General features: G+C 38.7%; 3 protein-coding genes across 4 annotated transcripts; all 3 read right to left on the bottom strand.

Annotated features, from left to right (window-relative positions):
* Window positions 1–34,572: 34,572 nt before the first annotated feature.
* Window positions 34,573–45,065, bottom strand: LOC127643235 (vesicle-associated membrane protein 5-like). Of its 2 annotated transcripts, none has more exons than XM_052125883.1 (3): window positions 44,919–45,065; window positions 37,945–38,088; window positions 34,573–37,126 (listed from the first exon to the last, which is right to left on the bottom strand). In XM_052125883.1, exons 1-3 carry the CDS (start codon window positions 44,919–44,921, stop codon window positions 36,935–36,937), a joined length of 339 nt encoding a protein of 112 aa, XP_051981843.1. In that variant the 5' UTR covers window positions 44,922–45,065; the 3' UTR covers window positions 34,573–36,934. The 2 variants fall into 2 exon arrangements, with proteins under 2 accessions (XP_051981843.1, XP_051981844.1); XM_052125884.1 differs by having other exon boundaries at window positions 37,945–38,085; window positions 44,919–45,059.
* Window positions 45,066–46,375: 1,310 nt separating this feature from the next.
* On the bottom strand, window positions 46,376–53,576 carry LOC127640296 (vesicle-associated membrane protein 8-like). Its single transcript, XM_052122745.1, has 3 exons — window positions 53,430–53,576; window positions 48,756–48,920; window positions 46,376–48,592 (listed from the first exon to the last, which is right to left on the bottom strand). Exons 1-3 carry the CDS (start codon window positions 53,454–53,456, stop codon window positions 48,410–48,412), a joined length of 375 nt encoding a protein of 124 aa, XP_051978705.1. The 5' UTR covers window positions 53,457–53,576; the 3' UTR covers window positions 46,376–48,409.
* Window positions 53,577–54,191: 615 nt separating this feature from the next.
* Window positions 54,192–68,439, bottom strand: LOC127642950 (condensin complex subunit 2-like). Its single transcript, XM_052125418.1, has 18 exons — window positions 68,327–68,439; window positions 67,703–67,919; window positions 67,490–67,580; window positions 66,740–66,829; window positions 66,521–66,638; window positions 66,218–66,366; window positions 64,955–65,144; window positions 62,464–62,543; window positions 62,020–62,222; window positions 61,549–61,694; window positions 61,038–61,144; window positions 59,940–60,059; window positions 59,646–59,753; window positions 59,425–59,559; window positions 59,173–59,283; window positions 55,058–55,134; window positions 54,844–54,919; window positions 54,192–54,557 (listed from the first exon to the last, which is right to left on the bottom strand). Exons 2-18 carry the CDS (start codon window positions 67,912–67,914, stop codon window positions 54,498–54,500), a joined length of 2,073 nt encoding a protein of 690 aa, XP_051981378.1. The 5' UTR covers window positions 67,915–67,919; window positions 68,327–68,439; the 3' UTR covers window positions 54,192–54,497.
* Window positions 68,440–72,089: the final 3,650 nt, after the last annotated feature.

Raw genomic sequence — 72,089 nt, 5'->3', positions numbered from 1 at the left:
GCATCGAAAGCCCAAGGGTAGGACAGGGGGAGAGAGAAGGAATGCTGGTTGAGGAGAAAGATTTAGAGCCTCTGAGGTTGATGATACTTTGAGAGGTGGCGGCGGGCAGACTCCTGTGTCAGGGTGCCTGGTGGTTGGGTGCAAATTTAGTGGAGGCTAGAATGGGAGAGAAAGGAGAGGTGGTGGCTCGCTTGGCCTGACGCTGACACTGCGCTGGCTGAAGGCCTTTTACGGTATGGAAGTTTGGTGAGGGAGAAATAGCCCGTGCCTGAAAAACCAGAAGGTTGTGAGCAGTCGGAGTGTTTGTGAGCTGGAGCATCGCATCTAGTGGAACGAGTAGAAGGTAAGGATTCAGCTATAACGTTTTCAGGTGAGGTAAAGGGAATGTCATGTTGGTCGGGGCACTACTGCGGCAGTATCAAAAACGAAAGGGGACCTGCTGTGGTGGTATCAAGCATAGGTGGGAGCTGCTGGAAGTAACATTGGTGAAACTCCTGCGGAATGCGCAATTTCAGGCATTGCATTTAGGTGAAACTTATACTAGGAAGACATTTCACGACCCTGTGAAATAAGAAATAATCTGTGAAAAGTTAGCTCCATGGCCACTGGATAGTGGGCTGCACTTGTGCCGGTAGTGGGAAAACATGAAGCATAAATATGACCTGAAGCATAAAGATCAATGCAAAAAAAGTTGCAGGTTTGCAATGCACATGGAAATGTAGGAGAAATGTGCTGGGGAATACAGCACATCTTAATAAACAATGTGAAAAAACAGAGAAATCTGAGAAATAAGAGCTTTGGCTCTGTACTACATACAGATATGCAGAAGAAATGGACTTGCAATCATTACTGAAGGATTGACTTGTGGTCATTCACTCCTTAGGAGTATGACTATCCCCTGCTGTACAATATACGTCAATAATGCTGAGAGGAAGCAAGACACATTGTAGGATGATTATGAATTAATTGGGATGCGGTGCATGATCTGCCTCTTGTGGAGACGAATTCAGCTTGTGACTGTTCGGACAGAGGTTGTGTATAAATGCAGTGTGCTGTGGTATGGTCAGAGCAAGTTCTGCGCTGGAGCGAGATTGACATTAGATTATCAGTCAATTGGCAGGAGTTCTCTGTTGCATGATGCCCCTGTGTTCAGAATGGAATACATCACGCTCTGAAGGGATCTTTGGAGGGAGAAACTATTGCGGAATTCATGTTAGAAATAACGAACAATCACTGGATACTCACACCCTGAACAAGCTGCGGCGAGGTAATGAGGCTGACAGGCATCACCTGTGTGGCAAAACCTGATTAAAAAAAGCTGGGGGTTGAAATTGTGGTTTGATTGAATAGTTAATCTTTGTTCCCCTTCTGTCGCTCTCTCCCCGTTGTGTCAGAGAAGCGACACTAGGGGTCTCTCTTGAGCGCCGATATTCACCTCTGGACTATGAAAAAAGGCCAATGAGAGTTGGCAACGAGTATTTGCATGTCCCGCCCCCGGACATACGGGTATTTAAGCAGCGCAAATACGGGAGTTCATTCAGAAAATTTCTTCGAGCCGATGGTCGTGTTCTGCAACTGCTGCGTGTACACACCGAGTTCCTGTTATCCCTCTGCTGCATGCTGTTGGATTCTACGGCGCACAACAGCTGCTTTCTCCTGTTTGCATGGCTGTGCATTCCTGCCCCTGGGCGCATCGACAGTGCAGATTTAAAAACTCTCACGAGTTTTTTCCCTAAAAGAGTGATTTTATTTAAAAGAGTAATTTCCTCTAAAAGAGCAAAACACAGCGGCGTTGAACGCCCTTTTAAGGACGCCGTCTTTATAAAGATGCCCTTCCGCCCCTGTGTTGTTTCTGGATGCGTAGAGTGATCTCCGCTTCCGACGGCCACAGGCGCTGTCTCGTGTGTCTGGGTAGCGATCACACCGAGGCTGCGTTTGTGGATGGTTCATGTTCTCACTGCGCAGAACATGACCATGACAACGTTATGGTCGCGGCTTGCTTACAACCGTGAGCAAGCCACTCCAGCCGCCCGTGTCGCTCCTTCTTCCCACGGGATTGAGGACGATGCGGCTGGCGATGGAGGCGATTTGGGGATGGCTGCGGGTGCAGCTCGCCGGTACGCCCTCGACCACCCGCGCCCGACACGCTCGTTGATTCCCGTCCGTGCTCGAGGTAGCGGTGACTCGCCTCACAGCCAGTCGGCCGACCCTCTTGCGATGGAAGCCGATGAGCTCGCCGCGGCATCGGAGGGCGGGTTATCTGATGCTGAGGACTCCCTGGGCTGCCGCTGGGCCTGCACGCCCAGGCTGAGGCCGACGCACAGATGACGAACATGCTTTCCGGGCAGCCGACAGCGTGGGCTTGGATTGGAACCCTCCATCCTCCCCACAACCATCACGGCTCGACGACTGGTTCCTGGGGTCTGGGCACCGCCACAGCCTCGCCCCGGTCCCGTTTTTCCCGGAAGTGCATGACGAGCTGACGTCTTCATGGAGAGCACCCCTCTCCACTCGTCACATCGCCACAGGCTCGTCCACCCTCGCCACCCTCGATGGCGGAGCGCGCCATGGGTACGAGGCGATTCTCTACCTGGCGAGGTCGCCCCTATACTCCCTTCCCGGACCTGTAGAGCAACCTCCTCACTGACAGCAAAGGCCTACAGCGCCACCGGATGCGCCGCTTCCGCCCTGCATGCCATGGCTTTCCTGCAGGTCCACCAAGCCAAGGCACTACGTGACATGCACGGGGGTGGCCCTGATCCCGACACGCTGCAGGAACTGCACGCTGCAGGAACTGCGCTCAGCGACCGACCTCGCCCTGAGAGCGACGAAGGTCACAGCGCAAGCACTCGGGCAGGCAATGGCCACGCTAGTGGTCCAGGAACGTCAACTGTGGCTGAACATGGTCGAGATGCGTGAAGCTGACAAGACTCGCTTCCTCAACGCCCCTGTCTCCCAGTTCGGCCTCTTCGGCGACACCGTCGAGGACTTTGCCCAGCAGTTCTCCATGGTGAAGAAGCAGACGGAGGCCATCTCTCACATCATGCCTCGCCGCAAGCCTGCCGCCACGGCCCATGCCCCGTCTGCCCGCCGAGGGCGTCCTCCTGTGGCCAGAAGGCAAACCCCTGCTCCGCCTCAACCTGGGCCCAGCTCTCAGCCCCAGCGTTGAGCAAACCGCGGGAAGCGCATGCCCCCTGTCTCACGGACCCCCTCGAGGACCCGGAAGGCTCCCAGGCGCTCCTGAGACAACGCACCCAGAGCCCAAGACGTTAGCTCCGGAGGTGGTATTCTCCCCCGGTGGAGGGCCGGGAGGAGAATCCTTTGTGTTTTCATTTGCCGCACCCCCTAACACGGGCTGCGGTACCCAAATTCTCAATAAAAGAGCTATTTCCTCTGTCTCTGGGGCACATGGCCCGCAAATGCCGTTCTCACGGCACTCTGCTTTCAGGCCTCAACAGTCCCGGCTCCATGGACGCGATGTCCCCGCCGTCAGCGCCACGACTGTTCCCCGGCCGGCCGGTTCAGACGAGTCCAGAGGATGCCAACATCAGACCTCCTCCTCAGTCACGAACCCACCCCCTGCCGGGTGCGCAGAGCAAGGTAAGTGCTTTGAGTTCATTCTCAGCACCAGAGCCTCGGGACGCCACGTTGCCTCCCGACGCCGCGTTACCTGTTCCGCACCGCTGCGAAGCCCCGCCAGGTACGTCCAAAAAAAGTGCTGAAATGCCTCGCTTTCTTCAAGCCAGGCGCCATGGTCCCGCTAAAACGTTTCCAACAGCTCCTGGGGCATATGGCATCCTCCGCGGTGGCCGCTCCGCTGGGGTTGATGCATATGAGACCACTTCAGCACTGGCTCCGGACTCGAGTCCCGAGACCAGCATGGCACCACGGCATGCACAACATAAAAGTTACCTCTGCCTGCCGCCAAACCTTCAAACCCTGGACAGACCTCTGCTTCCTAAGGGCAGGAGTACCCTTGCAGCAGATTTCCCGACGCGTTCTGGTCACAACCGACGCCTCCAAATTGGGTTGGGGCACTGTATGCAACGGGCGCGCAGCCGCAGGCCGGTGGAACCGAGGCCCGCTGCGCTGGCACATCAACTGCCTAGAGCTGCTGGCTGTTTTTCTGGCCCTGCAGAAGTTTCTCCCGTTAATTCGGAACAAACACGTCCTAGTCAGGACAGACAGCACCACGGTCGTAGCCTACATAAACCGCCAAGGCAGAGTACGCTCCCTCCACATGTCACAGCTCGCCCGCCGTCGCCTCAAGTCACTGCGCGCCACTCACATCCCCGGCAACCTCAGTGTGATAGCGGACGCACTGTCAAGACAAAGCTTGCCCGGCGGAGAGTGGAGGCTCCACCCCCAGTCGGTCCAGCTGATTTGGGACCGTTTCGGCAAGGCTCAGGTAGACCTGTTTGCCTCCCAAGAAACCTCCCACTGCCCGCTCTGGTATGCCCGGACAGAGGCTCCCCTCGGGGCAGATGCGTTGGCACACAGCTGGCCTCGCGGGCTGCGCAAGCACGCATTCCCCCAGTGAGCCTTCTTGCACAGGTGCTGTGCAAGGTCAGGGAGGACGAGGAGCAAGTCATTCTGGTAGCCCCTTACTGGCCTACCCGGACTTGGTTTTCGGACCTCACGCTCCTCACGACAGCCCCTCCCTGGCGGATTCCCCTGAGGAAGGACCTTCTTTCTCAGAGACGGGGCACGCTCTGGCACCCGCACCCAGACCTCTGGAACCTCCATGTCTGGCCCTTGGATGGGATGCGGAAGATCTAGCCGGCCTACCACCGACCGTCATAGATACAATCAATCAAGCCAGAGCCCCCTCTACCAGGCATCTCTACGCTCTAAAGTGGCGTCTGTTCGCGGACTGGTGTAATTCCCAAGCCGAAGACCCGCAGAAGTGCGCAGTTAGGTCAGTGCTCATGTTTCTTCAGGAGAGGCTGGAGAGGAGGCTGTCCCCCTCCACCCTCAAGGTGTATGTTGCGCTATCAGCGCCCACCACGACACGGTAGACGGCAAGTCTGTTGGTAAGCACGACTTAATCGTCAGGTTCCTAAAAGGTGCCCGGAGGATAACTCCCTCCCGGCCTAACCTGTTCCCCTCCTGGGATCTCTCGGTCATCCTTACGGGCCTCCAGAGACCCCCCTTTGAGCTGCTTGACTCAGCTGGACTCAGGGCCCTCTCTCTCAAGACTGCCCTGCTGATCGCGTTCGCTTCCATCAAGAGGGTCGGGGACCTGCATGCGTTCTCTGTTAGCGACGCTTGCCTGCGGTCCGGCAGATACTTTCGTGATCCTAAAACCGCGACCGGGCTATGTGCCCAAGGTTCCTACCACGCCCTTCAGGGATCAGGTAGTGAACCTGCAAGCGCTGCCCCTGGAGGAGGCAGACCCAGCCCTTTCACTGCTGTGTTCAGTACGTGCTTTACGTATTTATCTGGACCGCACACAGAGCACCAGACGCTCTGAGCAGCTCTTCGTCTGCTTTGGGGGACAGCAGAAAGGGAATGCTGTCTCCAAGCAGAGACTCGCCCACTGGGTTGTCGTCGCCATTTCCCTGGCTTATCACACCCAGGCCGTGCCCCCCCTTGGGGGTCCAAGCTCACTCCACCAGGAGTGTTGCGTCCTCATGGGCACTGGCTAGGGGCACTGCCCCAGCAGACATTTGTAGAGCAGCGGGCTGGGCAACACCTAACACTTTTGCGAGATTCTACAATCTCCAAATTGAGTCAGTATCGTCCCGTGTTCTCTCAGGTACCGAGCCCGTAGAACTCGGTGGCACGCCCACGATCTGACCAGGTGAATCGCTTGCACCTAGCGCCCTTCCCCCTAACCAGGGGAAACAGTGCGTCTTCATTCCCAGGAGATCTCAGGTTTGGGACACTGGTTGATTCCTCCCTAGCCCTCGTGGGTCGCAGTTCTGCGGAGGAACTCGCCGACCCAAACCACTGCGGGTACCGTAAGCTACCCTGTACTGGTATAGGTGCTCCACAGGTAAGGCCTCCTTCGGACTCCCCCTGTGTGTAACACCACGGTTCTGTCCCCTCTGGCGAGCTGACTCCCGTGTTTCCCTTAGGCAGTCATGGCTGCCTCGGCTGCCATGCTGTATGTTTCCCCCTTTATAGGCTGGATCCACCACACTGACTTTTCCACATAGGCCCTAAGCAGGCCTCTGATGGTTTTGCCACTTAAACTTGCCTCCCCTCTCGGGTAGGCGTGGCCTCTGCAGGGTCTTCTCCTTCCTGAATAAGGGCTAAGACCCCCTTCCCTCAATGCGTGTAAGGGCCCCTGCCTAAGTTGCTCTATGCGAGAAACATAGAGAGAAAAGAGGCCCGGCCAGGCTTGGCCCGTTCCCAGGTTGGCGGCCAGCACCTTGTTTCCCTCCAGGGTAACGATAAGGAATCCTGATGGCTTAAATGGGGCATTGGGGAAGGGTACGTGCAGCCTGATACAGTTGGTCGTCCTGCACGTAAGAATACCTGCTCGCTCCTGTATCAGCAGTTCACGTACACGGCTCAGCGCATGGCGCTTTTATAAGTGGACCCCTAGTGTCGCTTCTCTGACACAATGTGGAGAGAGCGACAGAAGGGGAACGTCTAGGTTACGTATGTAACCTCCGTTCCCCGATGGAGGGAACGAGACATTGTGTCTCCCCTGCCATGTCGCTGAGCCGAGCCACTGTTGTGGCCAGACCATTTCCGGCTCCTCAGAAAAATCCTGAATGAACTCCCATATTTGCGCCGCTTAAATACCGCATGTCCGGGGGCGGGACATGAAAATACTGGTTGCCAACTCTCATTGGCCTTTTTTCATAGTCCAGAGGTGAATATTGGCGCTCAAGAGAGACCCCTAGTGTCGCTTCTCTGACACAACGTCTCGTTCCCGCCATCAGGGAATGGAGGTTACATGTAACCTAGAAGTTTCTCTCATTAAAAAATAAAATGTAACTGTAACGACATGAAGCCGGAATGGCACCTGTTTGCGGGGGCAACTTGCGCTCCTTTCCAGGTGGAAAGTTAAGAACATGAGCAGATGTAGAGGGCTGTTTCACATTTTTAAAGAGCCAGAGCAGCCAGTTTGCAGAAGCAACTTCACGCTATAAACTGCTTCTGCGAATAGAACATAGAAAGAAAGACAGGGTAAAAATATAACACTTAACATGGGATCTGTCAGTACTGCTAAAAACAAAAGAGCTGCTGTGACAGCGTCTGTTGAATAATGAGATTGTTTGTATGGAAGAGCTGTTCTGGTGGTGGAGCCGAACGCTTTGTAGCGATGTTGCACAGCGAGTTGACTACCTGAGTCTGTTCGGGGGCGGGGCCGAATGCTGGAAAGACACTCATGTCAGGAGAGTTGTCACAGGAAGCAGGTAAGCAGCAGCTTATATACTCTTGCTCACGGGCTGTGATTTGTCTGATTATAATTAACATGTTCTTCCCGAACCTCTGTTAATTAACTCCATATAATGTGCATTGTGACAGAAACACATTCCTACTTCAGGTTTATTCTCATTCACGTACGTCCAAGTATTTAGGCTATTGAGTTAACATACTGTACAAAACTAATATAACGCAATATAACAGAGGAGGAAATTTATTCTCTATGATATTGCAGCAATTATGCTGCCAACAAGCCAACTGAGTAAAATAAGACAAAAATACACACAGTGTCTAGTGAGAGATTTGATTTATTCAAAAACTTGAAGTGGATGTTCTGTATATGCATTATTGTATTACAGTTGTAATAATAAAGTCTTAATTAACATTATGGTTATTTAACATATTGATATATTATTATTAAGTAAATTGTAGCATTTGGTTACATTATGTTTTCTCATACCTTCTTTATATAACATCCATTCCTTGCTCACTTTTGGCCTCTAGCAGGTGAGACTGGGTAGGTAAGTACAGTACAGCACCGTGAGCGTGTTACCCACTAGGCTAGTTTATTTTGAACAAGAGGCGTGAACAATTAAGGAATTTAATGCCGGAGCAAAATATCTAACTGATGGGGATTGATGGAAGGGAGAGCACGTCTGTGCATGCAATGGTGCGAGGAACTGGACAGCAGGAAAAAACATTATGTTCAATGAAAAGTCAAAAGAAGATTGCAATGTATGTAATTGTAACTATATCAGATATTATAAATAAAACATGCAAATTCTGTGCATGGGCATTAATGAAATTTGAGTTTCTGGGATCATTTTGTCAATTTCAGTGGCATCCCTGTTAATTTCCGGTACTATTGGCATTGTATCTTTCTAACCTATGGTATATAGAAAGTCTGTTTTAGACATATAGTAGCAAGTAAACAAGATATCCCCACATTTATGTCAACTACATTGTGTTAATGTTTGAGACAGTTAAAACATTGTCTACGTAAAAAAAAAGTTTTCAGACATGTTCAGACAATTCCGTCATACCTGAATGAATGACTCCTTTCCAGAATAAAATTAAATATGCAGAAAATTCCAAGATTACAGTTTTTGTATAGTTTCAGGGCAGAAAGTCTTGGAGAATCTAGAGAAGAGAGGACACCGACGGCAGTTTATGAGAGCTTTAGTTTATAAAACAGATTTAGTGCTTATATCTTTTTCTTCCCAAAAATGTTTGTACTTTGTATTTGTGGTGAAAAATAATTGTAGTGAATTTGATTACTTTATTTTTAATCAACTCAAGTAAAAGTAAAAATACTATTATTTATTAATACTTAAAAATGTACTCAAGTACTGTAACAAGAGTAGTTGTAATGAATTACTTTCCACCTCGGCAAGGGATATAATGTATTTAGAACAGACTGGGCTAAAAAAGGAGGAGGGATTGCAGTTTATGTCATATTCAAATTAAACTGCACTTGTATTCAGTCCATCAGCAAACCAAACTGCTTTGAACTCTCTGCAATTAAATTATCTTTCCCAAATGGTTCTGCTATTACTGTGGTCAGATGTTACCACCCGCTTTCAGCTTCAAGCGAAGCCACTATCTTACTTACCGGCCTTCTTCACAATTAGACTAAATCAGAGCTGGTTCTACTTGAAGACCTACACTGGGACTGGTTATCGTCATCCTCAGTACCACTCAAGTACGTTTGTGACTGTCTTTGTCTGGTGCAGCTAATAAACTCAGCAACCCGGTTAAACCAAAAAGATCTGGTTAAATCCAATCTTATTTTAACAAACGCAACCCACAGCATCTCTGCGGTTGGAACTTTTTGTAATGATGTTAGTGATGTTAGTTGTCTGTGTGAGAAACTGTAAGATTCCTAAGAGTACACCACGTTTTATCTATAAAAGACAATTTAAACATTTTAATGAACAAGCTTTTCTGCACTATGATTATAACAGTGACCTGCATATTGTTTCACAATTGGCTGATGTTGATCTAGTTTGGTATTATTTTAAATCCACTTTTTTGCTATATGTGATAAACATGCCCCTTTTAGAAAATTTAGGATACGTGGTAAAGACAGCCCTTGGTTTAATTATTCTATTTCCTCTTTTGTTAGAAAAAGAGATGCTGCCTTGGCCAAACAAATCAAACAAATAATCCTTTGGACTGGACTATTTACAGAACATTAAGAAATAAATGTACAAAATTGATAAAACATTCAAAATGTGACTACTACTTTACCGTAATATATAAAAAATGTATGATCCTGCTGTTCTGAGAATGAGCCGAATCATTGTCTGGTTTAATTATGCCAACCAGTCTTTCTGATCTTCTAAAAGTGAATCAGAGTGTAATCAAGGGTAGAACCAATGTTGCAGATACCTTCAATAGTCCTTTTATTTCAGCTGGTTCTCTCTTTGATCCCAGTAATTTAGGGAAATATCTTGCAAAATGAAACTTTGAGCCTGTCTGTCCCATGTTGCCCTAATCAACTGTTCACTTTTTCTCCTATCTCAACCACACAAGTTCACAAAGCTCTGTTTAGCCTAGATTGTAAGAATCTTGCAGACCTCATTACATAGAACCTTACTTTTTTAAATTGCTGCGGATATTATTGCAGAGACTATTACCTCTGTTTTCAATCAGAGCTTATCCTCTAACGTCATAACCAGTACCTGGAAATCAGCTATGGTTCTCCCTCCATTAAAGTGTGCCCTCTGACGTTAATAATTAGAGTCCCATTTCCAGACTTTCTGTTATGGCTAAAGTATTTGAATCTTTTGTAAGTGACCAATTAAAACCAATTTGATTTGATAATAATATTCTTAATGAATTTCTATCAGGCTTTTTATCAGGCCATTGTACTATAACATCGGCTATGCTTGTTTCTAATGATATCATCAAATCTTTAGGAAACAGCAATGTACAGCTGTATTTGTTGATTTGTCTTAAGCGTTTGACTCTGTAGATCACAAACTGTTGTTGCAGAGACTTAGCTGTATAGGCATTAGTGAAATGTCTTTGAATTGGTTTAAGAATTATCTATTCGAAAGAACTCTGTGTTTCGGTAGAAAACTATACCTCAGCCTCACATACAGTAAACTAAGGTGTCCAGCAAGGATCTATTTTAGACCCCATCTTATTTTCTATTTTTCTATTTGACATAGGTTATGGAATAAATCCAGCTAAAATACATTTGTATGCTGATGACGTACAGCATCAAGATTGGTTCACGGCGGTAGAACTGAAGGATGCATACGTTCACTTCTCGATTTTACCTTGACACATACCTTCCTACGTTTCGCGTTCGACGGCCGAGCATATCAATACAAGGTCCTCCCCTCCGCCCTGGCCCTGTCCTCTCACATCTTCACAAAGTTCGCAGAGGCAGCCCTTGCCAAGTTAAGGGAAGTGGGCATTCGCATACCTCAATATCTGGATGATTCTAGCGTATTCCCAAGAGTTACTGTGTGCACACAGGGACCTGGTGCTCCCGCACCTCAGCCGTTTAGGGCTTCTGGTCAACTGGGAAAAAAGCAATTTGTTCGGTTCAGAGCATTTATTTTTTCGGTATGGAGTTAGAATCAGTATTAATGGCAGCGCACCCCCCACCCCTAGTTGTGAGGTCTGTTCTTCACAACTAATTATCCTTTAAAAATTTAAAGCATTTTTTTTTATACAGAGTCCTTCATGTTCAAGATTAAAGATTTGTTTGCTACATAAGTACACTGTCAGTAAAATGTTCTGTTTTCCAGCCTGCCATAATTATACACACACACATGCACACGCACGCACACACTATATATAAAAGAGTATAATAGAGAAAAGAGTATAAGAGAGAAAATATGAATGACCAGCACAAGTAAACATAATGCAAAAAATAATAATAATAATGGTCTAAAATATTATGGAGATGACGAATATATATTTTTTATCTCTGTAAAAAATATATACTAAGCTCTATCCATAAATGCCTTCTTGTTAATCTAATTTAGCAACATGGCATTGCTCTATTGAGCTAGATTCTGAGACTTTACATATGTTTTACTTTACATACATTACTTTAACATTTGTTAAAGTAAATTCTTGACACAACCAATCAGGTTTGGACTTACTGGCTGTGTTTCAGAGCTCAGTTGGAGCATCAGCTCAAGTTCTCTCTGAGGGAAGGGGAAGGAGGGGAAGGATGGTGGAAAGATCCATGAGGCAAACTTAATTTAGCTGCTCATTTTCACTTTTATCCACCCTCTGTGCCACCTGAACATCAGAAGGGAGCCCAGTGGTGGCCAAACACATCAGGCGCAGCTGTCATTTATTCAAGTCTGTCTGCTGTGATCCCTCTGCGGGCCACTTTAATTACTCGTCCATTCCTTCTCTGTACCTATATGCCTCCTTTTCCTCCAACCAGTCAAGTGAGATGGGTCACATACCAGGTGCTTGTAATTACTCATCCAGAATCCTTCAGTGTCTCCATTAGCCTAAAAAAAACCTTGGTTCCTTCCTGACCTGCTTGGTCAATATGGTTGAAAGAAATATTTGACATTATAAAACTATGTGGGGTGAAGTAATTGTGGAGCACTTAATGAAGCCCTTAATTAGCTATCTATAAATTATGTTACATATTATGCACAAAAAGCCATAAGGTTAGCTTAGAGGTATGTATATTTGTAATAATAGCATTAAAGTTTAACCCAGAGGAGGATTTTATTGCTCAGAGGTTGCTCTTTCAAAGTTCAGATTCAATACCCTTCAGTTGTCTTAGATGTTGTGTCTTAGATGTTTCTCCAAAAATTCCTTAGAAGAAATAACAGTAGACCCAAATGAGGCAATTTTATACAAATTAGTATAGAGCTTTAAAATTTGAATAATTTGAGAAATGTTTGAGTTCATATTGAAATCTGTAACATTTAATTGTAGACTTCAGTATCTTGGCAAATCTGAGCACATTTTGAGACATTGTTGAGATCTCATGAAACTCTAATGTTCAGCAAAAGTCTCCATTTGTTTTCCAATTAATCATATTGCTTGGAAAAATGATTATGACATTGCTGCATTCATCTTTCCTTCGATCCTGACTAGTCTCCCAGTTCCTGCAGCTGAAAAACATCCCCACAGCATGATGCTGCCACCACCATGCTTCACTGTAGGGAAGGTATTGGCAAGGTGATGAGCGGTGCCTGGTTTCCTCCAGACGTGACACTTGCCATTCAGGCCAAAGGTTTCATCAGACCAGATAATTTTGTTTCTCATGGTCTGAAAGTCCTTCAGGTGCCTTTTGGCAAACTCCAGGCGGGCTGTCATGTGCCTTTTACTGAGGAGTGGCTTCCGTCTGGCCACTCTACCATATGGAGTGCTGCAGAGATGGTTGTTCTTTTCTCTCCACAGAGCAATGCTGGAGCTCTGTCAGAGTGACCATCGGGTTCTTGGTCACCTCCCTGACTAAGGCCCTTCTCCCCCGATATCAGCTCTAGAAAGAGTCCTTGTGATTCCAAACTTCCATTTATGGATGATGGAGGCCACTGTTCTCATTGGGACCTTCAATGCTGCAGACATTTTTCTGTACCCTTTCCCAGATCTGTGCCTTGATACAATCCTGTCTCAGAGGTCTACAGACAATTCCTTGGACTTCATGGCTTGGTTTGTGATCTGACATGCACCGTTAACTGTGGGACCTTATATAGACAGGTGTGTGCCTTTCCAAATCATGTCCGATCAACTGAATTTTCCACAGGTGGACTCCAATCAAGTTGTAGAAACATCTCAAGGATGATCAGTGGAAACGGAATGCACATGAGCTCAATTTTGAGTGTCATGGCAAAGGCTGTGAATACTTATGTACGTGTGATTGTTTTTATTTTTAATACATTTGCAAAGATTTCAAACAAACGTCTCCCATTATGGGGTATTGTTTGTAGAATTTTGTGGAAAATAATGAATTTAATCAATTTTGGAATAAGGCTGTAACAACAAATATATATATAAATACATATTCAGGACAATTTAGAAGCATTATAGCAAACTATAATTTATTACATTGCATCATACAGCACATGTAATATGCAGTTTTATAGGCTCAATAAAACCAAAGACACCCATATACATAAGGATAAAGGGAAAGACATTACATTCATTTAATGCACGGAAAACCCAAAAGGTAAGCATAATTGCATACAATTTGATAAATTAGGAACTCTAGCTCATGCTAGAGTGTAACACTGAAATGCGTTTTTTGTGTGGACAATAAAAATCAATGCAGTCAGTTCCTTCTTTCTCTGCATCACTCATTCTATGCAGTTTCACGTGAGGAAATAATCAAGGGGACAGTTGACCTAAATGAAAGTGTATGGCATTGAGCTAGTTGGAGGGGATCCAACATTAACTGGGCACTGACAATTGGACAATAACCTGCTCATTCTTTTAGTACTTTGACAAATCTGAAGTCATTGGTCTGTTAGTCAATATGTCATGCCACCTTTTTCAGCATTCCATGCTTTAGCGTTTCCTCCTCATCGACTTGTTCCATGTCATGCTTTTGGAGTGTATTGATCTGTATCACTCTTGACCTGAATTTCTCTAAGAGCTTTCTTAATCAAGGATGAACTGCATCACCTTGAAGGATTTAAGTAGTGTCATCATCCATTTTAAAACCAGAGATTGTGATTAGGCCCTCTTTCACTGGAACTGTGCAAAACGGATGCCACTGCTAAATTTATTTCCTTGAAAATAGAATATTGAGACATCTCTTTTAACTGATCTGAAAAGTGATCTCCAACTTATTTATGTCTGTTTCTTTGGCACTTTCCTTCTCTCATATTTATTCAAAGCACCTCTCTGGTTTTCCATTTAGGATTGGTGAACATCACGTAGCTTCTTGCCGAACAAATAAATTAAATCCTATATTAAGAATCTTATTCCTTTGTGAAAACAGACCACCTCTTGCATTCCAAGACATTCAATGGGTGCTGATAGTGATGAGAAGAGAAAGTTGTCCCTCTTGACAACAGAACTGGAAGATGCCTTTGGGTGAGAGGTATGGAGAAACATATGGATTTACAAGTCTTAAATCCCAATGACAGCGGTATTTCCTAATGGTGATGAGAACTCAAGAGATAAATACATGTATTCAGCATGTGCTCATTATCCATAATAGGAAATATTGTTATTCATTGTAAAAGATCTCCATATAGAAAAGTGGGCAAACACTATACCTTTGAATAGCTGTAAGTTATGGGGACACTTTCATCATAGCAATGAAAGTAACCTAAAAAAAATTTGGTAACATCTTAAAGAAATGTTTTGATTCACGTAACAAAAAATATTAAATCTGATTAAATCAACCTGAAAAATTAGGTTACACCAAGGAGTCATTTTTATATGGGTTAAAACAAGTAGAAGCAAAGTTTGTAGACAGTCTGCTCTATGCAGTAAATACTTTTCTCTCATTGGCTGCATGCTCTCCTGTTCTTGTGCCACCTTTGACTCCACCTTCTGCAGCTAATACCCCAGTCCACAAACCTTTAATTTCATAGTCCTGCACAATTTCAAAGCCCTCTTAAAAGTGCTATAAACCACCACCTGAACATTGCATGCAGTCTTCAGTGGCATCATTTAAATGGCCCCATTATAACAACAAAGTCTGTAAAAATATTCATGCTCAGTTGAAGTTCACCTCATTGTAAGCAGCATACAAAAATAGATAAGTTACTGACTTGAGTTGGTGGGCGTGGCTTAGTTCCGGTTTCTGCGAGTGCTGCTGTCAGTGGAGCGGGTCGGTATTTGATGACATCTGAAAGAAAACTTGCTGTCATTGTCATTTTGTATTAATATGAAGTGAAATAAGGCATAAATAAAGTGAGAGTGTCACAGATTAATATATCCGGATTTCCTAACGAAATAGTAATCGAAGAAACTTACCTGTCAGACTTGCTAACCTATGTGATCCGCTAATTATCGCCCTCAGATCTCGCTCAGCTGCACATTCATCTCGTGAACTGAGGAGAAAAGACAAACAAGCTATGAAAGGCAGATGGTGGAGTCTGTCTGCCACAAACATCTCACTTGCTTTCTTCGCATGTGTTATTAGTGTGCATCATTGAAGATTGTAAGTTTATCGTGATTATTATATTATTATTGCTTGGGCAGTAAGATCATTTGCTGTTCATCATTGCTAAAGTAAAGCTCTGTTTATGTTGACTGCTCATTGATAGCCTTGATTTATGAGTGTGACCAACCTTTATTATATGAGGTATTATTGTAATATACTATGTTACCTAGTATATATATATATATATATATACTATGTAATCACCTGCTATTAAACTGTTTGTATTCCAGCATTTTCAGTGTTGAATTATTAGCATTTGTATAATTTGTGCAGTAGACACAGTATATTTGTGTTTTGTTTGTCGATGTGCTTATTGGTTTCCTTTACAGAACCACACACACACATACACACCTTCCTTCATCCATTTGCTGAATTGCATTGTGATCTACAACACCTGCCTCCTACCTGCTTCATCGTATGACTTACAATCATTTGTACCTTTTTTTCTGCACATGTCTGTTGTATCTGTACACCTTAATTTTGTTTGTTATTTTGAAAAATTCGGTTTTTTTTGTTTTTTTTTGGGCTGACCAGGGTTTTTTTTTGTCTGATTAGATTGCGACTTTAGGTGGAGCACTGGGCTGTGACTTTTAATATGTTGCCAGCAGGTAGTTAATCCTGAAGATAGCTGGAAGTGAAAGGAACAAATAGAGGAGAGACACCTCAGTACAAATCAGCTCGATAATCAATCAAATCTGAAGACTCAGCAAGGAGGAACATTTCAGAGTTCATTTGATGGCAGAACAGTCACTGATGTTGGATGGAGCTAGGGATGGGCTAACGGGCCCTGTATGGTTTTTAATAAAGCCCTGGATATTTTTATCATCTTGTAGAGAAATCAAAGGTACCGATACTTTGGTGTTGATTCAACACTAAAATAGACATGTTTTAATTTTAAATAATTAATTTAAAGTAATGATACTGGTCTTTCAACAGTAGTGATAAAACCAAATGCTGACTAAATTCGGTACTCAAATGCTGTCTGACTGGCGAGCGTATTTCCAAAACATAGGATGGAAGGGGAAGAGTCATTCATATGGCACTACCTGATTTATTAAGGTTAGGTTTTAATTCCCTGCGGTCCCTTGCACCATCTATTTCGATTCTCTAGTATGAAAAAAACATTTTGTGAATGGTTTTTGTACTCTGTAATTTAAGTGGTCTCTGGGACACAGTTGAGCAAAAACATAAGAAAGATTATTATATAAACTTTGGGAATCATATCATGGTGATGTTGCTAGCAGTTAGAGAAGAATGGTCCACATGGGTCCTACCAGCACTTGAAACTTTAGCCTGTAGCTGATCGAGTACTTTGGACAATTCTCTCTATTCTTGTTACACAAAAATACATTGAGAAACATTGAAAATGCAACTACCACTCCTTAAATCACTGGATGGCCATGAGTCATTAGAGAAAGTCTAGAAAGAGTAAAAAAGTGTGTTCAGGTCAAGGGCATGCAAAAAGGAGGATTTCCTGTTTTATTTAATCATGTACTCATACAGTATACTGCAGATGGTTTCATACTCTTTAAGTATGACATTTTAGATTTTCTCTGTCTGCGTGATCTTGAGATTACATTTCTTCACATAGTTCTCCAGCTGCTGCACTGTCTGGCACACACACATACACATTCACACAAACTATTCTACATTATTGAAATAATGACTATAATGCTAATTATTTTAGCAATTTGAAAGCAAACTATAACTATGTACTTAAAAAATGCAAAGTGAGTTAAAAATCTGATTGAGAACTTCCATTTAGACATACTGTACAGTATAAGCACATTCTTGGCTAAGGCTAGAATTTCCTTATCATAATTTATTGCCTAGCGGCAACAGCATAACAAAAATAAATAAATAAAAATACATGAAAGCAGATATTTTGTGCTCGCTAAAGGCCTTGTCCAAGGTCTTGCAAATAATTTGAGTCTGACATGTTCTGTCAGTGATCCTGAATTTTGACACTCAAAAGCACCACAATTAAATTGTTTTGAGTTTTCTTTCTTTACCTGTTCATATTGCTGTTCATAATCATCAGGCAGACATTTAAGCTTCAAGTATTTCACTCTGAGACTCTTGAGCTGAATTAAACTCCATTATATTAGCATATTGCCTCTGCTGCTTCTAAATTGCAATTTTAAATGCATTGTACAAAGAGTCTGAAGTGCATTCCAATCCATGCACTCCTCCATTTGAAAGAAAGAAAAACGTTGATTGACTAAGAGCACATTTTCTTAATGTATTCCCTTCTACCAGCCTTTATATGTATTCTTGTTATTTTATTCACAAACACTGCAAGTATAGGGGGTGCGATGCAATTAAGGGTTTCAAAAAGACCTTTAGAGCTTGCTTTTAATAGGTATAAGATTAGTCATATATGTTTGTGTCTAATATTTTGGAATGTGAAGAATGTTAAAAATAACATTGTAATAATTATCACGATTATAAAAGTCAAGTTAATAAGTAGCCTATTTATTGTATGTATCTAAACCTTTGATTGCGAATCAGTTATGATGCCTATATATATCTAAAATCCTTTACTACAAGTTTCTCCTCTTGAACTACTTTAAAGTTTAATGTTGCAATTTTTCCTTAGGAAAAAAAAATTGCAGACAGATTTCTTGGCATTAAGTTTGAGACATGCACCATTTTTACTGATGTATAGCCAGCTGCACACTGAAAAACAGCATCAGCAGACATTTGACAGACATCAGGGATGACATTAACATATATGCTGAACAGCAACAGACCCAAAATGCATCCTTGAGTGGCAACATCATACAGGTACTCTAAATATCTAATGTGAAATTACAAACAGTATTGTCTAAGTATAATGGTGGCACCTGGAGCAATGTCAGTGACATCCATTTTCCAAAAAAGCAGCTGTTGGCAATTTCAGTGGATAAAGTGGTTCCATTTCAGAGTGCATTTGTTTTGTCTATGATAAAAAATGTGCTTTGTCTTTTTGAATCACTCAAAATTGATTAAGGCACCGCTTGAAACCTGATCACCTTTTTGTCCTCAATGACAAATGTTGTGCTTTTTGTAATACCAAAGCAGTATTGTGTATTGTTGAGTTCCCTTATGACTCAGTCCACTTGACATTGGGTAGTAACACATATGGGCAGTGCCTTCATACACAACCTATTTGAAATCTCTCTACAATAATGGCAATATTCGAAAATTGATTACGGTGTTTGAGCCCCATCTGTTGTGGCGTGAAACTGACTGCTATAAAAACAGGTGCACAGTCACCATTTCCTCAGAATTTCTTCCTTCAAGACAGCGATCATCTCTTGTCACGAAGCCCTCTACCCTTCACTGCCGGTAAACACAAGTCAGCAGACGGAATCTTCATGGCAGCGAGAAGACTATCCGCTCCCATGCAGTGCTCCGGCAAACATCTCTCCGCCTCGCCGCTTGACGCTTCGCTGGTAAACGGACCTCAGCATCCTGATTCTCCGCAGCGCGTCAGCAGGTGTAGAGTATCCTTTTAAAAAGCAATTGTATTTGTGTGATATAAATATAAATTATATAAATGTATATTTATATAATATCTAAAAGAGTCACTTATGTGTTTGCGTCTTATCAGTCCATAAGTGTTGCACAAGGAGGCACGGCAGGGCCAAGGTCAAGCAGGATGAGTTTGATGTGGATTTTGTCACGGCCCACGAGCCCCTCAATCTACACCAAACGCATGTTTCCCAGTATGGTATGTGCGAGACGACCTCCGGCCCTCTGAAGGAGCGTGCAGCCTCGTCTCATTTGACAGATCTGAAGCTGGGGATAATGACGATGTCATGTCTCTCGCCGCATCAGGCAAATAGTAAGTGGATGATGCTGCTGCCCCTCCCCCCAGCGAGGAACAGGCACATGCCTCTGAAAGGGAGATGCTTCATGTCCTTACAAGGGTGGTCAAAGACCTTCACCCTGACTGGTCTCCCCAGAGGAACCTGTACAGTCTCACCTCGATGAATGGTTCCAGCAGTCAGGACGCTGTCAAACAGCAGCATCTTGCACAATTCTTCCCCGAAGTTCATAACAAACTATTCAAGTCCTGGTGTGTGACCTTATACGGCGTGCTCGCGCAGTGACACCATCCACTTTAATGTGAATCACTGGAAAGAAAAAGGTACCCAATTACCCCCTGTGGAGGAGGCGGTAGCGGGACACCTCTGCCCAGCAGGTAACATGTACATCCTTCCAAACCATGTTAACAAATGTCCGCACTGACAGGAAAAGCTTACTCAGCAGCAGAACAAGCTGTATCAGCACTCCACACAATGGCGGTGCTCCAGGGCAGAAATGAGCGATAAGAACAAAGCCACTCTTTTGGATGCTCCAGTGTCTCCAGCCGGCCTTTTTGGCAGCTCTATGAATAAGTTTGCTGGGCATTATTCAGCAGCAGTCAAAGGCTATGAGACACTTTATGCCCAAACGGAGTACAAAATTCTACAAACAATACCCCATAATGACAATGTGAAAGAAGTTTGTTTGAAATCTTTGCAAATTGATTAAAAATGAAAAAAATCACATGTACATATGTATTCACAGCCTTTGCTCAACACTTTGTTGAAGCACCTTTGGCACCAATTACAGCCTCAAGTCTTTTTGAGTATGATGCTACAAGCTTGGCAAACCTATTTTTGGGCAGTTTTTCCCATTCTTATTTGCAGGACCTCTCAGGTCGGATGGGGATAGTCGGTGTACAGCCATATTCAAATCTCTCCAGAGATGTTCAAGACTAGGCTCTGGCTGGGCCATTCATGGACATTCACAGAGTTGTCCCATAGCCACTTCTTTATTATCTTGGCTGTGTGCTTAGGGTCGTTGTCCTGTTGGAAGATGAACCTTCACCCCAGTTTGAGGTCCAGAGCGCTCTGGAGCAGGTTTTCCTCAAGGATATGTCTGTACATTGCTGCATTTATCTTTCTCTTGATCCTGACTAGTCTCCCAGTTCCTGCCGCTGAAAAACATGCCCACAGCATGTTGTTGCCACCACCATGCTTCACTGTAGGGATGGTATTGGCCACGTGATGAGCGGTACCTGGTTTCCTCCAGACATGACGCTTGCCATTCAGGCCAAAGAGTTCAATCTTTGTTTCATCATACCAGATAATTTTGTTTCTCATGGTCTGAGAGTCCTTCAGGGGCCTTTTGGCAAACTCCAGGTGGGCTGTCATGTGCCTTTTACTGAGGAGTGGCTTCCGTCTGGACACTCTAACATACATGCCTGATTGGTGGAGTGCTGCAGAGATGGTTGTTCTTCTGGAAGGTTCTCCTCTCTCCACAGAGAAATGCTGAAGCTCTGTCAGAGTGACCATCGGATTCTTGGTCACCTCCATGACTAAGGCCTTTCTCCCATGATCGCTCAGTTTGGCCAGGCAGACAGCTCTAGGAAGAGTCCTGGTGGTTCCAAACTTCTTCCATTTGTGGATGATGGAGGCCACTGTGCTCATTGGGACCTTAAATGCTGCAGACAATTTTCTGTACCCTTTCCCAGATCTGTGCCTCAATACAATCATGTCTCGGAGGTCTACAGACAATTCCTAGGACTTCATGGCTTGGTTTGTGCTCTGACATGAAGTGAAGTAAATTTTATTTGTATAGCGCCTTTCACAACACACATCATTTCAAAGCAGCTTTACAGAAGATCAGGCATTAAAAGACAATAAAACTAATGTCTATAATGTCGATGAATGATCATTGTGTAATTACATAAAATGCAATTGTTTATTGTGTTTAAAAATAAGTAATTAAATAATAATTTTATTAATAACCCCAGTGAGCAAGCTGAAAGCAACTGTGGCAAGGAACACAAAACTCAATAAGATGTTGATTAATGGAGAAAAATAACCTTGGGAGAAACTGTGGGACCTTATATAGACAGGTGTGTGCCTTTCCAAATCATGTCCAATCAACTGAATTTACCACAGGTGGACTTTAATCAAGTCATAGAAACATCTCAATGATGATCAGTGGAAACAGGATGCACCTGAGCTCAATTTTGAGTGTCATGGCAAAGGCTGTGAATACTTATGTACATTTTTTTATATATTTGCAAAGATTTCAAACAAACTTCTTTTACATTGTCATTATGGGGTATTGTGTGTAGAATTTTGAGGAAAATAATGAATTTAATCCATTTTGGAAGAATGCCGTAACATAACAAAATGTGGAAAAAGTGAAGCGCTGTGATTACTTTCCGGATGCACTGTATATACTTATGCCCTTCCCTTTAAGTACAGGCTCCCCATCATTACACAACCACCTGTATTCAGGCCATTATAATTACCATAAAGTTATTTTCATTATAAATAAACTTCCTTCCTGACTTGGTTCATGAGGAGTTAATTATACTATATGACTATAGTCCATATATTAATTATGAGCACTCTCCTCCTGAGAATCACGAGGATCACTCACTGCGGCATGCTCATGTCGGTCATCGTCCCATAAAACTGCACCAGCATTTTTCCTCTCTGGGAATTGATGTTGTGTTGTGTGGCGTAATGTGATTCTGTTCCCCATATACGTTACTACACAATGTCAAGTGGACTGAGTCGTAAGGGAACGTCTCTGTTCTGTACATAAACTCAGTTTCCTAAGACGAAGGGAACGAGACATTTCAAATTCTAGCCGCACTACAAGACTCAGAGTTCTTGAGGCACGAGCGATACGCTCCTTGTTCTCAGTCGGAAAATCTGAAGAAATCATATCTGTGCACCTGATTTATAGTGGTCAGTTTCACGCCAAAACAGATGGGGCTCAAACACCATAACCAATATTAGAATATTGGTGTTATTGTAGAGAGGTTTCAAATAGGTCATGTATGAAGGCACTCCCCATATGCGTTACTACGCAATGTCTCATTCCCTTCATCTCAGGGAACCGAGGTTACGTACGTGTGCACATGTACCAGAGTACCAATGGTTTAATATTATGTTTTTTGTAAAATAACCTCAAACTCATTCTTTGAGTTAAGAATTGAAGAATAGAAATAAATGCAGTATCTTTATATGTGGGTGTATGCTAAATACAGTGCCCACTCCTCACCATCCAGCTTCCTCCATTGACTCTAATTCTGGACACACAATGTTGGTCAGTACAGTGAAAGATTATGTGGACAGGTCACCACCTGGATGAAAGTCCCTTTCAAGGTAAGTCTGTCCACTTTAAAGCCACCTTGGTAATGCTCCCAGGCAGCTTTTATGGATATGAAAGGCACACAAGATCAGCTGCTATCTACTAGAATGGGGAAAGACCAAAATCTCAAACAACACCTATGGTATCATAAATTGTGCTTATGTAGCTCAGATCACGCTAAAACAAAATTATTTTTTCAGGCTGACCCTGCCAATGTGAGTGCATATTCTCTGACAAGCAATGTCTCTATCTAAAAGGTGATTGGCTCTTTTACCTGTAAGAAGGCACTTCCTTTTCTACATCCACCATATACAAGTGGTTCATCTCAGCTGTCTCTGGTCAAAGGTAGTAAGAGTATTGGGCCTTTTGCCATGGCTTCTGAAGAGGGTTGGAAAGTTGCTTGTTGTTAAAATTAATTGTGCCTCAAACAGTTCATTTAGTATTGAGTGTGTTTACATAGATTATACACCGATTAAGTTTAATAAGTCGACAATGTGTAAGGTTATAGAAATGCCATAAATGGTTTTCCTTTATTGGCTAATGATCATAAGGAAGAAGATTTTTGCCTTTTACCCCGATTTCACGTTGCATGTAAACATGCCATTCTTACCAACTTATCTAATGTAAGCAAGTGCTGTGCACATGCCTGTTTACCTTACATTTCAATGTCAAAATCAAATGAATAATCAGATGATTTAAAATCAAACTCTGGTTTCTTAAATTGTCTGCCTTTTTATATGTTTATTTTAGATAGTTACTAGTGTATTGCTGTTCATGCAAACATGCACACTGTGAAAAATCAGTCATTTGTAATGATACAATGTGACAAGGAAAAGCTCTTTTGAAAAGCTCTCTATCGAGAGACATGGTGCAGTTCTGTTTTACTCGCAATGGATCTTCTGATATGGATTCATCATTATGTTGATCTATGAGCATTTTTTCCACTACCCTACTCTTGGAGGGCACATCAAACACAGTGTTCCCATGAAGGTAGTCAACTTCATACTCAGCACAGAAAAGTCACTGCTATGGCTAAAAGCCAAGAAGACACAAAGCAAGGATGAGAAGATGAAAGGCATTGAAAGCAATCCTATTAAATTTTCCTCTAATGAGCCAACTGTGATCTTTAATGCTCAGTTGTGCTGTTCTTGTAAAGGAATAGTTCATTCACACAATTACAATTATGTCATCATTTACTCCCTTATGTTGTTCCAAACCCCCTTTATTTCCTCCATGGAGAAATGTGAGGCAGAATGACTCAGATTAAAGGTCTCAGTCACAATTAGGTTTGGGGAGTAACAAAATACATGTAACGGAAATATGTATTTAAAATACAAAATATAAGTAAATGTATTCCACTACAGTTACAATTTAAATCATTGGTGTTTAGAATACAGTTACATTCAAAAAGTATTTTGATTACTAAACAGATTTCTTTGCATTTTATTGTCATTTTTTAATTGAATATTTAGTCCATTCAGATTTAAAACATTTATACACATAAATGATGCGCTCCAAAGTGCATTTGAAGGGCGGTGAAACACTTTCTTATGATGTGTTACATTCATACGAGCAGACAGAGAAGTACTTTTGAAGTAAGTTTGGAGCAGAAGAAATAGAAATAAACCTTGTGTTAATTGTCAGCTTTACGCTAAGCAAAAATGCACGTTACCAGGCACGATCATATTTTTTTATCAAGAAAATTAATGTTAGATCATAATTAATTTTTTCCTAGTAAGACCTTTGATATTAGGGCAAAAATCTTTTTCTTGATGATCATTTTGTGTTGTTTTCCTGTAAAAATATAAAATAAATCCTCAAAACAAGATCAATTTGATTTATCTTGTTTTAGAAACAACAATGCATAATATTATTAATTTAGGTTTTTCAGAGAATGTATTTTTAACATGTGTATTTTGTCTTACTGTACTGACAGAGTTTTTATAGTCAAAACAAGTGAAAAAATATACCAGTGCTGAAGAAATAATCCAAATATTTAGAATATGTTACTGACCTTGAGTAATCTAATGGAAGACATTACAAATTACATTTTATAGCATGTTTTTTGTAATCTGTAGTGGATTACATTTAGAAAGTAACTCTCCTAACCCTGGTCTCAATTTAATTTAATTTTATGAAAAATAAAAAAATGCATTGAAAGTGAATGATAACTGAGGCTAACTTTCTGCCCAACATCTGCATGTTTTTTCCACAGATCAAAGAAATGTCATATGGGTTCAGAACAACAAGATGAATAAATGAGGACATGATTTTCATTTTGGTGGGGAACTGTCCCTTTAAGAACTGTGATGCAAAGAACATGCATAAGATAGTCAAAACTCAATCTTCAACAGACCTTAGTAAGTCACAAAAAAAGAACATATCCATCTGTCTCATGGCCACAGGGGAGTGTGTCTGACTGATGATTGTACATAGACAAAATTAATGTGCTTACAGTTAGGATGTATACCATCACATTCAAAAATAGCATTTTTTAAAGCTAAGCAATCTTGGATTTAAATTATCACCAATCAATTTACATCTACTTTTTTTCTTTATCTAGAATTCCATCAACATAAATATGTATGAATATCAGAGGTCACAGTTTGACACAGGCTGAAAGGAATATGAGGCCCTTGGATAACCCTGCATTATCATTATCCCATTATCAGTTATCATATTTCTCTAACCTTCACTCTCTCTGCCAGAGGGTTGAAGTGTTTCCATAGCAGCCACCACCCAGACAAACAGCCTCCATTGTGGGAAATTGTCATATTGACTTGCAAGTATCTCTGGCAAGCATCATCGTGGTCAGTTGATGTGTACTGATATCCATCCAAAATAACCATGCACACCATGAGACATCAAAGAAACCACAAAGACAGGCTGGATTATGCAAAGCACAAAACAACCCTTAAGGAATAGTTAACCCAAAAAGGATAATTCTCTCATTATTTACTCACCTTTATGCTGTCTCAAATGTGTATGGCTTTCTTTCTTCTGTGAAACACAAATAAAGGACCAATTATGGGTGTATATCTATACAATGCAAGTCAATGAGGTCCAAAACTTTACAAATTACTCTTCCGTGTGCGTAACGGATGCACAGAGCACTATACAAACTCTCTGTGCATGCATCAAGAGCAAAAAAGTGTGATCAAGCTTATCTCATGAGCACGCCAAAGACACCTGCACATGACAAGATTTAAAGGGAACAAGGAGTTACATTTTTGTCTATTTCTCACCCAGAATTGATCGTATAATTTCAAAAGACATGAATTAAAGAATGTTGTATGGATTACCTTTCTGCTACATGTGTCCTTTTTAGAGCTAATGTTTTGATCCCATTGACTTACATTGTATGGATATAAATACATCACATTGTATGTCCTTGGAAATATCTTAATTTGTGTCCGCATAAAAAAGTCATACGACTTTGAAACCGCATAAGGTTGAGTAAATATGGAGACAATTTTCAATTTGGGGTGAACTATTCTTTTAAGATTAGAATTTGATAAAAAAAAAATAAAAATCTGATTAGTTGGTAAACATACAATTACAAGACAAAAGTGGATTAATCATTTGTCAATATTCCACTAGCATCAAAATACTTTCACAGGTTTATTTATGTACTGATGTAAATGGACCTTCGCCTCCTAGCGATTGCATTATTTGTTAGGTCCGAAGCCATGCTTGAGAACTGAGAACAGAGGCTTCTACAATACCTACTTGTTTAGTTTTGGTGGAGAAGAGAGCAAACATTGGGGACTAAAACTATAAATCTGGTATTGGCATCTGCTGTTTGATGATATAGAATCTAGATCTTTTCTTCCATCCAAAGAGACACTGCCATAAAAGTAGGCACTGAGATCAAATTTGCCTAATCTTCACACTAGGGATGACATTTGAAATACCTCTGAGCTATACGTTTGTGGACACCCAAACACCACACCAAAACATTGAACATTTAATTTCAAAACATTTTGCAGTAATATTGAGTTGGTCCTCTATTTTCTGCTACAACAACTTCCACTCTTCTGAGTAGGCTTTAGATGTTTGAACATGGCTGTGGGGATTTGCTCCTATTCAGACACAAGACCATCAGTGAGGTCAGACAATAATGTTGGACAATGGCACCTGGCTTGTGGTCTGTGTTCCAATTGTTCCCAATGGTGTTATAAAAATTCTTCCAACAGTATCTGGGCCTTGTGTAGGCCAGTCAAGTTCTTCCAAGTCAGACTTCGTAAACTATTTTTCTATTGAAATCAATTTGTGGAGTGGAAGATTTGCCTTCCTGGAATTAAGGGGCCCAGCAAAATCTCTAAATTACAAGTAATGTGCTGTACTAGGCAATGTAGTGTATTGTCCCATTTTATAGATTGTTTGTGGTTCAACCTAAGGGTATGTATGTCCTTTGATAGAGTTATGCATGTTAGTTTAATGGGCGTACTGTATTTGCGATTATGAGCACTGAAGATATCCTGATACTTCTTTTTTGTCCAGATATATATATAAATTAATTACACATTACATATATTCAGGTTTTGTATGATGCATGTGTGAAATAATCGCTTTGGCATATGAGCCACGTGACAACTGACGCATGAAATATTCTTAAATGGATTTGAGATCACAAACTTCATATATGCACTGTTTTAGTCACCCTGATGTACTACATAAATGCACAGCACAATCATAAACTGAATTATAGCTTGACTTGGACCTGATAATTTTAATTTTGTCTTGTAAGTTTTGAAAATGGCAATAACGTTGGTGTTGTGGATGTGGCGCCCTCCAATGTCTTAGATATGTAACACAACTGAGCTTATCCATGGCATTTAAAATACTTAGGGGGATATGCTAAATTTAAGAATGTTTATGGCCAATTATTGATTTTGTTGATTGGTTTAGTTTCTTTAGAACATATTTTGTCTTAATGGTCAGCCACTAAAGTGGTGGTGGTAGTGGTCTTGTTTGTAAAATTAGGTGTTAGTCCTTTGTGTTAAAACAGAGAGCAGGGTGCAGTGAGGTAAGATGTGCCAGTGGGTAAGATGTGTTATCCAGGGGCAGATTTAGGCATGGGTGACATGTGGCAAAATGCAATCATTACAATTTTATGTGGACTTCAAGAGATCTGTTTTCATTGAAGGAACACAACAGGTCCTAGTAACAAAGTGTGGTGTGCTGCCATCTAGTGGTCAACAGCATTTCAGGTTTAAAACTAAAATAAAATTAAGTGACAAAACTTTTGGAACAAAATTATATAAATTATTAAATAAACTTCTTGCAAATTAACAGATATGTATGCTCATATCATTATAAAACAGTTATATGGAACTGTTGATTACAAAGAATCAGTCAGCATTGAGGCTTTGGCACACTAACAGCAGTACACAGTGAGAGGCCTCAAACACCAGGCCAAAAGCCATAACATTCCTTCTCATAGAGGTTGTGTAGACTGGAATCCTCAGGGTGTTCTAGTTTGAAATTAAACCAAAGATGCACATGATTTACTAATTACAAGAAACTTTAAAATGTTGTGGACTCAAAAAAAAGTATATTGCCTGGTGTTTAAGGTGACGTGCTTCAATGGGAATGTTTTTTAAGAATGGGCAGCTGTGCCACAAGAACTCTGGGTTTACTGCAGACCAGAGAGCCCTCTTCAGTGTCCCTGTCTGCCCCCTCCAGATAGAGCCCTGACACAAAACACCCTGATGGAAAAAATATATCATTTTAACCTGTGCTTGGGTCTTGATGTCTTAATTTTTCACTGTACGTGTAAGGTGTGTATACCATGTTTTTACCATGTCCTGTTCTCTCGTTGACCTCCTCCTCACTCGTTTTCACAGGGATAACACACAAAACAAACAAAACGACAAAAAATTTGACCCTGAATACATCTGGTATGCCTCTCAGGTGATCTGATCACGTGGTTAAGTGAGACGTATTGCTGTTTACACCTGGCCACTTAAATACATCTCTTTTGACAACTTGTTTTTATATTTCATTACAACATGCATCAATCACTATATCAGTATGTTCCTGCATGATAAATAAAACAAGAACATTATAAAACAGAAAGTGCAAGGAAGAAAAAAAAAGCTGCTTCTCCCAGATGCAGTTAAATTTTTATCTAACAAACGCAACATTCCTAGCAGAATTCTCTGTTATTTTAGTAGAATTCTAAAGCACTGTGTGCTTCTCATCTGTCACTGCATGGTGATATCAGGCAAACTGTAAAAAGTTCAGTGAGGTTCTCATGCTTGTGTATGTAGGCTATGTGCTTTTTCAAATTTTCTGATCATACAGTTATTTCCTTTTTAAGCTGCAGATAACACAACCGCAACGTTGCCATGGTCATTGCCTCACAATGAGGACATGACACGTCCAACAAAAGATATCTCGGCATGAGTGGCGCCCAGGCAAGTCAAATACTTTGTGTAGCTTGCTCTGAATGGACTGATGTACTCCTCTCTACTAATTCTACCACCTGAGTCACCTTTAGATGGTACATTGAAGTAAATAGAACTATTACTTAAAGCCATCACTTGGTAATAAAAGTTGATTCAGCAAGTAATGCAATGAAAAACAACTGAAGACTGATAAATTCTGATTAAATTCTATATCCAGTTGAAGTCAGGAGTTTACATAGGCTTATGCTGAAGTCATTAAAACAAATTTTTAACCACTCCACAGATTTCATATTAGCAAACTATAGTTTTGGCAAGTCATTTAGGACATCTACTTTGTGCATGAGTAATTTTTCCAACAATTGTTAACGGACTTGTTTCACTTTTAATTGACTAAATCAGATTTTCAGTGGGTCAGACGTTTGCATACACTAAGTCAGCTTTGTCTTTAGGCAGCTTGGAAAATTCCAGAAAATTATGTCAACCTTTTGACAATTAGCCAATTAGATACTGATAGGCTAATTGAAATCAATTGGAGGTGTACCTGTAGATGAATTTTAAGGCCTACCTTCAAACTCAGTTCCTCTTTGCTTGACATCATGGGAAAATCAATAGTATTCAGCCAAACCTTCAGAAAATAAGATTGTGGGCCTCCACAAGTCTGGTTCATCCTTGGGAGCAATTTTCAAATGCCTGAAGGTACCACGTTCATCTGTACAAACAATAGTGCACAAGTATAAACACCATGGGACCACGCAGCCATCATACCACTCAGGAAGGAGATGCATTCTGTCTCTTAGAGATGAATGTATTTTGGTGTGAAAAGTGCAAATCAATCCCAGAACTAGAGCAAAGGACCTTGTGAAGATGCTGGAGGAAACAGATAGACAAGTATCTATATCCACAGTAAAACGAGTCCTTTATCAACAGAACCTGAAAGGCTGCTCAGCAAGGAAGAAGCCACTGCTCCAAAACCACCACCACCACCACAAAAAAAAAAAAAAAAAAAAAGCCAGACAACAATTTACAAGTGCACATGGATACAAAGATCTTACTTTTTGGAGAAATGTCCTCTGGTCTGTTGCAACAAATATTATACTGGTTTGGTGAGTATGACCATTGTTATGTTTGGAGGAAAAAGGATGAGGCAAGCTAAAGAACACCACCCCAACTGTGAAGCATGGAGGTGGCAGCATCATGTTGTGGGGGTGCTTGCTGCAGGAAGGACTGGTGCACTTCACAAAATAGATGGCATCACAAGGAAGGAAAATGATGTGGATACATTGAAGCAACATCTCAAGACATCAGCCAGAAAGTTAAAGTTCAGTTGAAAATGGGTCTTCCAAATTCCACAAAGTTGTGGAAAAATGGATTAAGGACAACAAAGTCAAGGTATTAGAGTGGCCATCACAAAGCCCTGAACTCAATCCGATTTGTGAGCAGAACTGAAAAGCGTGTGCGAGCAAGGAGGCCTACAAACCTGTCACAGTTACACCAGTTCTGTCTGGAGGAATGGGCCAAAATTCCAGCAACTTATTGTGAGAAGCTTGTGGAAGGCTACCCAAAATGTTTGACCCAAGTTAAAAAATGTAAAAGCAATGCTACCAAATACTAACAAAGTGTATGTAAACTTCTGAACTACTAGGAATGTGATGAAAGAAATAAAAGCTGAAATAAGTTATTCTCTCTACTATTATTCTGGCATTTTACATTCTTAAAGTAAAGTAGTGTTCCTAACTGACCTAAGACAGGGAATGTTTTCTACTATTATATGTAAGGAATTTAGAAAAACTGTGTTTAAATGTATTTGGCTATGGTGTATGTAAACGTCTGACTTAAATGTATGATAGATACATTGTTGTGTACTATGGAGTAACTTTTGATTAAGTTTGTATACAGTGGGCCCAAAAAGTATTTGTTTTCTTAAGCAATACTTATACATGTATAAATGTTACAGCATTAGGAGCCACTACACAGAATGAACTACCACCTATGATGGATAATCTAAATCTTGGAACTGACAAAAGTCCAAGTTCACAGGATCGAAGGGACTGAGTGGGGAGATATGTGTGGAGTAGATCAGACAAATAAACTGGAGCAAGAACATTTAAAGCTTTAATTTTAGAAGGAGTATTTTGAATTAAATTCGGGATGCAACAGGAAGCCATTGATAGCCATCAAGCAGAACAAGGGTGATGTGAACAGAGCGCTTAGTGAAGGTTAAGAGCTCTTGCTGCTGCGTTTTGGACATCTTGTAATCTTGCAATGTTTATTTAAATTTTTTGGGATAAGCCAACGAAGATGGCATTGCAATAATCAAGACATGAGGTGATCAGAGCATGCACCAAGGTTTCGTCATCAGCCAAAGTGAGAAAGGATCGGAGGCGTGCAATATTTCATAAGTGAAAGAATTAGTTTTTAACAACAGTGGAAATATGAGAATCAGATGAAAGAGATGATACGATAGGACAATAGGATAGACAAATAGGATACCAAGGTTTTGGTCAGAGAGGGAGGGCTGGGCATAAACCTCATCAATATCAGTGCCAAGGTTGATCCTTTTTACTTGAGCAGTAGATCCATTTAAGAATATTTCACGCGTCAGTTGTTGCATGGCTCACATGCCATAGCGATTACTTCACACATGCATCATACAGCTGCTGAACAGAAGCGATGGTTTATTGTTAAAAGTACTTAAATATTGATCTTTTCCACACCAAATGTGATCGTGACACTTTAGAAGCAATTATTTTAACAACTGAGTAGTATGGATGACGTTTATGCTGACTGACTGTTCTTTTTGGAGCTCCAAAAGTCTGATCACCATCCACTTGCATTTTAAGAACCTACAGAGCTGAGATATTTTTCAATTTTTCTTCAAATGTGTACTGCTGAGGAGAGTCATAACACCTGGTATATCATGAGGGTGATTAAACCCTTCTTATAGGGAAGCCTACAAGCTTAGCCTAAAACAACATAATACAGTGCTCCCACAGACATTCTATGGTGGTACACTGGTTAAGAGACAAGAGGCCATTCTTTTTTCACTCTCTTATTGTAGAGCCGTGGAGCCATGTTATCTCCATCTATATAAAATAATCTCTGACTATATCACAATGATTTGTCATTCTGGTAACTTAAATAAATCTATTCCATTTTAGGGTTAGAAAGTGGGGAGTGGCACAATAATTTATATTCAGATCTGTTAGTGGCAAAGTATGTCCTGATATTGAGGGACTTCTGCAGGATGCCTATGGAAAAGTCTTTAATGTGCTCTGTGGTGAGCCACAGGTGGAAGTCTGGGTGCGGTTTAGTGATTCTTTCCAGTGCATTCTCCAGATCCTTCAGCCATTTCAATAAGTGACAGTTCTGCAGCATCAGCCACTAGCCTCATGCCACCTCAGTATCCAACAGCTGCTGTGCAACCTGCAATAGAAATACCATACTACATTTTACAGTGTAGAATCCAGACCCCCAATCTACTGCTGGTACAGTGTTTGGTTGTCCCTCCAGTTACATTTGGCATTAAAGGCACAATTTTCAAAATAATTATGAATCGTACCAAAATAGCTGAGTCAAATCAAACCTAATTGTGACCAAATATAATTTAATAAAGAATCGTAATTGAATTCAATCTTTGCCAGAGCAAATATATACATGCATACAAACATATACATCAATATATATATACACTGTAAAAAAAATATTTTGCCAGCTGTGGTTGCCAGAATAATTCTGTAAAAAATACAGTTAAATGTAAACCACTTTACATAACAACCTGTAAATTTTACAGTAAAAAAATAAATAATTATGTTATTGTATTGCCTTCCTAAACTGTAAAAATCTGTTGTTTACTTCATGAGGTATTTGTTAATCACAGTAGTGTCTACAGAAGGGCACATGTCATGAAGTTCATCAGTAGTGCCTCTTCTAGGAGTAATGACAAATAAACATATTGAGACAGTGCTCAGTATCATTCACACAAACACTAAACACCATCATGGTGACACATGAGAGATTTAAATGATGCAGTAAACACGAACTAAATTACATCAAATATAACACAGAACACCCCAGTGTACATAACTGATATTACAAATATGATAAAACATAAATATTCCCATAAAATATGATGAAATGTAATGGGTCACGCAGGGAATTGCGGGAATGCCCGAAAAAAAGTACATGTACTCTCTTGTTCTTTTTACCATTAATTATACAGGAAAATCTTTGTTTTTAAATTTAAATTATTTAATTTTTACATCATTGTATTGTAAAAACTACTGTATTGACTTTTAAAATATAAAACATTTTACTGTATATTTTACAGTTAATATTTGTTAATCAATTCATATTTTATTTCTGAAGCATTTTTACACTATTTTACTGTTAACTTTACTGACATTTTTTACAGTGTACATGTAGTGCCATAAAAAAATACGATATAACAGATAAAAAAGAGAAATATACAATAGCACAATAATGTTAGAATATTTTATAAACAGATATACAGTTATGTGCAGGTGATGTAATGTATTGAAGAAGAGGTAGGATATGTTAAAGAATATAATTGAAATATGTGTCATCTGCAAACTTCAGGATCTTAACAGAGGTGTCCTTGGCAGTGCAGTCATTTGTGTAGAGGGAGAAGAGTAGTGGGGAGAGCACACATCCCTGGAGGGCACCAGTGCTGATTGTACATATGCTGGAGGTGAATTTCCCCATTCTCACTAGCAGTTGTCTGTCTGTCAGAAAGCTGGTGATCCACTGACAGATAGAACTGGGAACAGAGAGCTGGGCTTATATAGTCCATAGCAGAGTGGGGTTGATGGAGGAGGGTCGTGGCAGGATGTGTAAATGTTTGTTTGCTGTGAGGGTCAGAGCGGGTGTGGGGTGTGAGACTGGGCCTTTCAAATCTACTGTAAAGCACATCAGAATAGTTTCTTTTAGCCACTCTAATCTCCTTTGTCAGTCTTTATTTGGCCTGATTGTACAAGATTGTATCCCCAATTCTGTAATCTTCTGTCTACAAATCTGATTATAATCAATGTTTTCCACACAACTAACACCAAGACAACATCTATCTACAGTGTTGTTGAAGAATATTTAAAAGCATTCATTTAATGAATTTGTTTGAATAAACTTTTGCAGTTTAATAAAATGTTTAGCTGCTTCGCATTTGTGATGTATGAAGCAGTACAGACACTCAGTATTTTGCTATTTGAATTTGAGCATATATTGTGTACACGTGTGATGTGCATTGTTGTATATTGCCTTTGTGTAAAATGTGAAGATTATGTGTAATTGTGTAATCTGAATGTTAAGTTTAATGCACATGAGTGGAACATTCAAATAATTTCACCCGTGTAACGAATGAAAACCGTGAAAATCAAGTTGAAGTAAATTGACATGCAGTTATGTCGTAGTTCCAGTCATTTTAATATAACATCAGCTAGATCGACTCTTGCAATTGCACTTAAATATGAACAAAATTAATAAAAATGTAATCAGCTTTATTCTGTTTTACACGTGTAATTTAAATTTAAAAACTAAAGTACATTAATAAAACATATTATATGTATATAGAACAATACCCTACATAAGACAAAATAAACATTGTTAGAGATAGACACATGATGTTGACAAATCTGACAATGGAAGGGATTATTTTAAAGCACTAGAAATGAGTGCAGTCAATGTCTGTGGATGGCATTCTTGCACAAATTCTCAAAAAAAAAAAATAAAGATGTAGTAGATGATCCTGCTGAAGGATATAATAATTTTACTCAATACTTAACATTTATACCCCTTTTGTAATATGCATTTTTTTTCTATTCTATTGCATGCAATGTAATCGGATGTGCAATAAGTGAAGTTTTGCTTACTTTTGCACATAGTTTATTCTTATCTCTGCTCCCAGTTTATTTCACCTTGCCATGGCATATAAATAGTTATATCAATAGCAATTAACTTTAACAGGATTTTAAAGGAGTGTATTTTTTTGGATACACCTTCCAAAATCACAGGTACTGTACATCACATTGTCCTGAAAAGCATGTGAATGTATCCTCAAAGGGAACTGTTTACCAGGGGGGCAGTATAATTTGGACAGGGCCATTGGTACACCTGCCATAACTATATTGCCTTGCCCAACTCAGCTTTACAAGTTCACAGGTTCATCATATTTATGGTGCTGACATTTCTAGCTATGGAGGTTGTGTTCTGAAAAGCATGAGACTCTACGTTCAAAGGGAACTGTTTACCAGGGGCCAGTACAATTTCAGCAGGGCCGTTGTTACACCTGCAGTAATTATATTGCCCTCACTAATTGTGCATTTACTCAGTGTGCATTTTTCCATCTCCATTGCTTGTTTGCATTACAATTTATAATAGCCAGATATTTAAAATACAAATATCTAACCTAACATATCTAACCATATGTATCAATTTTATGTTACACTCATATATATATATATATATATAAAAAAAAAAAAAACAGACTGAAAAACAAGCCTGTGAGCCAGTGCCTTGCTCTGACGCTTGCGTCCCTTCTTTGCATGCAGAGCAGTTACTGACAGTCAGTGCAAAAGCTCAACAAGTGTTTCAAAAGAAAGGCACGCTGAGAACATTTCTTTTTTTACAGACATTATATATTTACAAAAGAAACATACAAATTATATTATACAGATTACAGACAGGTATAGAGTGCTGTTTTAGCAGCATGGTTTAGAAATATTTGTAGTTATTAATTTTAAGTTATGTCTAAATTTATCCACTTAATAAAGGGATAGTTCAACCCAAATATAAAAAATTATCTTATAATTTACTCACACTCATGCTATCCCAGATGTGTATGACTTTCTTTCTTCTGCTGAACACAAACAAATACTTTTAGAAGAATATCTAAGCTCTGTTGGTCCATTCAATGTGAGTGAAAGGTATCCAGATTTTGAAGCCCTAAAAATCACATAAAGGCAGCATAAAAAGTAATCCATATGACTCCAGTGGTTAAATTCAAATCAAGAAGTGATATAATAGTTGTGGGTGAGAAACAGATCAAAATGCAAATCTTTTTTACTCTAAATCTCCACTTTCACTTTTACAACTGAAAGTCACATGTGGTGCCTGTTTAGTTTCACTTTAATATCTGAAAGTGAAAGTTAAGTGGATATTTAGAGTAAAAAAGGACTTAAATATTGTTCTGTTTCTCATCCACACCTATCATATGGCTTCTGAATATATGGATTTCAACACTGAATAACTTTTATGTTTCCTTTATATGATTTTTGGAGCTACCAAAGTTCTGATTACCATTCACTTATATTGTATGGACACACAGAGCTGAGCTATTCTTCTAAAAGTGTTTGTGTTTGAAGAAACAAAGTCATACACATCTGAGATAGCATAAGGGTGAGTAAATGATAAGATCATCTTTATATTTGGGTAAACTATCCCTTTAATAACCAACGAGATGAAGGACAAAGATTGAGAAACACCCTGTAGAGCACTCTCTCTAAACAGTCCATTTTAATTTTCTGACACTTTAAACCCACATGACCATTGATTTCCCAGATTTATTATTAAAATCTGTCTAGTCCAACAGGATGTAAATTGTTACCATTAGTGCCACATATGGGTGTTACCATTTGTAAAATTAAAGTGAAAGCTGAAGACTCCATGGTACCATTTCGTATCACCCAGAACATTATAAAGCATAGTCTTTTGATAGTAAATAGCATCACAAATTTCAGTTGTACATTCATGGATCTATGAAACTTTTTTTTTTTTTTACTTTCACAAAAGTATCTCACAAATAATCTGACTCCTTGAGGCATTTTAAAAACCCCTTAAAGGTCACTCATCCTCTTTGTTTGACCTTCTAGCCACCTCCTTCTGCTTCCGATTTAACTGTGGGTGTGATTGTACCTTCCTTACTCAAACTCATAGCCACAGCCACAATTATGATGAGGATCACTGTAGCTACCACTGCTGCTATTATATATTTATATTTATTATTCTCCCAACGCTTCTTCTGTTTCACCTTAGTTGAGGTCTTTGAGAAAGATTTGCTCTGAAAAGAAATAAGCACAAACATTAACATCTAATTTTAACATTCCAAAAATAATAAGAAGTGATTGTTTTTTTTCTTCTAAATAATTAAATAGCTTGTTTATGACCCAAATGTACTCAAAGCTTCTTTAAATTTTTTCAGAATTACAACTTTACAATTTTTGAAATCATTTATGACTGCTTCAGGGGACTGCTCCAGGTTCTCCATCTTAAAAAATATGGGTAGTAGTGTGGAACTTGAGAATGGGGTTAATGCCAAGACTTGTGCTCTTTTTTCCCCTAACAGTTATGATAATTGTATTTATTTTTTAAGACCAGTAACTGACACAAACCAAGACTCCAATGGGATTTTCAGTATGTCTGTATGATAAACATGTAATGTTCATACAAAGTGACCTTGCTGCCTGATCATACGGCATGTCCTGCACCCTCAGTTCACACACCATCACCCTATTATTGCACCCTAAGTTTTCATTCATTTTATAGCAAAAGGAAATGGCTTTCTAAAATTAACATAGCAAACTAAACTCAGGATGGAAATTGTACATTCTTTTCCGTACGCCCCGCCTAGAATGTATTTATATACCCCAATATGACATTTCCTTGCTTTTCCCAAGAAATGTATTAAGTAAGGCCTTGGAACACATCCAGAATTCCAGTTAATGGTCATCAGATTCCATAAAAAGTCACAAAACCTCATAGCACGCGCAAATACGTGGGTATGCACTTTTAAAGCTGTTTTTAGTTGCATAAAAAAATTACATATATCAAAAATATCAATATAAATTAAAAGCAGATTCACAAGTCACACAGACACACCTTCTCCAGTAGTTGATCAGCTCTGTTCTCTAGCTCCCCAAGTTTTCCTGAACGCTCGTCAGCCTTGTTTAGGTTGTCAAGCATGATAACCTTCACTTCTTCCACACCCTCCTGGGCCTGACGGAGACGACTTTGCCCATTCTCCTGAGGACAAATGAAATACTCAGTGGGAATGGTGGGAAGATTGGCAAACATTATCTGCATGGCAACAGGTTTTTAAATGAATATTCCTTTTAAATTAAAATCTCAATCGACATTATTTGTGACATAATTTGGACATAACGCTGATTATTTGACTTATTTTCAACTCAAAAATCAAGATTGCAGTGAGGTATTTACAATGACAGTGAATGGATTTTGGTGGGTTTTAAGGCAGAAATGTGAAGCATACAATTTTATAAAAGCACTTAATTTGAATTCTGATTCTGAGTTCATCCAAATTTGAAACTTACTTTTTTGTAATTACATCCATATTTAGCCTATATCAATAAGCATTCCAATCAAAACCACTGACTTTGGTGAAAATAAATTCAATAAACACTTTCCATGAGTTTGAGACTCTCACTACTTGATCGTGGCATGACATTGTCAGTGTAGAATGCTATGATAATGCCATATGCTAGATCCAAGCAGATCAAATGTTTCATTTTCATTTTGCTGAGTTAGGAAAGACATGCTTATTGATAAAACAAATCACTAATATATGCCTTCTCTAGTTTTGATACTATGATAGAGGGGATATTGGGGTTTTAATTTGCTGTGTTGGGAAGCAATGCAATTCGGCTGAATTAATGTATTTATTTTGCCTGTAGACATCTGCAAAATAAAGCCTGCTACAAGCATGATGCACCTATTTACAAGTGTGATTACAATGCTATGTTCATTTATTCAGCTGGCTGATGAAACAAAAATCAGTACTGCATTTTTCCTGTAATGCTTGCTTGGTATTTTTAAATGTAATCTTTATATAACAATTCTTGAGTCCCGAAAAGTGCTGTATCGTGGATTCTTGGCTTCACGGAAGAACACATAGAATGAACATCTCCCTTGCAACCTCTATGAGCCCCCTAGTGTGAGAAGCATTGTATTAATGTATCCTCTCTTGAGCACCACTCACTCATTAACATAGAATTTTCATGTTGAAATGTGAAAATGAAAATAAATAAATAAAAGATCAAATTAAAAAATTAAGTTAAAACTGAACTTTGCATTTGGATTTAAAATTTGTCACTATAATTGTGTGAATGTAAAGAAAAAGCTTTGTCAAAAATGTATTGCAGTCTTTCCTCAAGATTGTAGTGAAAATGAAATGTCAAATCATACATTTTGTTTTATAATTTGGCAAGGGCAATGCATTGTTATAATGAAAAGTAAAGTAAAAATCAAATAATTTTATTTTGGCACATTTTTTGCGGACACTTTTTAATAATGAAATGGTTAATCAGGTTTTTTTTTAATTAATTTATTTAAAATTGGCAGAATCTGCCTTCCATAAAAATGAGTGTTGTTGTATATGTAACATATATTTTCCTTAAATCAGTTTATTATCATCAAATTTGTATAGGCTACGTACATATGCCCAAACAAAATAAATATTATATATGTTAATTGTCAGATTTCTTAACAGGAAGGCATATGAAATACCTTTTATCTTACACTGCAAATAAGCACAAAATACTATAAATAGTTTGTTAGTTCATATTAACAATATTTATTAAATCAAGTTCAATCAAAAGACTCATCAAGTGTCTGCATTGTTTTATAATTATTTTTTCACTGCCTCAAATACAATACCTCCAAGAATACAGCAACAAGCATATTTCATGTATATTTAATCTGTTCACCTATTTTTTTATAGTCATCTTATTTTTAGATCATCAATCCTCTACTCCTTGGTAAACAACACTGTGTTCCTGATGGTCTTCACGCTCTGATCTTCACTTCACACACACACACACCAACATCTCCTGGAACCCCCTCATGCTACTCAATCTGCACTTATGATCTGTAAGGAGGATGTGTGCCGGGTCTTTCGGAAACAAAAGACTAGGAAAGCTTCAGGCCCAGGTGGTGTTTCACCTGACTGTCTGAAAGTCTGCGCTGACCAACTGGCCATCATCTTCACAAAGATCTTCAATAGATTACTGGAGCAGTGTGAAGTTCCCTGCTGCTTTAAATGCTCCACCATCATTGCAGTCCCCAAAATCACAGGATTAATGACTACAGACATGTCGCTCTCACGTCTGTGGTCATGAAGTCATTTGAGAGACTGGTTTTGGCCTACCTGAAGGACATCACTGGACCTCTGAGTTTGCTTACCGAGCAAACAGGTCTGTGGATGATGCTGTCAATATGGGACTGCATTATATACAACACCTCGACAGACCTGGGACTTATGCAAGGATACTATTTGTGGACTTCAGTTCAGCCTTCAATAACAACATGTCTGATCTTCTCTTAACTAAACTGACCCAGCTCCCAGTGCCCACTCCAATCTGTCGATGGATCACCAGCTTTCCGACAGATAGGCAGCAGCTAGTGAGACTGGGGAAACTAACATCCGGGACCCTCACTATTAGCACTGGCACTCCTCAGGGATGGGTTCTCCCTCCACTGCTCTTTTCCCTGTACAAGAATAACTGCACTGCAAAGACCCCACTGTCAAGCTCCTGAAGTTTGCAGACAGCACCATGGCCATCGGCCTCATCCACGACAGTGACAAGTCTGCATGTAGACAGGAGGTTGATCAGCTGGCTGTCTGGTTCGTCACAACAACCTTGAGTTGAACAGGCTCAAAACAGTGGAGATGATAGTAGACTTCAGGAGAACATTCAGAATTTATATTCTGTGCCTCACTGTAATGTTCTGAGTGCAGTTGTTTCTCCTATCACCAAAAGTAATTCCTTGTGTACATGAGAACACTTGGCAATAAAGCTCTTTCTGATTCTGATTCTTTAAGAGCGAATGCTCACTAAAAAGCATGTCACTCACATAATATTTCAGATTTCAAGTAATTTTAAATTCTAATTAGAACCAATGTGTCCCCTTACCTGACTTTTCACCTATATTCGGCAGTTACTCCGCTCAGATTCACCACATGCTTTAGGAGCAGTGATATTGCAATAACCAGAAGGGAGGCTGGTCAAAGGCGGAAATGTATTGTAAAAAAAAAACAGGACTTTAAAATGTATTTGTTTCACAACCACACCTATCATATTGTTTCTGATTTAACCACTGGATTACTTTTATGCTACTTTATTTGAAATTTGGAGCTTCAAAGTTATGGCCACCATTCACTTGCATTTTTGGACCTACAGAACTGAGATAGTAAATGATGAGGAGAATTTTTTTATTTTTGGATGAACTTTCCCTTTAACTCATATTGATCTCAGAATATTCCTTAACTATTGGTAAATGTGACTGGACACAACAAGTCCACTTAAGTGATTGTTGACTCAAGTTTTGAATGTGAGCTTTTGACCACAACTATAGTTAAAGTATTTCAAGGTCTTTTTTTAAGACACATTATCATCCAATAAATTTGTGCAACAAAATATATTGGTTTCTAGAATTTAATTGAATATTCCACTACTGTAGGTAGTTAAGACAAGAGAAGCACATGACGACTTTGTCAACTACTTAACAACTAATGCCAAAAAGAGACAATGAAGACTTCCTAGATGCCCCCAATGATAATGGCCTGGCCTCATAGCTCTGTTTACAACAAGCTATGGGAATGTAATTCTGAAACAGTGCCTCAGCTCTTTCACAAGACTAGCCACATTTTAAAAAAGAACAGCAAGGGAGAGACAGAGGCACTTTGCATTTCTAGAAGCTACTGCATCAAAACAATGAAACCTTTGAGAAAACACCACAGAATAGGGGCATTTGGAAATTATGACTGCCTCAACATTAGCGGTCTCTACAACATCACAAGTATATAATCACGTTTTATATCATTGGAGTCTGACTGTTAATTCCTCTCTTTGTGCTCAGAAGGATGTAAGTGACTCAAGGTCAAGGTTTAGCTGATGAGTGGCCTATCGTATACGGGAAACGTCAGGCGAACATAAATGAAATAGTTTTCTCAGGAAACGCTACTTATTATTCATGTCATCTCACATAAGAGCTCATACACAATAGACCAAAGGATCAGAGGAAACAACACTGTCAATCTTGATGACAAAACTTCTTTTAGCATTTCAGTTTGACAATTAAGGCATTGACCCCTTTTAAAGTCATATTGCACTGAAGTGCTAAAAAATACAAATACTTTAAAATAACTTAAATTGGCTCCATATTTTAACCAATGTACATACTAGAGATCTGATATCAATAACACTTCACCTTTAAATATATCCACTAAATATTCACAAAAGCTACATATACATGATCAGCCACAACAATAAAAGCACCTGCCTAATATTGTATAGGTCCCCCTCATGCCGCCAAAACAGTGCCAACCTGCATCTCAGAATAGCATTCTGAGATGCTATTCTACTCACCACAATTGTACAAAGCAGTTATCTGAATTACAGTAGACATTGTCAGCTTTAACCAGTGTGGTCATTCTCTGTGGCTATCTGCAGAACTGCCACTCACTGGATTATTTTTGTTTTTGGCACCATTCTGAGTGAACGCTTGAGACCGTTGTGTGTGAAAATGCCAGGAGATCAGCAGTTACAAAAATACTCAAACCAGCCCATCTGGCACCAACAATCATCCATGCGATTATCTAATCAGCATATGTGACAGCAGTGCAGTGCATAAAATAATGCAGATATGGGTCAGGAGCTTTAGTTAAAGTTCACATCAACCATCAGAATGGGGAAAAAAAATATTTCAGTGATCTGGACTGTGGCATGATTGTTGGTGCCAGATGGGCTGGTTTGAGTATTTCTGTAACTGCTGATCTCCTGGGATTTTTACGGTAACTCTGATAACCGCTCTGTACAATTGTGGTGAGAAGAATAGCATCTCAGAATGCAATTGTTTTGGCAGCATGAGGGGGACCTACACAATATTAGGCAGGTGGTTTTAATATTGTGGCTGATCGGTGTATAATGAAGAGTAGAGAATGTTATTTACCAATAAATGTATGGGCATTTCACCAACTATTATTACATACTCTGGTCTTTAGTGAGACAGCACATATATCCATCACTAATGCATCTACAAAATGTCCAGATAATGTAACATTTTCAAAGCATTTTCAAGACAATTAGATAATATTAGAATAGAACATATTCTGATATTTGTTGATGTTTTATTTTTCATAAATACTGATAATTCACCATTGTTAAACAGAAAATCACATGATATAGTAGTCATTTGTATGAATATAGTACAAATTGTTCTTGTAATTAACAAAAAATTATGTCCTGTAATAGTAAACTTGTATAGATATGAAATAATCATAAAAATATGATTTATGGAAGTGCAAAAAAATAAAGAAAGAAACACTATTACATACCTAGAGCCTCTAATGACACTATATACACTTTTAGTACTTATATACACAAATACACATACATATACATACATACATACATACATACACACACACACACACACATATATATATATATTTGTAATTTTTGTTACACTATTCATAAGAGTAAGGTTGAGGAATACTAAAGAGGTGTGGGCACAATCTCAAAAAATGGATGACGTGCAGCGGGTGGAATAACGCCCCGGGTCACTAAAGACCCGAGGTACACGTTTAAGGGCAATTTAAATTTTCACCGGTATTTGCCTTATGAACTGGGACTACAGGATACACATCTCTTTTAACATCCATTTCCTCCTTCCTTCCTCTTTTGCTATTGCTGCTATACTGAATCTGGAATTTCCTTGAGACTACGCAGAATTCCCCCTCTCTTGTGTGTTTCAGATCAACACTTCTGATGTTATCATTTCAAGCCACCTGAACTGAACCGACAATAAGGGTTACAGTCTTACAGCCTTGAATGACATTCAAAAGACTTTAAAAAAAATTGTGTTTTAGATTCTGAGAACAACTCATAAAGAACAAAATGTAAAAAAAAAATAGCCTTCAGTGCTTTTCAAATACTGTATGTCTGCACTAAACCATATTCCTCAAAGTTAATTGAAATGAAAGTCGCTATTCTATATATAGCATGTAAAAACACATCCAGTCATCATAAAAGTCCGTTTATAATTTCACCCACTTAAAGTGGCATAGACCTAATATATCTAACACACATATCAACTGCCATAGATATTTATCAGATGATTAAATTAAATGAACCAGTTTTGACCACAATAACAACACTCAAGGCAATACCCTTTTCACTCTCTGGGTTTTGCAACACGGAAGTAAACGTTTGCAGGGTAAACTTCGACAGCGGTGACTGGGAGTGAATGGGAGATCACAGCAAATATTATTATCTCTTATTCATTTGCTCCAAGACCAAAAGAAAAAATATCAATATTACGTTTGAATGACTCCAGAAGAGTTTAAAATAGAGAGCGGTGGGTTAAGACAGTAGGCTAAAATGGGAGAAGATGCTAAATTTACAATCACTCTGCTGCTGTGGTAATTCAGCTTTTAAAACTAATTCCCGTGTAAAATAACACAAAGTCCAATGTTATAACTGATACACTAAAAATAAAATAATAATATTTGTAAAAAAAATATCTGAAAAATAAGGTGAAATAGTTATATCTGCAAGCACGTGTTTATTATTCTTATGTTGGTGCTTATCTGGATGTATTATCCCGATAAGCATATGTCATTCATATATGTTTGTATTCTGTGTCTAGCATTTAACTTATAGATGCAAGCACACGAAGACGGCAGTTTACGTATTTGTATTAGGAGATAGCCGTTTGTGTATTAGTTTGATTTAAGCCACTTAGCGTTATTTCACTTTCAATACAGCAGCACCAAAACGAAAGTAAATAGCTAAACAAAGAGAAGAGCACGAAGCTTCAATAACAATGCAACTTACCATAGTTTTATATTCGCTTTAATACAACACGGTCACCGAATAAACTGCATCTGAAAGGGAGACCAGCAAACAATACAAGCCCGATATCTATAAAGTTCACTTGCGCTTCTGTGAAAGTGCTGGCAAGGACTTTCCTTTTCTTTAAAGGGGTAGGTCGTTTCCACTGCGCAGCTGTCACACTCTGCTGTCACTAGGTTCACACCCACATTCGGCTGAGTGACTTTCTACGCTGCTTCAGTAATTTTTGCTGTTATTCATTGGCCTGCCAATTGCCAAATGCCAAATTATGCACTAAGAACGTGTCAGTACTTGTCATATCTATACAACATGCTGGAGAAGCCAACTCGAATCCGAAAAGCTGGAACCAAAACTAAAAGTGTTTTTTTTTTTTTTTTAATCTGCAGAACACTTTTGATTGTGTCGTCCGTTTTAATGCAAATGAAACAGAAATAGCCTTGTTATGGGCACTGTTTACTTGGCTATTAGTTTGATTGACATGTGTCAGTGCTGAATTGTGTTGATAGCATATTAAGTTTCATTGTGGCAGACAGCATGGGGACAATTATAACAGTGTTGTTAGACTACTATTAATTACAACTGACCCCATTCATTAAAAAAAAACTTTGTTCCATGACAAAACTGATGAAAGATATTATATAAACTGTAACATTTAGTTATAGTGAGTGTAAACAAAATTCTGATTAAGCTTTGGATTAAGCTGATTAAAGGAATAGTTCACACAAAAATGAAAATGATCTCATCATTCTTTCTTTCTTCTGCTGAACACTAATAAAGACTTTTAGCTTAAAATCTTGGCTCTGTAGATCCATTCAATGCAAGTGAATGGTGGCCAGAACTTGGAAGCCCCAAAAAGAACAAAAAGGCAGGTAATATGATCGGTGTGGGTTAGAAACAGATCAATAATTAAGTCCTTTATACTATCAATCTCCACTTTAGATCAGCACCAACCAGTAGGTGGTGATATGCACAGAGAATGTGAAATGCCAAAAAAAAAGAAAAGAAGGAAGAATGTGGAAGTGAAAGTGAAAGAGGAGATTTACAGTAAAAATGACTTAAATATTAATCTGTTTCTAAATACCATACCTATCATGTCGCCTCTGAAGATATAGATTTTAACATCTGAAGTTGTATGGATTGCTTTGATGTGATTTTTTTTTTTAGCTTTACTTACACTAGCTGATATAGTCTTCTAAAATCTTTGTTTGTTTTTTGCAGAAGAAAGAAATACATACATATCTGAGATTTTATGAGGGTGAGTAAATTATGCTAGAATCATCATTTTTGGGCAAACTCTTCCTTTCAGCTTTCCTATTTCATTTCCACTATTTGCCATTCTGTATTGTGTGCCATGAGAGCTACTGCTGTCCCTGTGAGCAGTGCTGGGGTTCCAAACAATGGGTACACAAAGGATACACTATGGCAGTATGTATGCTCTTTCCATTTTATTTTGTTTTCATGTTGGTCAACAATTCACTCTAGTTATCAGCTGTTGTTTAATCTCTTTTTTGCCAAGCATATACATTGAAATCAATTACAATATACTGGTGCGTTTTTCATGGATATTGTGCACAAAATTATTCTCAAGATATTTCTAGGTCAAGACAGGCCAGGTATGTTCGTCAGACATCACCTAACAATCAGCCATTGAGGTCTTAGAATATCTTCAAATATTTACATGCTAGAAATATTTGGTTGGAGTCCTTGACAGACAAATGTACCTCTTCTCTGATAAATACATTTATCCCTCTCTAGAGATATTGTAAGGGTAGAAGCAGGAAGCTAAAATAGTAGCAACCTGTGCTGTACATTTTTTTTATTAAAATGTAAAGAGTTGGGATGATCAGTTGAACTCAAAAACATTACAAACTAATTCGTTTTAATGACAGATCAAATGTTTATTTACGAATCATTGCATTCCTAAAATATTACAGGTCTTTCCCCTCCTCTAATAAGGATTCATATTCAATGCACTTTAATGATTTAAAATGATTGTTTTTAGTAGATAAGTACCTCTATATTGCAAATTTATTACATTTATTGTTCATAATAATAAAGGTGACTAACGCATACAATACTATGGGAAGATTTTAAATAAAACACATATTGTTACATATGAAGTTCATTGAAGCTAAAAGAAACAACACGAGATTTGGGTTTACAAACGTTCAAGCCAATTTCAACAAACACACAAAGCCAACACTTTGACCTCTCCAAAATGGTGTGTGTACAATACCAATAAGACTAAAAATAAGATCAGCCAACAAGACCATAGCTGTTTGTAACAGAAACTATTTAAGACTGAAAATGTTGAGTGGTGCAGATTATATACATCCAGAGGTTATATTCACTGGCCAAGTTCTGAATAGAGTTAGCACTTTTTAACTTAACTGCAAAGTGGACACTACAGCACAGGCTCTAAAATATTCCTCCTTGCTTTATTCTCTGTGCAGGGTAAAGTCTCAGGTTTCAAAAAGGACCCATTGAGCAAGGCCAAACTTTGGCCCACATTTTGATGCAGTACACTCAAATTTCAATTACAGTACTACTGACTGCATGTTATGGATTCAGTGCAGTGATATATTTTCAGCAAAGACAATAAGCACATCTATAAAAATAAAAAATGTAAAAGACAGAAGCAAGACTATGTGACCGTGTTCAGGTGCTCTTGTACCATAAACTTTTTGGAGGAAAATCTGTGTCTCTGTTTTGGAGCTGGGGACTATTCTACAGACACTATCAATGTTCAGTAATGATTTGATGAGAAAGGAAACCTCCAAAGAAAACCTCCAAACATCTTACAATTTTATAATTTGCTTAAGGGAAAGAGTTTGTTTCGAGTAATGCAAACTTTTTCCCCAACATTTCAAAAACACATGCTTGTTTGACCTTTCATAAATGACATACATAATTGTAGAGAGAACAAAATCACAGTTACCCATTAAATACAAAATATAGATTCTTGAAGATCTGAAAGTATTCTATAATTCTATAATCTAATCTAACAGTCTTAAATATACTTCATAATTCAGTTGACAGAACTTTTACCCATTACCTTCTCTAATTCAATGCCAGCATACAGTACATGGTTATTTTAAGGCCACCTTCAGTATGTAAGAACTGAACAATATTGCATTTAATATTAAATAGGCTTTAGATAATCATAAAGACAGCAGAAGTGGCCATTAGAATTATATTTTGGGAGGTGAGAAGTATGTAAAGACAATAGATGGTATTGTGTCTATAGACTATTTAAAACCTTCCACTTAAAGGTTTTGAAGCCTTCATAATGGAAGCTCTGCCACCTTATTAAAAGGTGCCAAGACACCATTGGGTATGAAGATATAGGAGCAAAATGTGCAAATTAAAGTGTGTGTGAGAGTTTATGACTGTGTTGGTATGTGGGCATATTTCCATGTGTGTGTGTATGTGTGTGTGTGTGTGTATGAGAGAGGTTGTAACTGATGAAAACCCTAAGGTGGTGCCCCAGTGACAGGTTTGGATGCAGGTGAACTGGTTGGAATCACACCAGTAGCAAGGAATATGACAATCAGGACAATGATTATGACAATCACAATAATAACCACAATTATCTTCACATTCTTCCACCAGTAAGCACGAGCAACCTTCTGAGAGGTCTGCTTGAAGTTCTGGGCCTAAGAAGGACGACAAAAAAGACCATTAGCATGTGACATAGACCGGGACTTCAGCTGCTACCATCATACTACAACAACAATATAATTAAGGATGATTACAGTGTGGCAGCCTTATGGCTGTAATATAGGGCAAGAATCATAATCTTTGAACAGAAAGACACACCCCAGCCTGCAGGTCTTCAGATTTGCCCATTAGATCGTCCAGTCTTTCTCCACGGGCCAGGATCCGGTCAACATTCTGGGTCATAATATCCTTTACCCCATCAACTTGAGACTGTAGATGTTTAACCCGATCCACCTCCAGTGCAGCTTCCACATCTTTCTGCTCCTGGAATCAGATTAATTATAAATCAAAATGTGATCAAAATGGCACAGAGCATAAAAAGAGGGTTTAGCAACTAACCTAGTTTGTTGTCAAATAGAGAATCTGTAGGCAACAAAAATCTAAACACTAAGATTTGATCTCATTATGGTAAAGTGGTGAAAACATTTGTAAAAAAAATGTTATGCACATGTCTTTCAAGTCAACATCTGGCTTATAAATAGAAGTTATAGCAAATAGCAAGGTTTAAAATTACTTTTTGTTCACCAGTTATCAAAAGAGTAATATTATGTCTATTAAACCTACAATAATAGAACCGGTTTTATGACTTTTGATACATGCATATCACAGTTACATTTAAACTTCATTCTAATACTGTAGATAGAAGACCATTTGTGATATAATAATTCATATAAAGATTACAATAATTGCTGTAATACAGGAATACCAAAAGAATGAAAAACACTTCATTTCATCTTAAAGGAATATTCCATGTTCAATACAAGTTACCCTCTTAAACTCCATGGGAAGGTGCTATATGGCAAGCTATTTTATACTATTATATATATAAAAGTCCTTCACACAGTGCTTAAATAGACTAGTCGTATACAAAATAAAAGCTCTCATTCTCAGGAAGGTGACTGTACAGTGTATTTTGTTGCCATAATACCACAGTTTGAATTATTTTCAAAAATATTACAAAGTGAAATGTTATTTTGGTAAGGCATAAAATGCAAATGTCTCTATTCTGTACTGACCACTGATCTGTAAGCCCCAAATCTTACCTTGGGTTGTTAGCTTTAAAATAAGTAAAACACATTACTTGTTTGTGAGCTTGCTTGGGTGAATAATCCAATTTTGAACTAAATAAGAAGTTCGGTAGAAAAGTATGATAAAAAATCAGCAGCAAATAGGATCTCATCTATTGAAGATGAAACATCATTGTAACATATTGTAAAGCTAGGATTCTCTGTTTTCCAATTACAACTAGAATGTTTTTTTATCATAAAATTATGATAATAACATATACAATGTTATTTATTAATTATTGCAATTATATTTATTATTTAGGGGGTTATTTAATTAGATGTTTTTTATGAAATCCACTGTATTTGTGAACAGAGAGCTTTTAAATTTGAGTGTGAAAATGTCCAGGCGGCTGCCAAAAAATCCTGCAGAGTTTAAGCTCAATCAGGAGCATTTGTGTATATGTCCCTCCTTTCCTTTAATTAAAAAAGAAGCAAAAATCAAGGCTACAGTGAGTCACTTACAATGCAAGTGAATGTGGCCCATTTTTGCAGGGTTTAAAAGGCAGAAATTTGAAGCTTATAATTTTTAAAAGCAAAAAAGTTCAGAACAAAAGTTCAAAAAACACTATCCATCAAATCTATTACTTGAGCTGTAAAGTTGTAAAGTCATTTTGGGGTTTTATAACGTTTGTTGACATTACATTGTCATGGCTATAACTTCATACAAAAAAGGTTAGTGAGTGATTTTATCACACTAAAATCATGTTTGCATGCATATCATGTCTTGTGGCTATACTTTTAAAACAGTGAGTATTTTAATGTTCAAAATTTGGCCCCTTCACTTCCATTGTAAGTGATTCAATGTACCTAGATTTTTGCTTTTGTTTAAGAAAAGGAGGGGCAAGTCAAAATACATTGTGGTAACCAACATTATGCCACAAATGCAGTTGATTGAGCTTAACTTGTTTTGAACCTGGAATATTTCATTAACAAAAGAACTACAAGGCAATAATTGATGTCCTGCCATGATCAGATATCTTTCATGAAAAACAGCACTCAGTAACACCTTTAGATGCTGATGATTAGATGTGAGATCTAATGTGTTACAGCGCTGTGAAAAACTATTTGCCCCATCTTGATTTCTTATGTTTTTGTGTATCTCATACTAAATTGTTTAAAAAATTCTAACAAAATATAACATAAAACAACAAAAAGTTATCCAATACCAACTGGGCATGTGTGAAAAAAAATTGCTCCCTTAAGTTACTAAATCCTCAAATCTATGAAATTGTATTCATAATAGGGTTCAGCTGGACTAAACACACACCAGGCCTGATTACTGCCAGCTCTGTTCAATCAAATCAACCACTTTTTCAGAATCATGAAGTTGGCTAAAAGGTCTCACCCAGTAGCACACTATGCCAAGGCTGAAAGAAATTCCAGAAATGATGAGGAAAAATGTGATAGAAATACATCAGTCTGGGAAGGGTTACAAAGCCATTTCAAAGGCTCTGGGACTCCAAAGAACCACAGAGAGAGCCATTATCTCCAAATGGAAAAAAAAAAACTTGGCATAGTACTGTAGTGAACCGTCCCAGAGGTGGCCAACATTTACTTAAATATTGATCTGTTTCTCACCCACACCTATCATATCTCTTATGAAGACATTGATTTATATTTATGCATTTGGCAGACACTTTTATCCAAAGTGACTTACAGTGCAATTATTACAGGGCCAATCCCCCCCAGAGCAACCTGGAGTTAAGTGCCTTGCTCAAGGACACAATGGTGGTGGCTGTGAGGTTCGAACCAGTGACCTTCTGACTTACAGTTATGCGCATTAGCCCTCTAGGCCACCACCACCCACTGGAGTCACATGGATTAGGCTACTTTTATGCTGATTTATGTGATTTCTGGAGCTTAAATAATGTTGGCATCCATTCAATTGCATTCAATGGACAAAAAGATTTGAGAAGATATTCTTCTAAAAATCTTAATTTGTGTTCTACAGATGGAAGAAATTCATACACATCTGGGATGGCATAAGGGTGACTAAATAATGAGAGAATTTAAATTTTTGTGTGAATTATTCTTTTAAAGCCTGATGTGGCCACTATAACAAACAATTGCTCTAAAGCTTCTATTGTGCGGGACATGACGCACCAAGTGAACCAGCTTTTTTGGTGTTTTTTTTTTTTTTTTTTTTTGCATTCCTTACATTTGGTTGCAGTTGTTGCTGCTAAAGGTGGCAAAACCAGCTATTACGTCTGGCAGTTATTTTTCACATAGGTGATATAGATGTTGGATATAATTTTTTTTATTATTATTGAAGCAAAAAAGTTATATTTGAAAACTATTTTGTGTTTACTCTGGTTGCCCTTGTTTTATGTTATATCTCGTTTGAAGATCTAAAAGGAGGCAAATACATTCACTGCATTGTATATTGACAAAACAGTGTAACTGGAATCAGCTTAAACAGCTTTACCAGATTCAGGCATCAAAAACACCAGTAATACTGGTGAGACCCAATAATACCCTTTTTTCCCCATTTAGATATTCAAGATTAAAATGTATAGAAGTAGATTTTACATGTTACTTCTTCGAGCCCTCTTGTGCTGCTGATACTTCATAAACAAAAGGTGTTACCAGGAGACCAAGAGCAATGGTGCATCACTACCTGTCCTACCCTTTCCATTTTGTGTTGGTGTCACGAGGTCTGCAGAATGGGAGAAAGCTATTATATAACATTGGATACGCCTGAAGTACCACAATTGTGGCAAAATGCTGACAATATAATGCGATGACAAAACCTAATTTAGAAAAAATATATGATATTCATTCCAGTATTTGTGCTTTGAATGTCCCAAGTTAAGTGCTTAATTACTATTCTATTATAAAACGCCCATCACTGTAGTAAGTACAACAGCCTTGAACCTGATCTTCATTCTTGTTTGTAAAATCAAGGCCAAATAGCTTTTTTCATGTTTTCATAAACACAATCCCACATAGAAACGGAACACAGTCTGAAAACTTAAGTTTTTGACTACTCTATACTGTTAATCCCCTTAAACCACACGCACAGCAGAAAAATAAGAGATGTCTATATGTTATATGGTGTCGTGTGCTGTTGAAACGATGCCAGGTTAACAAACAAACGTTTGCTGCCAGATCAACCTCATTTTAAGTGACCAAGCAACAGGAGGATCTCACACATCTGGTTAATTTCAACAGTCAATGGACCTGTGATGTGCTCGGCACATTAGCCAAATGCCGTTTACAATTATATGCAAACAATATCTTAAACAATGGTTCAAATATGACGGAGGTTAAGTCTTGCAAATCGGTTCGGTTCACAGTTCAAGGTAAATTCAATCCATCTGTGTAAACAAAACTTTACAATAAAGTTTAAATGCAAATTGATGACGTCTGGTTATGAAAACTAGTATCTACACATTTGCTTAAAATTAGTAACCAAACAAACTACTCAGTTATCTCACAACAGGAACTTTAAGCCCAACTTGAAAAACGAGCTTTTAGCCCTGTTGTGCGTGCGTCAACACGCATCACAACCCGTGAAACTAAAATAAAAACATATACACCAACTCTGGTTAAGATTCTTCAACAAAACAAATCAATTACAAAATAACACGGGTAAATCGATTAATTGAGTTTACGCAGCAAGTTAGTGCACTTTTAAATAAAACAAAGAGAGGTAAGAACACTTGAAGCACCTGTTGACGGATACATGGTTAAGTTTATCACTTACCGTACTATTGGGATCACCCAAACCCATGATTTGATGTCTTTTATTTAAATCTACAACAAACAGCCTTGATGTCTGTAACCGTTTCTTTCAATGACCATCAGCTATGCACCGTGCCAACACTTCCTGGTCTGTATTTTCCCCTCTTCCTTCACCAGTGAAAGAATTGGCTTTTGGCCACCTCCCATAGCATCCTCAAGACGGCGCTAGATTCATGACGCGCACACACGCACCTGTCAGGCAGGTGGTAGGGCAACATTGTGATCTTCAGGTATGAGAAAATTGTCCTACGGCGAGACACGCCAATGAGTCACTTTGACGCTTTCTAAAACAGGACTACTGGTGTAACACACTAACATTAAATAAACGACATTAACTGTGCATTTACGTAATTTAACACTTGAAACTGCCTACGTTGTTTGTAACATCATGAAAAGTTTGAACTGCTTTCTTGACATGCCCAACATTGTGACTGAACAATTAAACAGTGAAGTACGAAACCAAAATGTATCTTCTGCCACTGTACCATTTGGTTCCACCAAAATGCCTTGGGCACTGCAGGTATTCAAATTGAGCATAATACTATTCCCAAATGATATCATCCTCTACACATGAAAACCAAACATTATACTTTGCTACATACACAACTACAAACAATTTCTTTCATAACTATTTTTAAAATCTGATGTAGAATTTACATCCAAAAATGACAGTTATAGAATGTATTAGAAGTTTAATAAATCATTTTAAAAAAATGACATTGACAACAGCAATTTCATGTTACTTTAAGGATAGAGAAACAACCATGTCTGCTAAAACAATTTATCACAACAGGGACATTTTCTAAAGAAAACAATCTCACTATTTATGCATGTTATCCTATGTATTTTCATGGTACATGCTTCCAACATTTTTCAATTAAACTTAAAATTTCAGCTTCTTTTACAACATTTTTAACATGATCCTGAACATTTTTAGGTCTTACCATAAGCAGTTTAAATGTCATGTAGAAAAAAAAAAAAACATTTGATACAAATATGATATTTTTGTAAAAATGATTTGTAGCAGTTTTCAGTGGCCTTGTTTTATGACGATATCGGTCATGCCGTCAATCTTGTGCAGCTCCAAGTTCTGTTGATGGAATGAACAGCTTTTAGATTTACAACAATCTATGCCAGATACATTATAATTGCGTTTATGAGAGCACAAATACATTAAAACAGGTTTCTGCACGTAATCTACAACACAGTTGATGCATACTAGCTAAGCTAGCTAAGAACAAGTATTTAAACAACTCATAACATTTTAATATTAAATCAACATAAAAACCAAAAAAAATTTTTTTTAATTAAACCAATTGATAGTGGTTTTGGGAATATCATTATACGTAGCAGACATTTAAACTCAAAGTACCCACTTTCTCATTAGCCAGGTGCAAAAGGGCAACAAAGGCCAAAGGTACTGAGAGATTGGTAGCCATTGTGGAGGGAAGCCTAGAAAAACAGGAAAGAGAAATGTGTGTGAATGTAAGAAAATAGTCGATCCTTAGACAAGAAGCTTGATGACAGTAGTTCCTCCATGATCAGGGGACACTGAAAAGATGCATAGCACAAAGCTTTGAAAAACTGTACCTTTGTACAAGATTTCTGACAGACTGGCTGAATGATTTTTCACCCGGTACTTCTTTTGTCTCCTCACTCGGCGTGTCCTACAAATAATAAAGCCAGTTAAAAAAATAAAAATAACAACAAGTGCAGAATAACAAAACAATAAAAATACTATTAAAGGCTTAGTTCACCCAAAAAAAACATCATGATTTACTTACCTTTAAGCCATCCCAGATTTGTTTGACTTTCCTTCAGCAGAACTGAAGTGAAGATTTTTATAAGCAGATTTCAGCTAAGTTTGTCCATACAATGATTGAAAATGAGTGCCATCAGTCTGCTGGCTGTTTGATGGTCCAAAAGGCATATTTAGGCAGCATTAAAGTAATTCACATGACTCTCTCGATTAATTATCTTCTGAAGCAAATAGATAGGTTTGGGTAAAAAAAATAAACCAATAATTAAAACTTTATTAACTTTAAATAATTGCTTCCTGCCAGCAGTCGATGCAGTGACGGAAGCACTATGACATGTTCACACGAGAAATAGGTAGCGCGTGCTTTGCACACAACATAGAAACGAACATCAAGTTGGAGTTTGTTCATTTCAAACAGAAATACTGTGCTGGGCAGAAGCAACGATTTAAAGTTAAAAACTTTTTAACTGTCTATTTGTTTCTTACATCAACCTATTGGTATGCTACAGACGACATTAATTGATCGACTGGAGTCATGTTGATTAATTTATGCTGCCTAAATATGCCTTTTGGACCATCAGCCAGCAGCCTGAAAAAACCATTTACATGCATTATATGGTCAAACTGAGCTGAAATCTGCTTATAAAAACCTTTACTTCGGTTCTGCTGAAGAAGGAAAGTCATACACATCTAGGATGGCTTAAAGGCAAGTAAATTATGAGAGGACTTCATTTTTGGGTGAACCAAGCCTTTAAAATGCAAGAAAGGCACCGCGGATTCGATGCAGAGCTCGAATGTGCTGCAGAGCTGATAGTGTTATTGTTACTCTTGTTTGTTTGTCATGTTTTTTGTCACTCTTTCCTGATCAGTTTCACTAGGGATGAACTGCCGAACATTCTGATAATTATTGCCGGTGTTTGATTATACAGAAATTTTATTAGGCATCTTAGTTGGAGGCGCAGCTTCTACAAGTGCCCAAAGAGACGAAAAAGAGGGAAGCTTTATCAACGCGTCTTTAGGACTCTGCTGCAGAGTATTCATCAGGCGAAGGTCCGCTCTCTCACCAACAAAACTCACAAACTGCTCCTGTTCACTCAAACAAATAAAGGCATTTCTAACTACGCTGCTCTGTGTGTAATGGAAACCTGCTGAATGAAGCCATCCCGGAAAGCGCGCTACATCTGCCGGGTTTCGGGCTGATCAGAGCAAATCGCGTTACGGAATCATCGGGGAAAACGAGAGGTGGTGGAACATGCTTTTACATCAACGAAAGATGGTGCACAGATGTAACAGCGTAGATGATGTGCTGTCCTAATATAGAAGTGCTCTTCATCAACTGTAAGCCTTTCTACTCAAGTCGCATTTGTTCCCATACTTGTGACCTTGCGCGACCCTTAGTTTCGGTTGACTGCGAGACTAGCTTTGTTGTGCCAAGTAGCATTAAGGCGTGTCCAGCGCCAGGTAAGATATTTAAACCGTTAGATTCATAGTCATTTAGGAGAAGCGATCTATCTACAGGAGTCTGCAGTTGTAAGTGTGTTTTTTTTTTTATTGATTTACATTCTTACATAGTGGTATAAATTGTTAGATCTGTGCTGTTTGTTTGTGGTCTTGAACTCACGTCGCTTAAATGTGTGTTGTGGTGTGTGTGTAAGATATTGAACGCTGCTAGATTTAGAGTTGGTTATCCTGTGCGAGTCCACCAAGCAAGGACACCGACAAGGTGCCACTCACCATTACACTTAAGTAAATTTTACTTTTATCTCTTCATTTATTTTCCTTTTACATACTAACTTGTCTTCTTCACGAATAACACATGCCTTCAAGCATATCCCTGTTATCTGTTATAGACTCGTTCTCAGTGGGACTCTGGAACTGCCAGTCTGCTGTGAACAAAGCTGACTTCAATCCAACCTTTGCCACACATTCCACCCTCAACATCAAGGCACTGACGGAGACATGGATACGTCCAGAGGATACAGCAACACCTGCAACTCTCTCCAAAAACGTCTTCTCTCATACCCCTCAACATACCGGTAGGGGTGGGGGAACAGGTTTGCTCATTCATAACAACTGGACTTTTCACCACAGTCTTCACTATGTAACAATACATCTTTTGAATTCCATGCCATTACTACAATACAACCCACAAAAACACATGTTGTCGTCGTCGTCGTCGTCATCATCTAATCGCCCTCCAGGTCAGCTTTCAAACTTTCTTATGGAATTGGATATCCTGCTGTCCTACTTGCCATGGATGGTAGGCCACTTGTGGTTGTTTGTGATTTTAACATACACCAAGACAAGCCACAGGCCACTGAACTGAATACTCTTCTGGCCTCATTTGACTTGGAAAGACTACACACCACAGCAACTCACAGATCAGGCAACCAGCTGGACCTCATTTTTACACGTAACTGTACCAACTAAAATTCTTGTAACACTTTTACATGTCTCCGATCACTACTTTGTTCAATTCAACTTGACTCTCCCATCTACATTAAAACAGACTCCACCCTTTGTTTCCTTTCATCATAACCTCTCTTTCACCCTCTCGCCTTTCCACTGCTGTCTCTTCCTCTCTTCCTACAATACATTTATTTTCCACGCTTGATGTAAACACTGCCACAGACACACTTAGTTCTACTTTAGCTCTTCCTCTCCTCTAGGCCAGCACGTACTACACCACCCAGCCCCTGGCTGTCTGACATCCTTTGTGAACATCGGACTGACCTCAGGGCAGCTGAGAGTAGATGGCGGAAATCTAAAGATCCAGCAGATCTAGGTAAGTATCAGCTTCTGCTTGCAACTTTTTCAGATAACGTTAAATCTGCAAAAAACTCCTATTACCAGATCAAGATCAACAGCACCACAGACACTCACAGCTTGTTTAGAACATTCAAACACTTATCTGCCCTCTCCCTCCACCACCTGACAGCAGATGTCTTATTAATAAGATTACAACCATCAGCAATACACACTCAGCACCACACCCTGTCAAACACCTATCTCCTGTATGCAAGTATTCTGTCTCTATGTTCTCTCCTCTGACTTACACTGAGGTCTCTAAACTCCTCCTCTCCAACCACCCCACCACCCGTTCCCTTGACCCCATTACTTCTCACCTTCTCCAGACCATCTCTCCGTCCATCCTACCTGGACTTACACAAATAATAAACACGTCTCTACTTAGAGGAACTTTTCCCACTACATTTAAGCAGGCTCGAGTACCCCGCTGCTGAAGAATCCCGCCCTTGCCATTTGCATTGATCGCCTCAGCACATTACCGTATGAATAGCGCCCTCTGCCCGTGGGTGTGATCACGGAGCCAGGAGAAATCATACATTGCTTTGTTTCATACCATTAACAACATTGCAGGAGAATAATTGTTTTACTTAAAAGTAGACATTTTAAGCTTTCTTTAGACATATGTTTCTTGTGATAAGTTTTCGCGGAGTTTCAGTTCATTATTGGGACGCGTTTCAAACATATGCTCGCGAACCCAGAGACTGCTGACAACTCACCTTTTTATTTTCTTTATTTTACAAAAGCACAATATTTTTTTGTTATTGTGAGTGTACACAAATAAAAGTAGACCCTTTATAGGCTCTAATGATGTCTTACACTTATCTGTATGCCCAAAAATGACTTTTGTTGTTTCCGCTGTAATGTAGTGCCGGTGCGTCCGTCGACCCCAGAGGGTTAATGAGGTCAGAAATACAGTTTGCCTGTAGTGTTAGTATAGTAGGGCCTGGTGAAATGTCCATATCAGTGATAGTCATAAAAATATAAGATTTAAGAATGATATGAAAGGGCTGAGTATAGGATAGTCAAAAAGATCCAAAACAACATACAATATTTGTGAAAACAGTCCTGCTGTATAATAGTTGATGGATTAAGAGTGCATTAATGAATGTAATGCTGCCCAAGACAGAATATGGCAAACCTTGGCTGTTTTTTCTGGACTGTCTGTTAGAAAACTCCACATAGTGGTCTTCAGCTTCTTCATGTCCATCTTTTTGGCCATTTTGGCATAGTTTATTTCAATAACGTTAACCTAAATGACAGGATAAAAGTAATGGAGTTATACTCTAATGTCTTCAAACAAATTTTCTGAGAGTTAATAAATAACCAATCCCTGCTGCATGATCAATCAGTACATGTATAGTGTTTTCCAACATCTATTCTCTCATCTTACCTTGTAAGGCTCAGGAACAAGACAGTCCTCTCCATATGAAGAGATGCCATCTGTGCCAACAGAGAAAGGGTTTGGTCTGTCTGTCTGAGAGTCATCAGATCCTGCAAAGCCATCAACATCCTCACTGTCTCCTTCCTATTCACAGAGAGCTAGGCATTAACAACCACTCCATCCAAGCATTACACAGACCATGACTCCATGTAACAGTGGTGTTGGTTTACCTGAAGACCAGGACAGAAGTTGGCAGTGTCATTGGCATTGTTGTAGTCGTACTCTTCTATGTTTTCACCCAGCTCTCCTGATAATCTCTTCTTGCACTCTGCACTGAGCTGAATGTGACAAACAAAAACATAGTGCTCAGCATCAGGCATTATTGCAACATAGACAGACTAAACATAGTGCAAGACAGCATTAGAAGAATAACAGTCATGTAATGTTTGGCACAACTGGTATAATGAGGTGTACATTGCAATGCAATATGTTGTTACAGAATGAAAAATTAAATGTTAATTTACTGTGTTGGAGGGTTTGAGGCTGAGTTGTGACAGGTTACTGGGTGGATATTCGAAGTCTGCTGGAAGTGTGGTTTTCTTATTGGTGCTATTTAGAGCAGATTTACTAATAGTAGTCGCTGCCTGGAAAAAACAATAATATCACTGTCAAAATAATCTGTTACTTGCTTTTACAAGCTTTTTAGTTAAAGGAATTACATGTAATTTGCTTAAATACATTTTGCACACACACACACACCAAATACAACATTGCAAATAAATATTAACTATAGAACTTTTCCATTTCTTAATATTTTATTAATTTCCCTGAAATTTGCAGGTTTTCCATGTCTGTAGGAAGCCGGTCACCAGGGTCATGGGAAAATAAATTGACAACATGCACAAAAAAATTTAAAATAATATATATATATATATAAAATTCACAATTGGTGCAGCTAAATTGTTGATTAATAAAATTAAACAATCAAAAGTCAATTCTTAAAAGAATAGTTCAACAACATTTTTAATTCTCTCATCATTTACCCGCCCTCATGCCATTCCAGGTGTTTATGACTTTCTTCAGCAGAACACAAATATAATGAAAGTGAATGGTGATCAGACCTTTGTAGCTCCAAAAATCACATAAAAGAAACAGAAGTAATCCATTAGATTCCAGAGTTTAAATCCATATCTTCAGAAGCGATATAATGGGTGAGAAACAGACCAAGAAATCTCCACTTTCACTTTTACATTTGAAAGTCGCATGTGGTGCCTGTTAAGTTTCACTTTCACATCTGAAAGTGAAAGTTGAAGTGGAGATTTAGAGTAAAAAAGGACTTCAATATTGTTCTGTTCCTCACCCACAACTATTATATTGCTTCTGAAGATATGGTTTTTGGTCACCATTCACTTGCATTGTATGAACCTAAACAGCAGAGATATTCTTCTTAAAATCTTTGTTTTTGTTCTGCAGAGGAAATTCATACACATCTGGAATGGCATGAGGGTGTGTAAATTCTGAGAATTTTTATGTTTGTGTGAACTATTCCTTTAATTTATTTCAAACATGTCTGGAAGTAATTTAGGGTAAACTGCATAGAATAACAGTAAACAGGAACTTACTCTAGTTGTTTTAAAGTAATTATGAAAGTGGATATCTTCTTTAAAATCAATAACCAGGGGATTCTTTGGTGCCCGCTTCCGATGTTCTTTGTCTGGTTTGTGATCTTCTACATAGAGATATTAGATTAAATACAGATATTGGGTGAAAAATGGCACAACCACTGATACAACACAATGAAAAACAATTAAATATTTAGTTATATAGAGTCTAGTGGTTCTCAACCTTTTGACTCCAAGGTCCCCCAATGCCCAAGACAACATTATCAGTTGTTGAAGATAGTTGTTTAATTAAAATAAAGTTTACAGATTGCATGTTGTATCTTGATTTTTAGCCTTTGTAGTGTAGCAAATTCATCTTGAGGCCCTCTTGGAAGTGGGCTGAGGCCTCCTTATTAGTCCCGGCCCCCTGGTTGAAATCCACTGCTATAGACATCACTACTACCGACCAGCTCTTAATTATTGTTACATTATATTTACAGTTAATTTAATTCTAGGCTAAACCATGACTTACGTTTATGTCCAGGTTTGAAGAGCCAATATCCAGGTCCGATCCAGGTGGCCATGGTCCTGGGACTGAAGTACGAGTACTCTCTGGGTTGATCAGACAACTGTAGACACATGGTGGTAATATCCACCTCACCAATAGGAATTACACCTCTGAACACAATAGACACACACCTCACCATGAATGGACATACAAACACGCCACAGAAGTAATCTTGTCGCAATCAACATGGCTTGTAGAATTGTTCTGCATGAGCAGAGACAGAATAAAGCACAACATGAAATACATCAATTCACGGTCAGGCTTAGAATAGGTTTGCTGGTCTTTAGGGTCATGCCTAACTGAATAAAGATATTGTTCTGAACAGAATTGAACCATGAATATAAAACCAAAACTATTTAATTTACAATAAAATAGATGGTTTACATAGCAACAATTAGAAAACACTTTGATGCAATATATTTCCTAAGTACTAACCGTCCTCTCTCAGGGCTCTTTGAACAAGCTTCTTTATGTTCCTTATACTCCTCACAGTCTCCTTGCCTGCCTTCATCCATATCTGCATCAAAATTATCCCCAAAGTCTGGACCCTCATCAACATCAGGTTCAATGTCAGCATTAACATCGAATGCATGCTCTCCCTGCTTCATCTTCTCAAGAAGCTGGTTGAGGTTTGTGGCCTACATTGAAAATTTGTGACAAAAGAGCAGATCAAATTACCAAATGAGGTGGGCTGGGTAAACGTTGTACACTATAAAATTTCAAATGATATTTAAATGTTGAATTTATAACAACAGATTAACTCGTAACTTCACACTGCTTTTAAACAAAGGCCTATTTTTAAAAATCAACATAAACACAATTTATAACATTTCTTCACTCTCAGAGGGCTAAAAAAAAAAGCCATTAAGAGGGTCTCACTTTCTCAGGAGTCCATCTAGTGAAAGAGAAATCCTCTAAGGATGGACAGATTGGCTTATCCTCCAGTGTCTTCAGATGACCTTAGAGAATCAGTGATATGATTTATTGCACTCAGGTACTCAAAATGATCAGTATGGTTGTAATAAGATTCTCAATGCATGCAGAAATCTTTACACTATAATAGAGAAACTTTCTCTTTGAACCCAAGAGTAGACTAAAGGCCTGTTCACACAGTAAATTTTTTCAGTATGAATGGTCATTCCGAACAAGCTTTTGTACAGTAACTATTGATTATGATGGCGAGATTTACACTGCATCCAACAAATCGTCCGCCGACAATCCAAAGGTTTTGTCTATGGAGAGTGTTCAGATTATTTTTCTTCAGACTGCGATGAAAACTGACTGCCCAATGAGATAAGAGGTTTTTTTTTTTGTCACTGCAGCTGCTCAAACTAGCGTGTTGGTGTTCGCCAATTAAAAAAATTACTTAAAAATAAATTGTTGGAGTGTATGAACTCTTTGTACTGCAAACATAACCCGGTCTGTTTTTGAAGGTCTGCTGTTTAATGTTTTTTTTTTTTTTTTTTTTGTGTCTTTATATACATTATTTAATATGTACATGACTGTGCCTGATATTCTCACAGCATTAAAAATAGCGAGGTTCAGCAATTCGTTTTCACTAAGCTCGTAATAAAATCCCTGAAAAGGACTATTTATATGCTATATTTTACTGTGCACAAAGGAATTGCAGAACCACACTGCTATTTTTATTGCAAGTGTAATATAACAAAGCAATGCAACAAGAACATATTTTTAAAAGACAAGAGCCAGGGTATTGTTTTATATTATTTATCATATTCATAATATACCTGTTATTCTTAATGTACATTATTCCACATGTATTTAAATCCCTGTACCTTCTGTTATATTATCCAGGCTTTATAAAAAGAGAAGGTGGCTTCAGGTGTCTGTTTGTAATATACTTGTAGCAAAACACATGTGCAAATAAACATGCAACAGCGCTCTTTAATCATCTCACATAAAAAACACAGAATATACAGTATACTTCTCAAAATGCATCAACACAATGAAAAGAACATAATAAAACTGTTACACCAAATTAAGTAAATAAGTGCTTTAACAGCATTAAATATATGAATCTCGAGCATTGGCAGCTGAAGGGTGAGGGTTTATAGAACAGCAACAGTGCCACCTACTGTACAGGGGTGAACATTTTTAGTTTCTTTTTTTACAGACTGTGTGAATAGACCTTCCGTTGGAAGTTTATTAGGGATGCACCGAAATTTCGGCCGCCAAAAATTGGCACTTTCGGTTTTTGGCCGAAAGAGAAAAAAGGCCGAAATTATGAGCCGAAAATATATACCTGCTCGCCCCGCCCCTCAGTGCTCAGATTTCACTCTGGATCGATCTAGCCCTTATCACAGCGCTACCCAATAAAGGCCGATCATGTCAGCGGTGTGGAAATTCTTCAAAGTTTCTGATAAAGACATCAAATTTGCGATCTGCAGTGTTTGTTCAGCAGAGGGGGTACGGTGACGAAAAACTTTTCCACGACAGGTTTGATACACCACCTAAAAACACGACATCCAATTCATTACACAGAGTACAGCAAGAGATTCTTCAGGAAAGTGCCACAACTAGCGCAGCTACACCACAACTTGAGACGTATCTAGCTGAACTACCCATTGCCAGAAGCGACAATCCCCTTGACTACTGGCGCATAAACAAATACCGCTTTCCTTTGCTTGCGCAGATTGCACACAGGTATTTATCTGCCCAAGCACCAGCACAGAGAGTGAGAGACTGTTCAGTGCAGAATCTCGTGTTCTTGATGAGCTTTCTGACAAGAGTAACCTGTCACTTGTACATAAATAGAAAGCGGTCCAATTTGATGTGTATAGCAATTACATTACACTTGTTCTTCACTTGAGGATACATCTGTCGTTTACAGTTGAGGTTGGATTTAGTTCAATTACTGTTGTTTTGCACAATAATTTTCACTTAAAGTAGACATACGTTTACATAAACAGAATAGAGCACTGATCTACATATATAATTATATATTATAGCTATATTATACATTTTTACAGAACTGAATGAAGAATATTTAATATTGTTTTAATATATTTTTTGTCCAATTTTGGTGAGTTACTTTCAATAAAAGTGTGATTATTTTATTGGTTTGTAGTTTTTCAATTCAGATTAATTAAATTCATGAAATTAATGAAAAAGTATAATATGAATACAATTATACACAACATATATTTTTTAAAATAGGTAAAAAAATTAAAATAAAAAAAAAAAAGTATATTTCGGTTTTCGGCCAAGTGCATCCTGGATTTCGGTTTCGGCCCAGAATTTTAATTTCGGTGCATCCCTACAGTTTATCTTGCAAAATCATCACGGATTTGGTGTGAACAAGCCTTAACCCCTGACTTAGAACTGAGTATGATGTGAAAAGCCAGTTTACCTGTTAACGGTGAGGCAGGAACGTGCTGAGGGGGGATCTGTACAGCAGGAGGCTGTGACTTCAGCAAGGTCATATGTGAAGGAAATCGCAGCTCACAGCAACTGTCCTCACTGAACAACACAGAGAGGAACACTCCTGCTGTACTGTTCTCATCGAAGGAAGCAGCCATGCGCTGGAACATGGGGTCCACCTGCACAGAGGATGCTTTAAGTCTTCCTGTAGGTTTTTATACTGCCTTCACAAATGCATAATGGGTCAAAATATCACAAGTTCAAAGACAGGTTTTTTCCTGCATAGAGAATTACTAGGCCAATTACTACATCAAATTTCGTAGGTGGGAAACACTAACAAACACTGCTCTCAGTGGATTGTCATTTGTAACTACAAATTTCAGCAATAATAATAAAATAATTCTGTTGTCAAATAGTCGCTTGATGTAATTTAACATAACTTCAGATCCTATAAAGATGACACGCAAGACGAGCACTGCAGCTCGGTTGTATGATAGAAACACAGATCACAGCTTGGCGATATATCTTTATTTCATCCTTAATTAAAGTTAAAATAATATGGGTTGCGTGACATGTAAATAAGCACAAACTCCAAAACTGTCATTCTCTGTGCAGTCAGAGCTACCTCAACCAGTCGCGTAAGAGACCCAATCTGAGCAGGGTGTCAAGACCAGAAGAGATTTAAAGTTCTGCCGGCTGATACGCACTCTAACACGGAGAGGCTCGTCTCTCACCCTCACTGTCTGAATCTTGCAACCTGTTGCTTCATTGATGAGATTAATCTTATGTGGAAAAATAACACTAAAATGACAACAATAAAATGTGTGTGTGTGTGTGTGTGAATATATATATATATATATATTTTTTTTGGATAAACAAGATTGACAAATGCTTACCAATAATACTCTTATGGCTAAAATGTAAATATGACTAAAATGTCAACAGTTTTCATTGACTAAAACTACATTAAAAAGCCCAGACTTTGTCAACTAAAACTTGACTAAAAATAAAAATAGGATAAGGTTGACTAAATATGATAAAAACTAAAAAAGGACATTTGACACAGGATTAAGTCAAAGACTAAAGCTGACAAAATTAACACTAGTATTCAGTTGCCAGGTCATTAGTAGTGTATTAATGCAAAGCCAACGTTTACCTGCTTTAACGTCACTTTTGTGCTCCTCCTCCTCATTTTGAGCCAGGAAAAACCCTAAAATATATCACATTTCAGTCACACTCAGGTATTACTCACCTCACACTTCATCTCAGATTCAGAGAGATTGATGTTACTGAGGTTCTGCTCCACTGTTTTCTTTGGAGGTCTTTTCTTAGTCTGTTTTGCAGCCACCTGTTCTCCCTGACAGCCCTCTGCTAGCTCTCCCTCCTCATCACCATCTTGACCTGAAATGAGATGAGTTGAGAAACATTATTAGTATTAATGTGCTCATCCACCATGAAGACCACGACCACCTAGCTCTCTGAACAATCCAACCAACACAATGAAGACATCATGACATATCACTACACTTGTGACTTGCCTTAGATTACTACTCACTCTCTTTTGGTTTGGTCTCTGATCCCAAGCCTCCAAGAACTCTGTAAGCATCAGCGTGAACTGCATCCACCCTCACTGCATAGATTTTTGTGCTGGCGTCCAGGGTTCCTGCTGCCACCTAAATGAACACAAACTGATTTAGAACTCAATATTATGATATTCAAAAGTGAAAGTAACCTTTTTGAAGTGGTGGTAAACAAAGATTCTGTAAGAATATACCTTGAAGTTGAGCTCAGAGTCTTTCTGCTTGAGAATATCTGCCATATAATCAATGAGGTGCAGGCCAAATGCATTCTTTGTGGTAATTTTCTGCAGAGAAATGTTGATAAGGACTATTGCATTTCAGACCCATGCAGACCCAGAAAAATGCAGTAAAATGCACCTTGAAGGAATATTCAGGGTTCAATAAAAGTTAGCTCAATCAAAAGCATGTGTGGCATAATATCAATTACCACTTTCCCCTCCTTCACTTTAAAAAAAGCAAAAATCTGGGTTGCAGTGAGGCACTTACAATGGAAGTGAATGGGCCAATCTGCAAACTTTATAATACTGTTTTAAATGTATAGCCATAAGACATAAACAGTATGTGTGCTACATGATTTTAGTTTGATAAAATAACTTACAAACCTTATCTGTGTAAAGTTATAGCCAATTTAAACACTTCGTTACCATGACAATGTAGTCAACAAATACCCAAACTCTAAAATGACGATTTAAAAATGTTACAGCTCAAATAATATAAAGGTTTTAACAGAATATTTTATGTGTCCTTTTATAAAATGACAAGTTTAAACCCTCCAACAGTCCCCATTCACTTCCATTGTAAGTCCTTCACTGCAACCCAGATTTTTGCTTTTGTTCTTTAATGAAAAGGAGGGACGAGTCTAAATAAAATTCGTGGTAATCAACATTATGCCACAAATTCTGTGGATTGAGCATAACTTGTATTGAACCCGTAACTTTACTCACATTTTCAGTTGAGAGCTTGATGCAGGTCGAGTAATGTTCAGATATCTGTGCAGATGACAGTTTAGGTACTGCGGCAGGGGTGGCTGCAGAACTATGGTAAAAACAAAATAAGATTATACTATTTGTGTATTGATCTAATTTTCATACCATATAATATACAGTATATGTGTGTATTTCCCTTTTAGATAAATTTTTCGCAGCTGAATGACTTACCTGTGGCTACCGGCTTCGTTAATGGAAGAATCGTTTACTCCGTGAAGGTCAATGACTTTGGACCTGCGTCTTTGTCTTCTCTCTTGTTCATCATCGTTGCCCTGAATATTGTCCAGGAGAGGTGTGCTAGTTGCTGACAGAGCCGCTTTTTGTCCCACTGCTGGAGAGGACCATTGCCGTGGCCGGGATGTCGGGGTGCTGAATGCGCTCATGGCGACTGTAAACAGAAAATTAGGAAACGGAGACAATATGCCCGTGTTTACGAATTGCAGTGAGCTAAATGGTACACATTATTTCCAGTTTAACTACTAAGCCGGACACTTTGAAAAGTAAACAACGTCAAGTGACGGTTATTGCACTGAGTCAAATGATCAAACGAATAGGTAATAAGCATATAATAAAACAGTAGTTTATAACCAAGCAATCTAAAAACGAAAATTCAAACATACAAATATTGAGGACCTTTTTTTCAGTCTGACGTACACGGATTCAATTTGGCAAAACTATTGCTAGCTAACGGCTAACACGCTTCTGAAAAGGCAACAGTTCGAATTATAAACTGTGAATTTAAAACAAGCCTTAAAGAGGTTCAGATGAAGCACAAACAACGAAAGATGAAATTACCTTCTGAAAACCGAGGATTTATACGCAGTATATGTCCTTTAACTAATCCACTCCGTATCTCTCTGTTTTATTCAGAAGACCATTTGAAAATTAGCGCCGAACGGTTACACTCGTCATCAGTGATGTCATACGCAAAGACGTAAAGGTCCACCTCTTTTTTATTTCCTTTATTGTATGTAATCTTTTTTATATTTTGTATTTTATTATAATTAATTAACGTTTTAAATCAAATGTATTTAAATGTATTTCTGAGTATATTTTAATTAAATAAAAGAAATCATACAAAATATTGTTACAATGAGAATTCCAAACTATCTACCTTTGAAATAGGCAATTTAGACGCCCTTTTCTTTCTTTCTAAAACCATAGGTGTAATTATGGAATTCGATTGTGAGTATATGTGTAGCCTCCCGCTAAGCTCTGCATTTAAAAACGGTAAGATAGGATGGACTAAAGCAAGAGGATTTTTTTTTTTTTTTTGTGGTCCACTAGATGGCCGTAAAGTTTAAGAAATTGTCAGCACATGCAGTTTCGGACTATCAGTAGAAAGCCAGTCTCGCATAATCTCTACATTATTGTACTTTCAAAGCAGTGCTCTCTGCTTTGAAAGAGCCACTCCGCTGGCTGTTTTGCTCTTGTCATTTATGTCATCTCGTTACACTGTAGAAAACGGCACTTGTATTGTTTCATAGACATTTAAAAAGAAGAACGTCTTCCTGTCAAAACAGTAGCCTAATAATGATTATTGGTGCATTAAACACTTACTGCAGTCACCACACGGGTTTCATTTAAAGGAATATCCCAGGTTCAATACAAGTTAAGCTCAATCGACAGTAACTGTGGCATAATATTCATTACCACAAAAATGAATTTTGACTTGCCCCCCTTTTCTTATAAAAATTTGTTTTTTTTGGGTTACAGTGCCTAGATGGGAGTCCTACCGGGGGAAACTAAGGTTGCTGCTGGAAGAGGCGTTAGAGGCCAGCAGGGGTTGCGCACCATGTGATCTGTGTGGGTCCTAACGCCCCAGTATAGTGACAGGGACACTATACTGTAAAAAAAGATCTGTGGTCATTAAAATCCCAGGACACTTCTCGAAATGAGTAGGGTTGTAACCCAGGTGTCCTGGCCAAATTCCCCCCATTGACCCTTCTCAATCATGGCCTCCTAATAATCCCCATCCATTAATTGACTCTATAAGTCTCCTCTATACTCTCCACCAACATGACACATCAACATTTAACCCTTAAACCTACCCCTAAACCTAACATTCACAGAAACATTTTAGCATTTTAAAAGTTTCATAAAAACATAATTTAGTTTGTTTAATAAGCCATTTTCCTCGTGGGGACTGGTGGCTGGGCTCCACAAGGTAGGTGATCTCAGGTTTTACTATCCTTGTGGGTACATTTGGTCCCCACAATGTAGTACACACATTTACACACACACACACACACACACACACACACACACACACACACACACACACACACACACACACACACACACACACACACACACACACGTTGGGTTTCCATGTTTTATGGGGACTTTACATAGACATAGTGGTTTTTATATTGTACAAACTATATATTCTATCCCCTACCCCTAAACCTAACCCACACAGAAAACTTTCTGCATTTAAACATTTTCAAAAAACATAATTTATAAGCTGTTTTCCTCATGGGGACCAACAAAATGTCCCCACAACATCAATATTTTTGGGTTTTACTATCCTTATGGGGACATTTGGTCTCCACAAAGTGATAAATACATGCTTACACACACACACACACATACATGAGCACCTATAGGTTTATTTATAACTTAATTTCACTTATTGTCTCTTCTCACTTTCCCCTTCGCTACTTATTTGGTTATGAATTCATAATGTGGGTCCGGTTATTAATGTGAGAATATTGCTGCCAAATTCGAGACATTTGAGCCTCCTCTTCATAAATGCAATCACTCCATCAACTGTCATACGCACCCCTCTCCTGTGCTTTGTTACCCACACCACTTATAGTGACACCCTATGCCTTTGGGCATCATACATTATGTTGCAGCTAGCTAGTAAAACCAACTAAATTTTAAAACACATCCACGCACGAAAGCCAGAACTTGAATCGACAATTAATGCTCAAGCAAGCTTAATTTTAACTGCAATTTGATTGTTTTGTGAAATTAACGTCTCCCGAACAGACATTCAAACATAATAATTTTTTATATGAATCTAACCAAGGAGGTCTATAATACCTGGAAAAATTGATCTAATAATATTTGTGATTTATATGTTGCTTGCAATACATTTTGTTTCATTAGGGTACAAAGTTATGTTGCGTTCCATTCAAGTTGGATGTGGGATATTCCTACTTGTGATCTCAGACCATAAATGCATTCCATTGCCTTAGCAAGGGTTTGACTCTCATGATGTCTCCTAGCAATGCAACTGATAAACAATGCTGCAGCGCTGCATTTGTGCTTCAGGTGCAATTATCAAAATAGATTATAATGTTTTATACGCCTGTTTCTGCAGGCGTTTGTTAAAAAAGTTTTATATCATGTAATGTGGGAACTAACTAATTTATCATTTATCAAACCACTTAATAAAGTGAATGTTTATCACTTACTTTGTATATCTCCCTGAGTGTCGACATCTTTGTGTGACATCATGCACCTGCATCTCGGCAAAATCGGAGTTGAAAATGTCTGCACGAGCCTACAAGTTGTATAATTCTGTCTTCAAGATGTATTCCATTGCACTTTTCCTAGTAGGAAGTTGGAAAATACGACTTTCTGAGTTGAATGGAACGCAGCACTACTTTTCAAAACTTGATCTGACACTGAATGCTCCAGCAGAATTTATACTTAGAAAACTCCTGATGTTGCTGTAACAATGCAAAAAGCACTTACCATTTGCTACAAGTGAAAATCAATCCTCCTTTCTTGTTTAATAAATTTAGCAATCACACGGTCATGCAGAACATCTCGTGTTTTTAAATCCATAAGGATCTCTTTCGGTGATGTGGCAGTGACAGCTGACTCCTCAGTAAGATTCTCGTGCTTTTCGCTCTTGAATTACAGAACTCACTTAAAGCATGATTGCGTCACTCAGGGCCAGCTAGAAGGTCTCGAATGGGACATATCTTAAAGATCACACACACCAAGAACAAATAAATCAGTCTGATTAGCTGATGAAACTGACAATCTGACTTTAGTTGCTCATTCATTTGCAGTGTTGAGGGATTCTGTAGAAATTCTGAAGGCCCGAGGGGGTGCAGCTCAGACTCATGCGCTGCTTCTGCTAAGGAGCTCGGCTTCGGGCATGTGATTTGTGAAACAGCTGTCACACTTCGCTTGTAAGGATCAAGGAACAAATTCTGACTGGATAAACTTTTTGTTTTTCTCTATTTGTTTGTAGATTAAAAATACATAGGCAAAAAGCTGATTGAGAATGAAAGGATGAAAAATATTTATATATTTGGCATGGCAAGTAGAGAATGCTTTGCTGGCCCTGAGAAATCACCACTGATACTGGTGGATGGAAGAGATGCTGTAAAGAGACACTGCTAGGATTTTGTTAATCACAGCCATGCTTCCACCATTTCTGCAAAGCTTTGACAATATACAAAAGCAAGCTGTCACAAATAATTTAGGCAACAGGACCAGCATCAGAATACAAATTTCCTTCCCAAAAGATTAGCAGCTTTGCAAGTTTTTAGATGCACCATCATGGTAATGTAATTACCAACAATGCATCTGA

This window comes from Xyrauchen texanus, chromosome 4, assembly GCF_025860055.1.
Source record: "Xyrauchen texanus isolate HMW12.3.18 chromosome 4, RBS_HiC_50CHRs, whole genome shotgun sequence".
In the NCBI taxonomy this organism is placed as follows: Eukaryota; Metazoa; Chordata; class Actinopteri; order Cypriniformes; family Catostomidae; genus Xyrauchen; species Xyrauchen texanus.
Note: the sequence above shows the minus strand (reverse complement) of the source record. Positions and strands in the feature narration are given on the sequence as shown.

What these genes read in the sequence shown, in the direction of transcription:
- LOC127643235 (XM_052125883.1), bottom strand. An exon ending in CTGATCAACTACTGGAGAAG is followed by an intron (nt 37,127 to 37,944) that starts GTGTGTCTGTGT and finishes ATTTCTTTTCAG; the next exon opens with AGCAAATCTTTCTCAAAGAC.
- LOC127640296 (XM_052122745.1), bottom strand. Translation starts at nt 53,456, where the DNA reads ATGGGTTTGGGTGATCCCAATAGTACG. An exon ending in TGGGTGATCCCAATAGTACG is followed by an intron (nt 48,921 to 53,429) that starts GTAAGTGATAAA and finishes ATCTGATTCCAG; the next exon opens with GAGCAGAAAGATGTGGAAGC. An exon ending in CTGAAGACCTGCAGGCTGGG is followed by an intron (nt 48,593 to 48,755) that starts GTGTGTCTTTCT and finishes CGTCCTTCTTAG; the next exon opens with GCCCAGAACTTCAAGCAGAC.
- LOC127642950 (XM_052125418.1), bottom strand. Translation starts at nt 67,914, where the DNA reads ATGAGCGCATTCAGCACCCCGACATCCCGGCCACGGCAATGGTCCTCT. An exon ending in AGAGACCAAACCAAAAGAGA is followed by an intron (nt 66,367 to 66,520) that starts GTGAGTAGTAAT and finishes ATCTCATTTCAG; the next exon opens with GTCAAGATGGTGATGAGGAG. An exon ending in GTCAGAAATCTTGTACAAAG is followed by an intron (nt 54,920 to 55,057) that starts GTACAGTTTTTC and finishes CTGTTTTTCTAG; the next exon opens with GCTTCCCTCCACAATGGCTA.